This window comes from Pomacea canaliculata, linkage group LG9 (assembly GCF_003073045.1).
Source record: "Pomacea canaliculata isolate SZHN2017 linkage group LG9, ASM307304v1, whole genome shotgun sequence".
In the NCBI taxonomy this organism is placed as follows: Eukaryota; Metazoa; Mollusca; class Gastropoda; order Architaenioglossa; family Ampullariidae; genus Pomacea; species Pomacea canaliculata.
Genome location: NC_037598.1, coordinates 21,036,141 through 21,108,229, shown reverse-complemented (window position 1 = coordinate 21,108,229; position 72,089 = coordinate 21,036,141). Strand labels below are relative to the sequence as shown.

The window sequence follows — 72,089 nt, the reverse complement described above, 5'->3', positions numbered from 1 at the left end:
AGCAGGGAAGCGAGTGTACACTGGACCTGGAGACTAATGCGCCATCTGTGGTCAGTTTGTCTCGGTTGTACCTGCTCTTACAGTTCCTTTGCTACTCCCAAGAAATTTTATTTGAGCCTCAAGACATTGATACCCACGGACACCATACACTACAAAATTCACTGGCAGCTCAGATAACTCACACGTGCTGCAGAAATGCTTTGTTCGTGGACAAAGCAATGATAACATGTTTACTATCATCAAATTTCAATGTACACAGTCTGTTTTCCATTGTTAGTGCTGGAGCTGCTCCGAGAAATCATTAATGAACGATTAAGTCACGTGATGACCTCTGCAAACTTGCTGTCTCACGACCTCGTCCTTCCTTGCCCCTTGCGCACCTGCACACCAACAACTCTCCTTATAGTGTGTCCCCACCCCACATCCCACCCCGAACCTCTGCCATCAATGGCAAGAGCCGCTACCCCGCTTGTACAATGGAGAAGAAAAGCCGTTGGTACAAAAAGGTTGTAACAGCTAACTGAGTGTTTTTATTGTAGTTGCCAGATAGATGTCCGCCCGCCCACGGCACTGAGGACCTGTGGACAATGACATATCACTGCCCTTGACTTTCACTTCACATGCGGCTTTCTTCGTCAAGACGACTTGAAAATCAAAACAAGAGAGACGACAGTCTGGTCAGACAAGCTTGCCATGTTTCTGAAAATACTTGTCCTGTGTTGGTGGAACTTTGTTATTGTTATTATTTGTAAAGAGCCACGAATCTGCCCATTGACCTGCGATATTGTGCAAATGAACAGATGATGATGATGATGATGTCTATGACATATGTGCACTGGCATAGAATATTGAATTATGAATTCAGATATTGCAAAAAGATCATCTGCCGAAGGCGGAATGAGAAAACTTTTGAGTTGCTAAGATTATCCACACGATTGTTGTCGTTCGTCTCGCAGAGAGCCGACTCTCTGAACAGTAGTCAGTAAACAAGTTCAAGTGTTTGTTGGAACTGTAGACTTTTTCTTGTAGAGAAACAAAAACATTTCCTTTCAGATGTGAGTAAGCCTCTTTCTGGCAACAAAAGCATGGCGCCCGATTGCACTGATCCTGTTTTGTGACGCGCCGGGTGAGCGGGTGGCTCGCACCATCCGGGCAACAATCATGGTGCCAAAGGAGAAGGTTTTCTTTTTGTCGAGAAGACATTTTACAGAGATGTGGATTCTGCTGCTGCACAAAGTCATCTTTGTTAAAAAGTGCAAACAGAAAGTTGGTATGTTGTTACGACTGCGAGATGTTCGAGAAAAAAGTTGCAGAAATAAACCACAGCCGCGGCTCATTAGTAGCTCCGCCATCACTGCAGAGCGAATTCCGCCAACAGGTTGTGGTCCTCAAGAGATGGAGAGACTGTTGATGATCCTGCTGGAATCTTTATCGTCTTCATTTCCTCATTAACATTCACCACAAACCCACACCCCACCACCTAGCCCCCGCTCGTAACCGCCTGGCAACTCCTCTCTGTCTTGTCTGAGTGTATGTGCGCGTGCGCGTGCGCGTGGCGTGTGTGTAAGTGTTCTTGCGTGTGTATTGTTCTAGTGTATCTATGTGTGGTTTTTTGTTTTGTTTTTGGTTTTGTTTTGTTTTGTTTAGAGTAACTTCTATTTCCTTCACTTTCTTGAATGTTGATGCCTTATTCTCCTTTCTTATTACCTCCCCTGAGAAGCTTAGTTATTCTATTGTAAATACCTAAAGGGAGGTAAGGGACCCATCAGTCTTTCACTCGAGGTTTTGTATTTACTTCTCTGAAGGACATGCTGGTAATTAAACTATGCACATTTGTTTCACATTTCGTTCATCACCTACCTTCATGGGGACTATTATAAGAAAGACTGTCAGTACAGATGATAATTCGATATGCATGCGTGTGTGTTTGTGTGTTTGTGAGTGATGAAAACTGCAATATTCATTTCATTTAACCTGTTCAAACTGGTATAAAGAATTTACAAGAATGTAAATAATTTTAATAAATGTTGAATATGTTCATGAAAGAACAGAACAATAAATGTAAATAACGTTCAACGGGAAGTAGTTCCACAATATTGGATATACAATGTTTATGTTGTTGTTGACTGAAGTGAGTGGCAAAGCTGGCATAGTTGCGAGACAGAGAACTACTTTCAAACATGGAGTCGATGTTTGGGGGTTGAAGTAAGTAAACTTCAAGAAGGTCGTTTCACTTCGCTTTTTTAATTGCCTGCATTGGCGGGTGTCACTTGTCGGGTAATGGTCTCCGTATTTTTGTGTCCACAATCAGAGTCACGGGTGGGCGGCCACTGACACCAGTAGCCTCACTTTCAATGGCAATGTTTTCCACCCAGGTTCCTAGCCGGGTGTGTGACACTTGTGGTGGTAATCGGGAAGTGTGTGGCAATGATTTGCAGTGAAGTATTGCACAATACCCGTGATGAAAGTTCCGCTATTGAATGTGTGTTTCATCTTTGCTTGAATGCACTATTTTCGACAATGGTATTCCGTTATTTCGTTGTTGTTTGTGTTTTTTTGTTTGTTTGTTTGTTTTTTTTTGTTGTTTTTTGTTTGTTTGTTTGTTTGTTTTTTTGTTTGTTTTTTTGTTGTTGTTTTTTTGTTGGTTTTTTAAGGGGTGGGCTTTCCTTTTATTCCTCCTCCTGCTTTAATAATGCTCCAAAGATTGGGTTGTCCGACATTTCTACTTTCTTCGTCAAAAAAGAAGAGATTTCCACAGGCAGGTTGCAAAAGTGGGTAAATCGTTTGACGATTAACGACTATTTTTAACCGACATGTGAAAAGTTTAAAGAGTAAAACATTCAGAAAAATTTGTTGTTTTCACGCTAAAGTGCAAGCAGCCAGGAACAGGAAATGTCCATGAACCAGATGGTGCGGATGATCACCAACAACGACTCCACGTGTCGCCCACGAATGTTTATCCACTTTGACTCTTACTGGAGGTTTTGGTCTCTCTCTCTTGAAGGAAGTATGAGAAGACTTAACTCTTTGTTAGCTATTGGTATTATTCTTTCAATGATTCATTCACATCGACGCCGTCATCAAGGGTCACAACAAGGGCGATGAATGTCCGATGTCTTGCTGCTGGAGACAGTGCTCTGTGGACAAAAGAAAACAAAACAGGAAAAACAAATGAAAGCATTTTGTCACTACTGTCTGCCCACGTGCCAGAGAGAAGTGTGGTCAAGTTCGCCCTGTTCCCTAGAGCTGCTTACTTTACCTGTTTACTGTCGCGGCCTGCCAGCAGCCGCCGAGGGCTGGGAGCAAGATTCTGGACGGTCACTGGAGTGGAGGATGGACCGGGAGGTGGCTGAGGGGATGATGGGATGGAGGTGTGTATGTGTGTGTGGAGTAAGAATATTGGCAACTATGCTCTGTCATAGCAAAGCAGCAAGTCTTGTAAAGTGTTTCCACTAGCAGAGAAAGAAGAGCGTGCCAGAGACGAGATCCGAACACAGGACAGCCTCACTGTAGTGATGACAGACGCTAATCGTGGCGCCATCGACCCTGGAGGAGTCGGGGTCGGGTGAGGGGTCAGTGGCGCACTACGAACAAGTGGTCACACGGGACTACTGAACCAGACTGAACCAGAGAAGAAAGGATGACAGTTATAATATCATATCGTGCATAGTACCTTTGTTTTCTCCACTTTTTCGCAATTTCTTCCTTTTTGCTGTTTTTCTTCTCTTTATTTCTTTCTTTATGATTTATTTTTTTTAATTGTCTGTTTACTGAGTTCTTGATTTTTTCTTTCACTTTTTTTCTTTTTTTTCTCTCGGATGTTTCTGTCTTTTTTTTTTTTTTAATTCTTTTATCTTATCTTCCCTTGATTCACCCCTCCTTTTTTTCATGGTTATGATACCTACACATTATGAGCTTTGGGCCATAGCCGCTGCATTCCTTTGGTAAGCGGCGCGTGACCGGACGCGAGACAGACAGCTCTTAATGGCGTGCACAGTAAAACAAGGCTTTGATGTCTGCTTTCATTGCCGCACATCAGCCTTAACCTCAACCCCCCACGCCCCCTACCTCTGAGGTCACACCTCGCTGCCGCCATCTGCAACGCGCCTTTTGCTCAGAGATCCTACCCCCACCCTTTCCTCCTCCACCTCCACCTCCTCCTCCTCCTCCACCACCAACTCCATCCCCCCAACCTCCTTCCTGACATAATCGTCATCGTCGTCAGGGAAGAGCATTGCCCTCGAACCGTGCACACTGCGCTCCGACCTTGACGAGGGTGGTAAAGCAAGAAATGAGATTAAATTTTATTTCGGATCTCATCGCTTTTGTCGTGAAACTGGAACTGTTAACCGTTAAGTGCTTGCGGGCCTTTTACACCAGGGGGCGCTGTCGGTCCCGCCGTTACCAGCTATAAATAGAAGTCATAATTATAATAAGGGTCATGTGACTAAGGGGAGAGCATGTAAATTCCTTTTTTCCGTTAGCTTCCATCCATAAAGCGACGGATTATGCAGAAGAATGTTTCATATATTTTTCTTTGATTTATTTACTTTTTAGTGCTTTATTTATTCTGTCTCGCGTACATTTTTGCTTTCTATTGTGATGTTATTATTTTGTTTTTGGAGCTTTCCGCGTCTCTAACATTCATTTGTGAGTCATTCTTTTACAAGAGAGGTGGAATCTTCCTTCCTCATTCCGGTTTGTGATTTCGAATAACAGGTGTAAATAGGCACGTGAGCACGCACACACACACACACGCCCTCTTCACACACAACTACTACTTTTATTTAAAATTGAAGCGAAAATTTGTGTAACCTAACTACCATTCATATATTTAGTCACAGAGACAAGAAGTGAAGTTGATGAAGTATCTTGATATGACTGGCTCACCAAAAAATAATTAAAAAATAAAAATAATTAAAATTAACATAAATGAAACTATACCCATTGGGTAAAGCGGAATAACAGAGTGAGGGTCGAGTGACGTGTGTGTATATTTTAAAAAATTCCTTTATTTTAACCCCAGCAAGATTTTGTCAGTTGTAAGGACTACCCCGACCCACCAACACTTCAGTCGTAGGTCATGTGACACGGTTTTTGTAACACTCGTGATCAGATGGCAGACGCCATTGTGTGTTTGCACCGCTGAAGGCGCTTGCTCCGAAACCCTACCCGTTCAGCCACCCTTCCTCCCTCACCCCCGACCCCTACCACAAAATAAATTTTTTAAAAAAAAGCAAGGAAGAAAGTTGAGACACCTTATGTGTGTCGAAGCGATGTCACACTTGGCTTGCACCCGGTAGACGTCACACCCCGGGCGCATGTCAGCTGACCTTCCTGCTTGCCTGTCGCAGACCTGGTGGCTGCCAGAGGAGGAGGTCATGTTGTGAAACACAGAACTTCTGACCTTACCACAGCCTCACGGGGGCGCGCGCGTGCTGCTCACGCACCGAGGCCTGCTGTACTGGAACGTCACAAAGGAAAGCGTTACGTTACACTTGTATGGTCGGCCATATTGTCAAGGCCGAGAGTAGGACAGCGGAAAAATGTGAAGCACGTGGTCGACGAATGAAAGTAGAAGCTAAGCATACCAACAGTCAGGGTTTTCACGAACATGATTGTTTTAGAAGTCGTAACAGTCCTTGGGATCATAGCACTGAAAGGCCGTGGGTTCAAATCTTGTCACGGGAATCTTATCTTTCCTCTGAATACATTGGCAACAATGGCGGTCAGGAAAAGGTTTCACTTTGGTTCTTTCTCCATTTATCGCCCTATAGTTCGCTGTCGCCGCTAGATGGAACTACTGTCGTATTATAATAATAAACAATCGTGTGAGTTCTGTTAAACTTTTCCCCCTTTTGTTAATTCCTGATTTTCCAAAAGAAAGTCCTCTCTCTATATATGCGTGCGTGCGTTCATGCGTTGAAATATGTCATGGCCGTGACCTCCCCGACTGGTGTATTTTAATTTTTTTTTTTTCTAGCAGCAGCGATGTTATCATGTCATCGTAATCGTCAGGTCATCTCCAAGGGTATTTCTTTTTTCGCCAAGAGACGAAACACGCTTGTGCGTATTTACACATTCCACCAAATGTTCTCCGGAGAACCTTCCAGTCCTCGTGGTCTGGATGCTGATACACAAGCGGCTGGGTGGCAGATCCTGAAACAGGACAACAACCGCTGAAAGTGCCTTCTAGAACGGCGGCAATAGTGAAACATGATCCTTGATATTTAACCCTTGTGTTTGATATTTAACCCTTGGGTAGCTCATCACAGTTTCTGTGGCATGAGTGTGCGGGAACACTTGCAAGCAGAATAAAGGTCAAGAGGAAGACAGATAGACAGACAGAATGAAGTAAATAAGTGGCTTAAACTAAAATAAAGATTAAAATCAAAGGAGAGTGAAGGGGTAATATCTACAGAAGTAATAGTAATTCACTCATAATGTAGGTGGTCCTGAAGGGAGAAAACATATCAATGTGGTGTTTATGAGGCCTCAGCAAATGATAATAAGTTGTTGTGTAAATATTTTAGTAATTCTTGTCGTAAACAGTTTAGAGAGTTCATTAGGGGGGAGAAAGAGTGTGAAAGAAAGTTCTCAGATGTCTGATTGTCTTCTCCGCAGTCACACGGACTGTCACGTGGACAGGTGGTACACCTGTGAGGGTCGACAACTGTTGTACCTAATGTACTACCCAGCTTACTGTGTGACACGAGCTGCGGGTGACACCCATACCTGGGGTGGACAGGGGTGGGGACCCCAATGTTCTTGGAGGACAGAAGGTAAAAGGAGACACCTTCACAGAGTAAGAATGCTGCGAGGGTGAATGACAGGTGTACAGGTGTGAAAACGTGATGAGGGTACAGGTACTTTTAAGAAACTTAGGTTGATGGTGGTGGTGGTGGGTGGGAGGTTGCATGACAGAGATGCACGGGGAGGTTGCAAACTGAAGTGGAGAGCAATGACTCGACAAAAGACTATGTCCATGTTGGGAAGGGGGGAGGGTGTGGTTGTTTGGGTGTTGATGTGTCGACACTACATCTTGGCCTACTTTGGAAAAGAACTAACGGCTGCAGTCTGCACTGGTTCAGTACATGCACTCACTGGCGGGGTGTCGAAGGAGGACGATTGTCTCCCCTTCCCCATACCTCCCTCTTGTTCTCGTCCCGCGGTCAGCGTTTGCACTCTTCTCATTGCACCACACTCCGCCACCGCGGCCCTCGATCGCTGCACGCACTCCCATCAACGATGACCTCGTGACCTTCGCTCTTAAGTGTCGGGGGCACTGGCAGTGATGGGCCAGTCAATACAGAAAAACCGAAGGTTAATAATTTAATGCAAACGGGCATTAACCAGGTTCGTAAAGGCCTGAGTGTCTCTCGTGCTGCTCTTCCCCCTGACCTTTGCCCTGCGATCGAACACGTCACAGGCGGGACTCTGCGGCTACGGCTGAAGCTCGTCGTTTGGAGTCTTGCGCAGTCATCGCCGCAACTTCTCGGCGGGAGGCGGCGATAAAAGCCAAGCATCTCGTTTTACGATGTCGTTGTGACGAAGCTGACCTTTGCATCAATTGCCACATTCATCGCCATCGTCGTTAGTCGAGCAATCACGATACAGTCATTTACCTAACACCTGCGTGGTTGTTGTTGTTGATATTGCCTTGTCATTTCTGATCCAATGACTGAACATGCACACGCACGTGCATGTAACCCTTGCCTGTACAGGTAAAGGTGGGGGAGGAAGGAGGCTGATTATCAATCTCTGTGCATATCCAGTCTTGGCGTCTAGTTTTTCATCTTGTGTCTGCACGCATTCGACGCACATTAAGTGATTCATCAAAGTCACTCGTCACGCGACGAAATCAATCAGTTTATGCCTGGCTGTCAGTCTGTATGCATGTTTGTATACTGGAAAATTCTCTGCCCCTCCGCATTCACCCACCCTCGAACCAAGTCTGCTTCCAAAACTTTCCAGTCCGGGCCTCGAACCCTCACCTTTTAGAAAAAATATCTCACACAAGCGAACTCTTCCTCTCACTCCTCATTTCTTCATCTTTATCTTCATTTTGCACTTTAAGTTTGCCATCGTTTGATCCGTCTGCTGTCCTTTGTCTTTCTTGAATGGTTGACTCTCGGTTCGTTTGTAGTCCTTGGTACACGCACAGGGCAAAGGTCACAAAAGGAATACACTTGACCTAGAGGTGAAAAAGTAGGGAAGACTGTAACACTATAAAGATTTGTAATGCACAAAAGTAGTGCGGGTATATCCTGGAACAACAACCCAACCCAAGACATGATGATGCAATTTGAGATTTCATGTCACGTGCGTGAGTAATAACATCGTGAGATTCCATCACTGCCCTCGAGATGCTCGTGGCCAACAACGATATGCTCCTCGTGTTTTTATGTCTCTCTTTGATCTTGGAGGGTCTGGGTTGGGGTTGTTTTGTTTTTTTTTACATCTATGTATACTTTATTTTATACTTGTTTAATTTACTCCCATTGGGCCATTTCGTCTTAGCATTAATGTGATTTGTAAGGTTTCATATCTTTATTACAGCTTAAAAATGTAAACAAAAACCCAAGAACGGGAAATGACAAAGCAAAACAAAATAAACAGACCAACAAGAGCCAATTATTCTGGCTTTTGTGTGTGTAGATAACCTGAAAATACGGGGTTAGAATATAGATGCATTCCGACTTTATGGTTTGTTTGAATATTTGTCTGGTACTTGTGAGATGTGTGTTACATTTTTACACACTTCTCGCCCTCTGTCTATCTCTCTCTCTAGCTCGCTCGTAGGTTGCTCCGTGTAAAGAGATTAGTCAGTGATAACAAAGGGATGAACAGACGACATGTTTTGAAAAGGTATCGTGTTTAGTTTTCCTTCAGTGGCAAAGCTCAGTTTTAAGAACACCTGTGGTACTCTCAGGTGATGCAGAACGAACACAAACAGACAGGGATAGAAGGAAGGTTGAACATGACGAAGGGATCAAATAATAGTACTGGTGTACTGATAGACCTGCATTCAAGTGCTAATGTACTGAATAATTCAGAGAAAAATGATGAAACTGCTTGAAACAGACTTTTTATGATTTAATTTAGAACTGGTTTTAGTTACCAAGTCCTTCATATTTTAATATGGTCTGCGTACATGCATTTTTATAAAATGAAAAAAAAATTAACATTGTATATTGAGATTTAGTTGGAAGTAAAAATGCGGATGAAGGAGATATATTCCCAAAGCTCTTAGAAGATCAGTAACGGTTATGTTTAAAAACAAACAAAATTGTTTGCACCTGATTACCTCTCAAATCTCGAAGGGTAATGACAGCAGTCACATGACCTACGTGTTATCCTATTGTTATCAACTTTTTATCTCTGTTTATCTGACTCATAAGTAGCTATGCTACTTACTTTCTCCATCGGAACTAGGTAAAGTTTTAAAGAAGGAAGACATTGCTTTTTTGATTATTAAGTTAGCAGCTGACTAAAATTCTGCATTTCACCACTTGGTGAACTTTCTGTAGAACAATAAAAATAATTAGAGACTGAGTGTTGTCAGTCGTGCACTGGATGAACTCTGACGTGGCTCAAGATATTTCAATGTTTCATTTTCCTCAACATGGGGACAATGCTTCATCTGATTGTCAACGATCCACCCTTGTATGTCACACGTCCGGAAATATTCAACATTTTATTGGCAACAATTAATCTTCGGAGGTTGAAGTTGAGTGTTTGGTGTAAATGACACTTCCATCTTGTAAAGATACGGAGGCTGATACCATGTCACACAAGACAAGAGATTAGAAGGAAATAAAAAGGTGTTCAAAGTTCGTGCAATGATAAAAACATGGAGTTCAAATTCCCTTTCACGAGATCCCTGCAGCTGTATCAAGGATGTGAGTGGGGATGACACGTGGTGTTGCCCTTGTAAACATGGCCGACACAATTCCAAGAATGCAGAAAGGGATGCCTGACCGCTGACACGCATTTACTTTTGATATTCAGAGAATGTCGGGAGCACTGCAGTGACAGGTTGTTGTAGGTTGTTGTCGATGATGTAAAGGTAGCGGTGGCTGTGGGGGGGGGGGGAGTGGACGAGAAAGAAAGAAAGCAAGGGGGCGGAAGCGGGTGGTCGGTCAGTCTCCGCGGTAGTGAGTCACGTGCGAAGGTTTTGACTGATAGGAACGCCAGCCGAGGTCAAGGGTCACGAGCAACCTTTCGACATCTATTGCTGCTTTCATCAAATATGTCATCGCATGCCACCACGACCGCATTCCGTGTGGTCACAGCTGCGCTGTGTCAAGAGGGGATGGATGGAGAATAATACAAAAAGTCGTTAGGGGTAAGAGGGGTCAGAAGTTCGGAATGGACCAAAAAAAAAAAAAAAACGAACAAAACAATCTCGTCCTTCAGATGACAGGTACACCTACAGTTGGAGGTAGGCAATGTAAACAAACACTGGTCTCCTTCAGTCGTACCTACAAACCGGTGGTGCGAGGTTCGGTGCTCCAGCCCACCGACACCCCAAGATAGTCGGTGATTTCACTCATATCGCAGTTGCGGCCTCACATGACTTGTGACCCCTGACCTCCAGCCCCACACTCTCTCTCCCAGTGCGACATATGGTCAACCCCGTGATCCGTCCAACTTCAGTGAAAGAGGTCAAGTGGTCCTCACTTTTCCTGCGAGTTACTTTGTGATTATAGCCATCTGTATTCCTCCCCTTTATTACTTTATTCTTCCGTCTGTGTGTGTGTTTGTGTGTATGCGTGTGTAAAGACCGTTGTTTCGTTTTTGCTATAAACCATCGTTTTCATCCATTCAATCTTGAGGATATACCAAAGTAAAAAAAAAAAAAAAATAGCAGCATTACAAGACAGCCCCCTCCCCTCGCCACAGATGTGAAAACATTTCGTATCTCAAGTCCCTTGCTGTCAGATCCCATCACTCGATGATGATGTTTGTTTTGGACCGCACGTGGTGTGCGCCTGTAAACAACATGGAGAGAGGAGTGAAAGGTTGTGTAGTGACAGTCTCACAACATTGTCAGGGTCGCCTGACTTTCCCACGCGAGCACGCGCTCGACTGTTAACTTTCGGGGGGTTAGTGCAGAGTTCTTTTGTTTGTTTGTTGTTGGTTTTTTTTTTTTTTTGGGGGGGTGTTTCCGTTTGGTTGGTTTTCTTTTTTTTTTTTTTTTTTTTTTTTTTTGTTTGGTTGGTTTTTGTTTGTTGTTTTGTTTTTGTTTATTTTTTATTTTTATTTTTTTTAGGGGGGAAGTAATCCTCCAGGGTGGGACCATAGGGTTCCAGTAGGCTGATTAAAACTATTCCCCCCCCCCCAGTGCACTCGAGCATCTACCCGTGACCGCGTGATAGCTACCCTCCCGTGACCACCTTTCACGGTCTATCACGAGACAGCGGTGTACAAAGGTACCCGTGTAGGAGGCTGGGGTACGACAACTCAAGATATTAACAGCAATACAGAGAAAGCGGAAGTTGCTTGCGCACGGCTCATAACTCACAGTGGGTGAGAGCTCGGGTTGATTAGTATAACTAGTAATGCGATTGCTGTCAGATGCATGATGTATTATTAAATCTGGTATTATTAAGTCGGGTGGCTCTGTCTGGACAACTCGGGTTCAGTCACCTCCACTTCACCCAGATGTAGTTATATATTCATCATGCATGTGACAGCGCTCTCATGACTATTTATACTAGGGGGATGTCTGGGGAGTTAGTGTGCGCGCTTGGGGGGTGTGTGTGTGAAAATCAAGAGCCGGCCCAAATAAAATATTCAAGATGGCTCTGTAAAGGTAAAGGTCGTCTCCTAACCTTTTAAGGTCGTCAGGGTGTTCGAAATCTCACTTTTCTCTGGGCCAGATTTACATGAGGGCGGTGCGCTACTCGGGTATCGAACTTCGCGCCTCTGAGTTCTCACTCGGCTACCCACTTCCCACAAATAGCTGTGCTTTTTTGTTGTTGTTGTTGTTGTTGTTGTTGCTGTTGTTTTGTTGTTGTTTGTTTGTTTGTTTGTTTTTCTCATCTCTATTCTTGTTTCAGCAGTAGTTGCTTTGGTTGTCTTTCTCAAATTTTTGTCTTCTCTACTTTCCATCCATTTTAATCTCTCCGCCTCTCTCTCTCTCTGTGTGAAACACGCATACACTCGCACGCACGCACACACAAACACACGAGAGCACGAGACCATACAATGTTCGCCGACTTGTAGGCACTTGCCTATATAATTATTTCACTAACAGCAGGACACAAATTACCGGGTTCAATGTCTCGGGTTCGACTTACAGTAGCTTCTCTCACGTGTTCTTGCTCGTGTTCACATGACTCGCGCGGCCCCTGGCGGCGCCCCTGTGCATTATCCTCATGTAAGACTCATGACACCTGACCCGTGGTCACGAGCGAGTCCCAATCGCGCCATGATACCCGAGATCACACCTACCCCACGTTGTAATAGCTTTTCAGATCATTGCACTTGAAGTCAAGGGTGGAGAAGAATGAACTACAGTCACCGTCCTGGTGATATGAAATATTCTTTTGTCTCCTCTTCGGTATAAAACTGCCGAAATGAAACACAAGCAGCTGTTATTGTCTTGGGGTGCAATGGCCGTACACCCGAGACAAAAGATGAGTAACAAGATCAGTCATTGACATGGTGTTACACCCCGTGGACGATATCTGGGTCCAGGTGTAAACTTTAGTCGATGGCTGGATGAACCTTTGCCAAATTCCTTAGAAAGAACTATTTAACTATTGTCCTTATTTAACGACACCGTATGATGAACTCTCATGAACTCTATTCAGTAAGACTCCCCGGATGTTCAATATACAGTCATCAGTTTTGTCACAGACTAGGTTAGGAATTTCCTTTATTGTCAGGAATTCCAGAATTGTTAGAATCAATTCCCTTCTATTACCATGTAAGTCTTTCGAGAAGTTTTAGTTTGATTCAGCTGGCATTTAATTTATTATGAAATGAAGAGTGCAAACTAAATGAGAGAGAAGAGATAGGTATTTGTAACACAAAATGTTGTCACGTGTATGAATGGTGGAATGTAAGGTTCCTGAAACGTGTAACGAGTGTCCTGTCGTGCAAAGAAAAGAGTCCACCGCTGACTGATGCCACAGTCCTCACAGTCACGTGACAGCAAAACAAAACCTTCTTCTCTGTGTCATTATTATTATTATCATCATCATCATCATCATCATCATCATCATCCAACACGTGGTTTCTTGCTACCTTTATTATTTACCTTTTACTCTGACTTTCAATCACAAACATCCCTAAAAATAACCTGTGACTGTTCAAACTATTCCATTTCACGATTTTCATACTCTCATATCCATCTCTCTGCCTATCTAAGTAAATCAGACATAAGTACCCCGACATTGGTAGTGGCTGTCGCAGCTGTTGGCCGTCAGCCACGTGCATGTAGAGCGTGTCTGCTTCCACAAAACTATTTCCGATCCCACTTCACCCAGAACTTCATTTTCAAGTGGAGACCCAGAAGGAACATTTGACCTTTATTAAACGCAGAATGCACGGATGGAAAATCAGGAAAAAAAATAAGAATAACACGGGTACCAATAGCTAGGGTGCATTGTCTATCCCAAATGAGTAAAAATATATCGTCCTGGCAGTGACTGGCCTACATTATCAGAATCTGTAGTTCAAAAGACAAATGATTTACTGTTATTGTTCTCACTCGGCCGTGCCCGTGTCCTCTGGGCTATGACTGAATAGGCAATTATTTTTCCTGTATAATCTTGTCAGACTGCAAATACAGGTGGGTGTCCGCCCCCATTCACCCCAATGTACTAATACGCAGAAAGTGAAAATGTTTCAGTGTGAAAGGTGAGTGTAGCGGAGTGTATCCTACATCTGCAACAGATTTCAAACGCATGTCTCAAACCTCTCACGTGTGGACTTCTGGGAACGGAAATGGCTCCATTCAACGAACCACTCTCCGTTACCATGGCAGTGACAATCCAGTCGACTTTTATTTTATTATTTATAGTTTACACATTTTCAAAAAAACAAAACAAAAACAAGATCTTTTGCATCATGTAGAGAAAAGAAAGCAAAAGTGTTCTGTAATATCTCAAAATGAAACGCTGTTATCCTACAGAGCAGATAAAAAAAAGGTCTCCCATGGAACCCGAACCTGGTACGTTAGAAGTTGTGGATCAAAGTTGGAAATTTGAGAAGTGATTTATAGTCTTGTTGTGGTGTTTCCTCTCTACCAACTGCACTCTACCTGCAAGGTTGGACCCCAGTGGTAGTGGAAGGGCTTACCTCATCTCTACAGCTCTCGTTCATCCTCAGTTGCATGCAGGTAGCTTCGAGGGCGATGGTAGCAGCTAGTGTCCAGGTCCTGCTGGGACAGTTCTGACCACAGACTGAGGTGGAGCTAACGGTGATATTATGAGAAAACTAAGTAGCAGCTTCATACCACAAACTCGAGGTTAAGAGACTTCATTTCCGGCTGCGGCCATTCCCAGCGAGGCTAAATATCCCGAAATGTAAGAAATAATTCTCGCAGGAAACACGTGCACCTGCCAAAGGTCAAGATCACGTGCAGGTATAGCAAACAAACTTTTTAAAACTGTGAAACAAGATGGAGACAACAAACGCACTTTCAATGTCTAGAAATCACAAAAAAACCACAATCATTCATTGCTTTCCTACTTTTATTTTAAAATCGATTTTTAACAATTTATTTGTAGTCCATAGATTAGAAATCTGACCTGCGGGAAAGCACGTGGTCTGAAATCAGAAAAAAACTGAAAAGCTCGGAATTTGTGGGGAAGTGAAGATAATAAATCCTTGAAGGAGAAAAATCTTTCAAACGAGAGGATTAAACGAAGAAAAATCCACATTAGATCACATTTATGGATAATGGTGTTATTTAACCACCCACACGCCGTCAAGTGTAATAAACTTTAATCTGTAATAAGCTTGGAGCTGTGGTAAACAAAAACATGAGTAGATTGTTGACATCAGGCCGAGTACACACCATGTAAACAACGGACTGTTTTAAGAAGGGTAAGGCTGAATACGTCTCTTTCATTTATTTCCTTTTTATCTACTTTTTCTGATATCTTTCCTCTCTTTGTTCCTTCTCGTTTTCCTAGTTTCCTTTCTGCCATCTTTCCATCCATCGTTTCTCTCTTTTGTAAGAGGCATGAAAACGGTTGGAAACGCACGGAAATAAATCAAACGACCTCCATCCTTAGCGAGCTGGCATTATTTTAGTCAGTTTTGTCATACATGGCATGATATATTTACAATACTTAGGTGGCTGTACAGACCTCGTGATATTAATGGCGTGCAGAGATTGGCCACACTAACCCTCGGGGCACATCTCGTTTGTGTATCTCCATGTCCGTGTGTGTCCGTGCGTGTGTGTGTCAGTGTGAGTAAGTGTGTGTCAGTGTGCGTGTGTGTGTGTGTGTGTGTAAGTGTGTCCGTGTTTGTGTGTGAGTGTATGTGTGTGTGTGTGCTCAGGCTGGATCCTGTTCTCCACAGTCACTACTGGCTGTTCAGGCATGCTTATCTCCCCTTACAACGGATGCAGTTAACGAACTGCTAATAAAGGTCAAGCTGGGCAATAAATTAGTCAAAATTATAGAGGGCAAAATGCGGTGCGGTCATTTCTTTTGGGTCACGATGTGACCTAGTTATGATTAGTGTGTTCTTTTCTGCAGTCCTAGCAATTTTTTCCTCTTGCTCTCTCTCTTGTCTCCCTTATACTAGCGGATGCTAAAAAAATAAAATAAAAAAAAATACATTAACGGTTCAAATGAAAGAGCGAAAGGCATGTAATCCGACAGTAAATATCATGCAATTTTGCAATTAGGACCCATGAATCACTCCACATTTTACAAAAAGAAACACGAAGCCTTACTGGTGTCATATAGCAAGTAGCTGCATACAACAAATAAACCTTAGCAAAGGTTAGACTTTGGCGGCCCGTTCGGCTCTCTGTCTTTCAATGGCAGAAATGTTGGTCAGTGTGTCTGCTGTCATCACCTTCTGTACATCTCCATGGCTATGAGGAGTTTGTAATTGCTCAGCACCATCTTGAAGTTGAAGCCTACAATGTGCATTTGTGTTTAGAGATGTAGTGTAGCCTTCCTCAAACACAGGAATTTCAAGATGCTCAAAGGTCAAGACTAATTTTCTTGCAGGTGAGCAAATTTCATCATGTTTGTCCAATAAACGTGTGCTTCTGTTGCTGGCTTTTTTGTTATTTGTTTTTGTTTTTAGGAGACTGTTTATGAGTCTGATGCAGTATAACTTTCTTTAACCTTGGGTACAAAAATTGGGGGAGAGGGTGGGAAAATCTGAAAAAAATGTTTCACGCTTAGTCTACAACTAAGGCGATTGCATTGCAAGACATGTGTGACATGTTAAGAGGTGTTATATATGTAAAGATATATATATATGTGCCCACTGCGAGATCTGAACCCAGGACATTCAACCATCACTGTCTGTGAAATGCGCTGACTGTTGCCACCCCGTATTATCTCGAATTATGTCTTCACACTACAGTGTTAAGTTCTTGGAATCTTTCAATATGTATTGTACATCACAATGCCTCAGTTTTTTCTGGTTTTTATTTTTATTATATTTTGTAATCAGCTCTAACTTGAACTGTAACCCGTTTCTTCGACCTTAGACGGGGTGGACACAACAAACACTTTACGGTTTGGTGATTTTCACCGTTATACGTGATTGCTGTGAATGGCGTGAGCTGTAGTCAGCTCAGTTCGTCTCCACACCTGGCGTTCCTTCCATACACCAGTCAGAGAATGCTGATGGTGAACACACGTCAGCAGGTCCGGTCATCCACCCGACTGAGAAGGTCCCCAGACTGTCCACCCTTCACGTGCGAGCTGTGATCACCAGAGCATGAATACAGGGCTCGTGCTCAGACACTGCCATTATCATCTCATTATCAAGTTCTTGTTCTTCGGATGCTTCAACCTCACGATCGCTACGTCGATATGCACGTGAACTTTGACCTTTACACTTCCACAGAGCGCAACCGAGACTAAAAATCACAGTACATTTTTTTCCTCTTTTGTTTTGTTTTTTTCTTTCATTTATGTTTGTTGTCTGGGTTTGTTTGTTTTGTTTTTTGGTTTTTTTTTTTTGTTTTTTTTTGTTTTTTTTTTTTTTTGCTTTGTTTTGGGGTTTGTTTTTTTTTTGTCTGTTATGTAAGTTACTCGATCGATAGTCCATCCATTTATCTCCCTTAGTAATGGCCGTCACGCGACAGTAACCTGATGAGTAGAAAGGTAAATTACCTGCTCTCACTTTCCTCACTGGAATTCGACATGCACGTGACTAGTTCAGTGCACGAAGGTCCTGTGCTCGTCCCAGCAGCAACAGCAGCAGCAGCAATAATAATAATACATAATACAGTGAACATATTGCGCCATATCCCGGTCATGTGGGCAGGCTCATGCACTTGACAAAAAAAAGTATTAAAACTATTTTTAAAAGCTATTATTAAATTATTTTTTTAATAAAACTTTAATATTATTTTAACAATCTATGCAAATTTTTCGCGTATATTTTAAAATATACTATCGTTGTTTTAATTTTGTTGTAAAGTACGTTCGATGTGTGGTTTGAATGTAATAATCACACGTGCTGCACTTTGAATGACCAGGTCGTGTGTGTAGCCTTGATAGCCTATCTAGGAGCTTACAGTGATGAGTGACGTGTAGCAAACAGACCAATGGGCTACACAATGTAGTTCCGATAACTGACTGGGGTCATCACTGATAAGACATTTTGACAGAGGAGTCCCACAATGATGAGGATTGTGTTCCCTTCCTCGCGAAGATACTACACTGATAACTGGGCTTTCCTCGTAACAAGGCCGATAATTTGTTGCCTGCAATGTAACCTCTTGACCTCATATTTCACTCTTCGCCTGCCCGTCACCCGAAGCCCATTGACTTTCGACATCCAAGATTTCCCTCAGTATTTTTTTTTTCTAATATGTGTTGTAAGATCTCATGTGGAAAATCTCTCTCAAATCAATCTCATTTGACTTCTACAAAAAAAAAATCTACTGTCCTATAACATTTTTGTTTGTTTGTTTGCTTGTTTGTTTGTTTGTTTGTTTGTTTGTTTGTTTGTTTGTTTGGTTGGTTGGTTGGTTGGTTGTTGGTAGGTTAGTTGGTTGGTTGGTTTGCTTGTTGGTTGGTTGGTTGGTTGGTTGGTTGGTTCGTTCGTTCGTTCGTTCGTTCGTTTGTTTGTTTGCTTGCTTGTTTGTTTGTCACGACCTCCACACAACATGATTAATGATGTCACAAAAGACTTAGACGATGTATGCTTCGGACATGAGACTTCGACTCCATGTCTGAGCCTGTGTAATAAAAGAAGAGTGGTTGAGGTTTGAAGCTAGCCCCATGACCACCGCAAGTGGCGCTGTAAGTGATGGCAGTCTTTCCTGCAGACGCCCGTTTCAGAAAGAAGACACCCTAAATGGCCGGGCTGCCATGCGACCGGCCTCCTTCTGACGTCACGGAGCTGCCGGTCCAGTTCCCTCCCCCCGCCTTTGTCCAGCTCCACCGCCCAGCCTCCCGTCACTGGATCCTCCCTCCCCCTCCCCACAGCCTCTGCTGCATGCGTTTCCTACACGGCGACGCAAAGGCACATCCGGGTCCTTCAATCATGGACAGATGGAGTCAGCTGGCTCCAGGACTGCTGCTGCCAAGAGGGCAACGACCGCTCCCCGCGGCCTCAACCCCTCCCTCCCTCCCTACCCACACTGCCACCCCAGTGCCAGTAGCTGTCACGTTTTATCGCCTCCAGCCTTTGTCCTTCGTTCTTTCCCTCTTTCCATCCCACGTCGTCGCACCTGCATCAGATACGAGCTCTGCCTGCGCTGCTCATCTAATCTTTGTGATCAAAAGTACCTTCTTTGTCGCAAAAAGATCAAAGCGCTGTTTGAAATGCATACCGAAGTAGCAATTGTATCTTTGTTCTTCTTGTAGCTGTTATTCATTGAGCAGTGGAAACAACACCAAATATCAACGAAAACAAAACCACACAAATTTGTTCACCTGACTTAAACCTTTAGCCACCCATCATGTCTTACTGTCCCTTCCCGTCAGTCCAGGTGTGAGACGAGTTCTAATGTTTCCATTGCAAAGCTGGCACGGTCGGTTGCTTTCTTAGGACAAAGTCTTAGGTTCCTGTCAATGTTTGTCTTTGATGCTCTATACTGTTTCTACTACTTCTGATGCAGTGGTGTAACCAGCAACAGTAGGTGAGACTGCAGGGTTAATAAATTCAATAAGAACATCCCAACTAGTGAAGACAGTGGACACCGTTTATTTGTCGCCATTTTGTGTGAAAGGTGAGGGAGGGACTCTCTATCCTCCGAGGTTTTTTCTCTCTGAGTGTGCGCGCGCGCACGAGAGAGAGATCACCGAGAGAAAGAAAACAGAAAAGGAAGGAAAAACAGTGAATTATTCTCATAGTACTTAATTACTTCATTTACTTAGTTTATTCTTTAGCGAGGTGTAAATTAAAAAAAAAACATTGTCTTGCTTATTTTACCTCTCGTTAATAAAGAATTGTCATTGTGTCTTTGTCACACACACATAATTAACTAATTAACACATAATACACTGAATACATAAACACGTATGTACTTTTAACGAAAGTCTCCAGACAAAAATCCCTATACATCTTTAAAGTTCTTTTCACCTCACACACATAAAGATATAAATCGCTGCTAAGTGTAGCCACAAGGAAAAACAAATAAAAGCCATAAAAGGTAATAAAATCCTTAACAGCGAAAACGAACAATTTGCTGTTAATGTTCTGTTGGACCTTTATCTTTTATCTGTGAAGTCTCAAAATGTTTTGGATAAAATGAGCTAAAAAGGAACAGAGATTGCGAAACACAGAAGGAAAGACAGAGAAAGTGCATCAACATGGCGGCCCGGAAGTGACTAAACCTATTTATAGCGACTGTCCTGGCTGAAGTCAACGTCCTTGTCACAGGATGACAGACGGTCCATGGTGGGACGCTCCTTCTTCATCTGCAACCCCATCCCTGACAGCGCCCCTCAGGCTCTGCGCGTGCGCACGCACTCTCGCGAGATCTGCAACCAACCGTCATCCTCCCCTCCTTCTCCATCACCCTCACCCCCCAACCCTCCGTCTCTCAGCAGTGACTGTGTGTCGGGTTGCATGGCGAGGGTTGGTGTTTTTTTCCCCAGAAGATCACTAACGGAGATAGAAGGACTGGTGCAGAGATGGCGCTGCAATCGCCGGCTGTGACCTTACTGCACTCTATTTATAGAGGGGGGAAGTGGGGAGGGATGGAGCTTCATCAGCTAAAAGTATAGCTTGAGTCGATCCGTCTATGTCAGTCATGTGATGAAGACTTGGGGATTTTTAGTTGCATATTTGTACATCACACTCGGGTTTCTTTTTAAATCTTACCACCCCGTTAGGTTGCGAATTTTTAAAATAAGTTTACACATACATGTACGTAAGCGCATGCGCGTGCAGAAAGTGGAAGAAATGAGCCTAAAATTAGGATGCTCCTGTTTACTCCCAGCCTGTCTCAAATTTCCACCTCTTCACGGCCATTGATGGCTGACATGACATGACGGCGGAGTGAAGATAAATGGCGGAGTGATATTTTCTGATTCCGGTGAATAAAGGTGTGAACACGGCTCACGCTAACCACCTGTTGTCTGGCTGTATGCAAGCTGTTTCGTTTTGAGATCACATGACTGGTAATTAGAGTGTGTGTTACTGTCATCAGGTGAGTTACCTAATTGTGGCTGGAGGGGGGGGGGAACACGTGACAGGTGACAAGCGGAGGCTGACGTCATGAGGGCAGCAGCGGACAAACACAGCTTCGCGATCTTATTCTCCAGTCTCCTCGTCTCACCTCTGTGAGTAAGAGTGAGTGAGAGAAAGGTGGAGGACATAAAGTCAATTGAATGAGTGAAAGAGCACAAATTTATTGACTAGGCTTAGGTGATAAGCGAGCAACAACAACATCAATCATTGCCATCATCCTCATCATACAAACTAGAGTTGTCAGGAGATAGCAAAGGGTAAATGAAATTGCAATAATGAGGAAACAACAAGAACAACAGCAAACACAACGATGGCAAACGACCATCATAATCATCCATGAACACGTCAACACCAGGTGAGAACATTATACGTGTACTGACAGGTAGACTACAGGCCATCGGCCCGTTAAAAACACTTGATTTCATACACAGATAACTGAGAAATCACTTTATAAACGATGGCATGTTGTCTCTGCGTGTGTCCGTGAGTGAGTGAGTGTGAGATGGAGAGTGAGAGAGATGTTTGTAACAACACCTATATCTCATTTGCAGACTCACAAGTTTCATTGCTCACCTGTACATCTTGTCCAAGGCGTGACAGAGTTGCTGGCCCTAAAATACCCGTGTTCATCAGGCGTGACGAACGGGTTGTGTCCCCCTGCTTCTCCCTCCCCTCTTTACCCCCTCTTCCTCCTTCTTCTCATTCTCCTCCATCTAAATCGTTCTTCTCAGGTAAGCCCGGTGCCACAGCAATTATCGCTTTTCATCAATACAGTTCTGGTTCAGATCTCGTCTTGGCCATGTACAACTACATCGCCATGGCATCGATGCTGGCTCGGCAGAAAACGCCAAACCAAATCCTATTTCATTTCTTCCTTTTTTTCTCACTTTCATGTCTTCTTTCTGTTCGTTCCATCCTGCGACGCTTAGAAGTCGGAGGAGCTGCAGTTGATTCCTCGACCGTCCAAAGGGTACACAAAATTACATGTGCCTGTTTTTCTTGTTTTCCCAACATTAAACATGTTGTTATGTGATTATCTATGCGATTATAATAAATCTTCTAACAGGTGGCCCATGTAACTCGCTGTTTAGTGTGAAAACTGTTTGTGAAATCGACTGTGTCGGTGATTTGATCCCACAAACAATTTGCGCAAAGAGGAGGCTGGACATGATGACACTCAGCACTGCACCAAGATAACATCAAATGTCGAAAACATCTGCTGTTCCCCTTTCTTCTCTTTATTTATTATGTTTGTGTACGTAAATAAGTGGTTAAAAAAAAAAAAAGACCTGGACTGGATTGTCGCACATAAACCGTCTTTTAACCGGAGCAGGAAAATACTTTTATCAGTCTATCCTCTTGTCTACTTATCTCTCACTTTTTATAATTTATTTATTTGTTTATTTGTTTTTCGCTGGATAACAAAAGATCGATCAGATTTAGGTTTTGTTTGGGATTTTTTAGTTAAATTCGATTGTTGATTGTCTGCCTTGGAGATTTATATGGATGTCTTTGTATATGTGTATGAAAGAAACGAAGAAACAAAGAAAGAAAATAGTTGGTGAACGTATATCTTGTGATATATTTGATGTATTTTTAATCTATGTGTTTGTTCGCTAAATCTTTAATGAAATCCAGAGTGACACATCATGAACAGTTTTATTCTGTGGTCTCATATCAGGGAGCAGTCACAATCAAGTTTTTCTGTCCCATCAGCCTCGGACATCGAGCATCATCCGGTTGATCACGTGTTAACACTGTTCACGCATGCATTCCTGCCCTTCGTTAACACACCCCTTGTTAAATCAATCAATCAAGCAATCAAACAATCGTTAATAGGGATTAATCAAGGTGTTGGTGTATTAAAGATGAGAGAAATCTTGTTTTGTGAGCTAGACATCTGTCACCTCTCGAAGGGAGGCAGGACATTAATGGAGGAGATAGATTCAGTAACACGTGTCAACCACGAACTATCTGCACCAGATACATCTCAGTTCACAGATTATCATACTGCCATAAATACTGTCATACTTTCAGGACAAAGGCGAAGAATTTGTGATGTGAGACACATTTGGCCAGAACTAGAAAAACATTCTGTTTTCTTCTCACGAAAGTCACGACTTGTTCTTAAAATTCGATGGTTCGTCTCCAATCTGTTGCGCGCCATGGGTAGAACCCTCAAGCAGTCCCACCCCAGCTGCCAATAATTTCTGACATGTTTTTGTTTTTGAGCCTCTGCAGGCAGGCAGACAGACAGACAGACATTCACTAATGACCCGGGGTGGTTCACTGCCTTCGTCCTGTCAGGAAGGCACACGGCGGCAACAACCGGGTGGCATCGATTCTTGTCTGGCGATTTCATCGACTGCGACCCTATAACGGAACAGCACACCTTCCAGGACAGGTGCACGTAGCAGTCACGTAGTTCTGATACTCAGGGGGAGAGAATCCAGGAGGTTCTGTGCACGTGACAACATCTATGCATGTCGTATCATTGATATATTTGGGTGAAGGACATGCTGGGAGCTTTGTTTACGTGGCAGCCACGTAGTTCTGATAGGTGGAGAGAATCCAGGAGGTTGTGTGCACGTGACAACATCTATACATGTCGTACCATTGATATATTTGGGTGAAGGACATGCTGGGAGCTTTGTTTACGTGGCAGCCACGTAGTCCTGCTGATGAGAAGCCTGGATGTTTTGTTTGTGTGGCAGGTACTAATGCAGGTTAGAAACGATCCTACAGGCACAATTTTTATTTATTTATTTGGCCAAATGTTGGAAGACATATATTACAGCGGATGATTATTCGCTGGACCTTGCAATGCAAAGAAAAGACTAAAGGTTGCAAACATTCATAATATTCAACCTCTCTGTTTCTTTCTTCCACTCCCTCTTCACTATTTCTCTTTCTCTTATCGACACCAACCGTGTCTTTCGTCTTCGAATCTGGAAACGAGGTTTTCGTCGACCTTTCCTTCTAACAACTGGAGCCTACGCGTGTGTCTTGTATCGCCCACCTCTTGTCCATCCTTCACTCACTCCAAACTGCACTTGTACGACCTTTACAAACTGTCAGTAAGTGTGTAAATGAAACATAAACAGACGAGGAGGGGGAGGGCGGGAAACCCGGGGAACCCTTAGTCCCAAGTTTTTAAATGTAGTCTCGGTCCGGATTTCTAGATCACGTGATTTCTAGCCCTAATCGACCTTTGAAAATCTGAGCGACCAGAAGACGAAGTGCTGCACAACAGGAAATTTGCGTTTTCCACTTTTTTCCTCTGTTCTTTTTCAGAAACTAAGATAAGCGACGGCTTCCGGTTTCTAATCGATTCAATGATTTTCTCGGGATGAGGGAGGCTGAACTGAAGGGAGGGACAGGTAACTGTGCAGCTTGACTTGTTGTCGTAGCCAATCATATTACAAATCTAAGAATAAATATTTTATCATGGTCCTTCTTAACTAAAACAAATGTTGTCAAATGTTGTGACAGAGTACGAAACAAAACTTACATAACAGCTCTATAAAGAAAACTTTGCCAAACTTCGGTAAAAAAATGTGTTTTTTTTTCTGTCTACGTCCTTAGGAAGTCACCCAGAGTGTCCATGGTGGCGGATAATTTTCTTTCTTTATGCAAAAATTCTGTTTTCCTGTTTTCGCGTTCCGCTGTTCCGGTTGTTTGATGTTCCTCGTCTTTCACTTGATGGATTGAGGGTTGGGAAGGTCAGCAGTTGGGTGGGTCTGGATATTCTGTTGTGAAGAAAGAAAAAGGTCACTAGTTCCAGGCTTGTTCGGGTTTGTGGATAGAAAATTCCTCTCAACCCCCCCCCCCCCCATCCTCTCCATAATTTCTATCCAAGAGAAGAAATTACGGTTTATTAGGGGAGGTAGAAAGAGAAATTCGGGCTCCGTCTTCACGAGGTTATATTCCTCATTAACCCTGACCCTGATATGATGCTGACACTGGACAGAAAACAAGTTTGTACTATATTTGTTATTCACTAATCTTTTTACAAATTTTTATATCTTTTTAAAGTGTTTGGCTAATCCAAGGACCTCCTGTTGACAGACTTGACTCGATGTCCTCGAGAAACGTATATCTTTCCCTTCCTTGACATCTGACTGTCATTATAGCCACGAAATGTGACAATTACTACTTTATAATTTCTAATCTTCACTCCAAGCAGGCCGTTATCGTATTACATTATTGTTTAACAAAGAATTTTCTCTCCTTATGGTCAGGGCTACTTGTAAGAAGGCTTATTGTTTGCTGCTACTTAATAAAGATGTCTTTGTCATTGTCATCCTTTCCAAAAAATATTGTTGCTAGATTTCATGCACTCTGAGAATTTGAAATAATTAGCAGATTGTGTAATATAGCTTGATATATTCCTTTTCACTTTATTAACTTAATTGTGTTTTCTAATAATAATAATAAATAACAATAAATGCGATTTATCTAGCGCATGTTTCACTCGTGAGGAGCGTGCTCCTCTTGTGACAAGAACTTAGACAACACATGAAGTCCTGATGACTGATAAAGGATGACTAATAAAAGACAAATATAGAAAACGGAAGGAGGAATCGGGTAGCAAGAACTAAGGGTATCGTGATTCTGCTGAGGAAAGCTAGTAGGGAAGGAAGGTTGAAGATGATAGACTAGCATTGTGTGGACTGTTGTGAGCAGTGATGCTCAAGGAAGAACATGTCTTGAACCCACGATTAAAGAACTGAGGTTTGTCTAGGTGGGGAATATGGGAAGGGAGAGTGTTTTGCTGCACATTAACTATAAATCATGTGACCGTATGTTGGCCTGGTGACAGGATTCGTAAGGAAGCGAAGAAATCTGGCTGGGATGTAGGGAAAGATAAGTTTAGAGAAATAATCAAGGCAGAAGCACTTTTCTTGGAAGGTTGCTCACATCAGCTACTTCTGGTGGTGTAGACAAAGATCTTCGGAACTGTGGTCTAGAAGAGGATCAGTTATTTCACAAACCAATGTCAGACAACGGGTATTCATTCAAACCTAACGAACGATGATGGCGAACTACCATTGGCTGGACTTCTTGACGAGACTTTTTGAACTCCATCGTTTTTTCTGGAAACTCTGCTCCAGGAAAAAAGAAACGCTAGCACAACAAGAGACAGTAATTCTATCCCAGAAATTGATATACGTTGGTGCAAACCGATGCCAGATACGCCTGAGTCCAGGAAATACGATAATGCGTCCACCACGTGTCACACAGTCCACGAAACACGATACTGAGTCCAGCGTGTGTCACATCTGTTGACACTTTTTTTAAAATTGTTCTTGATATAACATGTCTCATTATGGTCTTTTGTGTGTGTGTGAGTGAGCAAGAGAGTGTGTGAAGAAAGAGATAAAGAAACATTTAGAGAGAGACCTTCGTGACTGTAGGTATGCCGGTCTTCATAAGTTTCTTTCAGCCGTTAAAGTATTTTCTGTGTATTTTAGGAAAATTCTCTGAACAAAGGGAAGCCCGTGCTCTTTGGAGGACAAGCCAGTGGCTGTCATCGACAACTGGCTTATGGAGGCGATGGAGGGGGGACAGCATCTGTCTCTCCTGCAGTCAGCACAATCCTCGGGGGGGCAGGTGGTGGGGTAGGGGGGGAAGTGGTCCTCCTGTTGGACAGCCATACACAGCCACTGCTGAGATTAGGTGTGTCCTGTCTACAGGACGACTGCGCAACTTTGCCAGAGGGAAGATCATGGGGCTTAAACAACCGGATAACGGGAGGGAGAGACAAGAGAGGAGGGGAGAAGGATTTAGAAAAAAAAAGCAACACGGGCAGAGGAAAGAGAGAGTTGGGGGGGGGGGCTTAGAGATGCAGAAATAGAGAGAAGGGGGAGATTGGGAGAGATGAAAGATGCGAGAATACAGAAGTGGAGCAAAAAGTCAGATGGAAAGGATGAATTGAAGCAAAACAGAGGATTAGAACAGAGAGCAAAGAGTGTGTGTGTGGTAAACAAATGGTTTATTTTAGGTGATTTTTAAAACTTTCTCACCTTTTGAAAGCACAAAGACACAAATAGCGATTAATGAGGAGGGACAAGACAGAGGTAAAATAGGTGGGGGGGGGGAGAAGTGGGGTAATGAGAGAGAGAGGACAAAAATTGGATTAACTGTGATTAAGAAGTATTTTGGGAAGCGGGAAAAAATGTCTAAATTGGTGTATACCCATATATAATAAAGTGCCGTCATCTTCTTCATGTACCCATTCTCCTTTTACTATTTTGCACAATCGAGTTAAAAACTCGGTGGAAGATCAAATTAACTGATAGAAAAAAATCCAACAACGCCTCAATTATAAACAAGAAGATAATCAACTAACACAGACCACGATCTTTGTCTCTTCAAAGTTTGATATATTATCAAACATGTTGCTATTGGCGATTCCGGGAACAGGTGCAGAGCATCTTAAACCATCTTGCGCGGAGCAATCTCATGCCATGTGAAAAAGAAACCAAGGATCTGAGAGAACAACAGGCGAGGAGGACACGTGTTGTCCCTGCGAGGGTTAGTTCAGGTTTCCGTCGCAACCTGTCGGGAAGATGACAGCTCCGCCACGCAGTCACGCGACCCTCCCATGCGTCACGTGCCTCATCAACGCCAGGGCGGCTAGCACAGGAAGTGGACCTGACAGGTTCCTCCATCAAAGGACATGCGCACTGAATGCATTCATATTCCTTCTCTGTTCCCACCCCTTGCACGCCAGGCCACCCGGATGCCACAAATTGATCGAATGCGAACAAAGCTGGAATCTTCGAGTCGAAAGTGGGGATGACATCCAATAAATAAACAGGACAACAAAACTAACCTTTGGGGCTTTGGGAGTGACGTCCCTTTATGTCCAATAGTGATTGCGCTTAAAGTACAGAGTCTGCATTGTTGTTCTTATACCGGGGTCATCCTCCAGATAATAAATTCGGTAATAATGCCGACCGTTTAAAGTTTTTTGTTTGTTTTCTTGTATTGTTGTTGTTTTTTTAGGCAATGGACAACTTTGACTCTTGCAACATTGAAGAAGACCACATGCAAGGAGAAGAGAACAAAAATTTGCCAGCACAACAAAGGCAGTAACTGTATTCCAGTAAGTGATATACGATGGTTCCAGACAATGCCAGACACGGCAGAGTCCACAAAATAAGATAATGAGTCCAGGGAATGTCTCACAGTCCACATCATACGATAACGAGTCCAGCACATGTTGAGTTCCGCGGAGGAGACACGAAGCGAAAGACGAGAAAGCTGATAAAGAAAGGGTCTTTGGGGTCAAAGGTCGAAGTGAGTTTGTCATGAAGAGGTTCTTAGTCTTGGAGGTAACAGGTGGAGACAGAAATAGAAGCTGTTGTAATCAGTCGTACCAAAAGTTGATTATGCTGAAATAAGTATTGATAGAGAGGTAATGGACGATCTTCCACATCATCATCATCGTCATCATCATCACTGATTCAGTCAAACTCCTGCAATTAACCTTTGAGTGGTGCTGACAGCAAACTCATGAAACCAATATAATTATCAGCACTGAGATTATATTAAGGCGACTGCATACATAATTAACTCACTAAGAATGAAGACTACAAAGAACAAAGGAGAAGAAAGAACGAACAAAGAGAAGACTAAAACAGAAGAGAAGATGGAAAAGAAGCAGACAGACACGCATGAGAGAATCCCCTGATGGCTAAGTATTAGCTCTAATTTCTCCCTTTCTCTGTCTTTCTCTGTGCTGCCATGCTCAATCTTCTTTCCGCTTCGCGCTGATGAGAGCTCGGGTGACCGGGTACATCATCGATCAAGAGATGAATAAGCAGGCGGGTAGAAGTCTGCCGATACGGGTGACTGAATCATTGGGGTTTTTCCGTTCTCATCAGCGAAAATAGGTGAGTTCGCCAGACCTTTTGTTGCAAGACTGCTCGAAACGAACCATGCCAACGGCGGGGTTTTCCCCCACCCCAGTCCATGGATGGTTGGGGGATGGATGGAGAGGCGGGGTAGAAGAACAGAAGAAAGCAAAGCACGACTTGACCAGATGATATAGCAGGCGACAGTTGTCCTTTCCACGTGAAGGTGTTTATTATCTGCTGTCATTGTTTGGAGTGGTTCCGTGCTGAGAGCTCGACCCGACATAGGTAAGGAATACACCAATTCTCCCAATTAACGGGCTCGCGTTTGTTTGCGCATGCGCTGGTGACAGACGACAGACGAACAGGCAGGACGAAAAAGATGAAAATAATAAAAATAAAATAATTAAAAAATCCAACAAAAGCACAAACAATGATGCGAGTGAGCGCACACACATGCACACACTCTTGCAAATAAAATATTCATCCTCACATCCGGGTAACCTGAAGGAAGGAGCGTGAAAGAGCAAAGAGGACGAATGAAAGGTTGGCATCAGAGAAAAGACCAGTCTGACTACTTCACGCGCCCTGGAAATACCTGGCTGCACACCTTCGCCTAATAAGATGCACACCGGGGGAGAGCGCACGCGCGAGCGGACCTCTAAGCGGCTTAACGCGATCAACATGGAGACGACGCGTGTCCTTACAGCAGCAGATGTCACGTGACATGATGGACATCGCTCCGTCGCCAACTTATCCGCTGAGCAAAATCACAGACCCTGTGTGTGTGCGCACGCGCATAGTTCTCATTCTCTTCCGGCAAAATGTTCAAGTGAATTTTTTTCTTTAATTCTTATTAATTAGAAATGATTGTATTCTGTGTGGGTGGGAGGAGGAGCTTGAATGAGACCGGCGTGGGTAAGTCACCGGGTGCGGAGGTAGAGCAGATTAGATGGCGGCCGCTGCGTCGTGGGCGAGGGTGTCACGTGGTCTCATCGACCGCCAACGACCTCGTGGACAAGCTGTTTCCCGCATGCGCAGAGGCCCACCGCCACCAGGTGAGCGACAGGAGGGGCAGGGAGGGTAAGATGAGAGAGAGATGGGGTGGGACAACAAACACGTGGGTCTCCATCCCGCTGCTGAAATAATGAAGTAGATAATAATCATCTGGTAAAATATGCAAGAACGGACTGCCGCTCATCTCTGGACTGTTTGCCGAGACCAACTCTCGCCAAGTTGAAGGCTGTCAGGTCTCGGTGAACCATGCAGCAGTTTAATATCCGGAGCCGCGATAAAAATTCTTAAAAGACAACAAAATCGCTGGAAATAGAGCATAAGGTATCACAAAACACATTCTGGTGGTATTGTATGACGAAGAGGCTCGAGAAATATTATATCAATCTTTCTCTCTTAATTACACATTTAGAAAACAGGAAGTGACGAAAAGGTAGTATTTCTAAAAATAGCGCCGTCTGCATGAGATGAATTCGGAGAGAAAAGATGCAATCCTCGGTAAAAGAAAACTGACCAGAACATAATGGAATGTAACTGAATGTTATCTTTGACAATTATATGGAGTTTGTATTTATTTAGGAAATCTTAAAGATAATGGCAACAAACGCAGGTGAAATAACTTTGTCCAGAGATCAGTAGACACAGGTAGGATCTCTGCTTTGTCCAAACTTAAGTACTCAAAAATAACTGACAATGCATTTTATTCTGTTTCCAACTGCTACAAAATATAATAATGAACATATGTAATCTCCACTCCACCCTGGCAAGCTCCAAACCCACTACACCTGCCAACATGTAAGACACTGTTCACAACAAATCATATGATTACATTACTCTTACTTTTACACATGTAAACAGTGTTGGAGCAACTTTAATATAAGACTTTCTGTTGTTGCTGGTGTTACAGGGAACACCTGACATATCTTCATCAAAGAAGCCGCCGGCATTGTAAAAACGACAATAGCACTTCAAAACATTATGTAGAGATTAATTTATCTGATGTGTTGAGCAATACAACTGTTACTACAATCATAGGAAATGCAGGCACAGGTGGTACAAATGTTTTACAATTCTAACAATTCTCTTGTTCATTAATTGAAGCTTACACCCACGCTGACAGGTAAACTAATCAGTCAGACAGATGGTATACAGCTTAAAATAATTGGTCCCAACGGATACTTCCAAACTATTGCTTTCAAACCTAAAACTTTTTCATAAATGAATGAAAATATGTCAATGAAGTTAATGAAAATTTACACAGCCACAGAGATGTTCAAAAAACGAGAGATATTTGTGTTGTAATATATCTCTACTTCATTCACACCTCTGGCACAATTGATTATACAGTGTGAATGGTTCATTCACAAAGAGGCTGTCTGCTAAAACTTAATTATTTACACCCTATTTCCCCAACAATGAACATCCCTGGTTGTTAAATAATACAGTCTTTGATTACTCAATTATTCAGGGATAATTCTTTTTAAAGCTCTTCACCACACAGCCCTAGATGATGGACCTGATGGCAACCTAAAAATGTCAGCACACTTCAATGTACTTTTTTGAAATTAATGTATCATTAATTTAGTTTACTTTAACTCATCAAGCTTCTTTTATGTAAATCCTTCAATGACTTCTAGGGTTGTAAATGTTATTGTTTACCTAAAAAGTTTGGGTATGTTTCTTTTTTTTTTTTTTGGTCAATAGATAAACCGGAAGTCGACTTGGGCTTTAGCCTCCTTCTAGTTTCGCTTCTAGTTTTGAAAATAATGGAAACATGTAACTGTCACATGATCAGCAACACAGGGTTAAAAAGACTAATTAAATTTTACAGTCCACACGAGGAAGGTAATAAACCATCTCAACCCCTTCTCCTCTGCCACCCTCAACCCCCAAAAAAAGAACAGAGAAGGCAGGTGAGAAGAACAAAACAAACAAACAAAAAAAAAAAACAGAAGAAAGAAATGAATCTTTCCAACAAAAAAAGAACTTAGTGACCCGGCCTCCTCCATCCTCTCCACCCACCTTGTCTGTAATAAACTCATCAAGGTGAGTTACCTCCCCGTGGGAGGAGGGTCAATAGCGCCACATTCAAGGGGACACAACCATCGATGTCCAGGGCGCACCCACGCAGCCTCCCATCACGTGACGAGGTCGTGCTCTCCATCAGCTCCCTGTTGCACACCAGACCGCGCTTCTGTCCGACAAGTACGACTACCCGAGGGTGCCATTAGCCTGGGTTTTCTCGCCGGACACAGGGATGACGACGGCGAGCATTTGACTGTTGATTGTTTTTGTTGTCTGTCTAAATAACGGACTTTTTGTTCGCTTTGTTGAGCACGTGACATGGTTTACAAATTAACCCTCTCTAGCTCGCTGTGTTAAAGTTCGTGTGGACCTCGGGCCTTCGGCGACATGTGGTTTCGATCGCATAGGGCAGAGTTATTGAACATGCGTCTAATGAATGAACGGCCGACTAGACAGGCCAGATGGCTGGCCAACCAGGCTCTCAGCCAGTTAGCCAGCCAGCCAGCCAGCCAGCCATTCATTCGCCACTCTCCCACTCAACCAGGTCTACGCTGAAACGAATGAGTAAACAAGCTAATCCAATAAAGGAAAAGGAAGAAAGATAAATTACAAAAATTAAGGAAAAAAGACAAGCAAGAAAGATAAAAATACAAGGAGGGGAAGAAGAGTAAAAAACAAAGTAAAAAAGATGAAATTAATGAGTGCAACGAAGAAAGAAGATACAAGCAAAAATGAACGAATGAAAATGAAGAAAAGAAAGACAAGCAACCAAAAGAAAAGTTACATAGTAGTTGTGATTCAGACATAATTACTCATATGCCAGGTCCATATTAAATCTGCTGTGTCCACAAAATGAACAGCTTCCACGAGTTTACCGAAGAGGTTGTTATTTATATTTTAGTTGCTGGTCAGTCGATGACTAGGAAGCAAGGTCGGTAGACTCTTGTTTTTATATATAAAAAGATTCTTCTTAATTTGCCTCTGCTTAATTTGCATGTTGTTTTTTTTTTTTTTTGGGGGGGGGGGTTCGTTTGTTTGTTTGTTTGTTTGTTTGTTTTTGTTGTCAGTTTCTGTTTTGGTTTGGTTGTTTGTCTGTAAAATAGTCAACATCCGCTATTTAAGTAGGACGATGACCGATCAAGGATTCGCTTTCGATTCTGATGTTTTATTGCTCCTGTACTTAAATTACTTTTAACCGGATGAACAAAAGCCTTTTCCTTTTTGCAGAGGTAACACCTTTCAGAAAGCGCGTGGGCGGGTGGCGGAAATCCCGCAAACAACAAACCACACAAGTGTTTACATTTGTATCCTGTTGACTCGGGACTCAGACAACGTATCAAGCTCACGACCAGGAAAATCGTGGCAAATACTTCATTTACTAAAAATAATCTCTCTTTAAAACTGTACACGTAGGCAGACATAATTTTCTGGCTTGCAAAATAATTAGAGACGCAGTTTAAGGCAAAACAAACCTCTAAACAACAAAGGGAGACCTCCGTTTTCTATCTACATTGTTTTCACCAAATGTTAATTAGAAACTTCATTAATTGCCGTTCGAGAAGTACAGAAAGTTCTGTCACGATTTTCAAATCATATCTGTCTAGTGTCTTCCCTATGCTGATATCATCACATCACATTTTTGTAGCATCCCAAACACAGTGTTGGCACTCATTCCTTCTCCAGCTCGCAACTCTCTCCTCCTGTTCCCCAGGTGAACCATTCCTGGCACCTCACTTACCTGCCCTAAACAATCCTTGGAGCCTGGATGTAAACTGTCATCATGTTTTGAGTCCTTGGCATCTAAACTGTCTTGTCACATACCTGGCTCATCTTCACACTTAAAGACCAGCCCGCGTTAGAAGCTGCCAGACGTACAATAGGTTTGCTCACAAAACTGTTAGGTACATAATCTTATTTATTATCTTATTTATATTTATGCTTGAAATGAGAAAGAAATGGGAAATACACACTGTGACTAGTTTACATTTTACTTTCTGATGTCACCGCAAGCATCATCCAAAATTTTGAGAATATGCTAATGGGGAGAGGTCGTGACATTTAACCTACTTTCGTGAAGTCGAGAGACATTAGGTCAAAGCCTCATCCTAATTCCAGGACACAGGTGAAAATGTCCCTGTTTAAAGTCACCTGCGTTTTCCATTGAACAGTTTTAGTCCCTGAGACATGGATAAATAGTCTCTCGTGATAGACTAAGCCCATCAGCTTCAACAGGAATTTGAACTCTTGTTTGCTTTGAAGAATCAAAACACCGACTTCCGTGAGGATCCTCCGTCTGCTCCAATCCCTGGAGTTTCACCAACCTTTCTGTTCGTTCACTGGGGTGTGACAAATACCAATAATAATAAAACAACTCGCAAGCTGATTGTTACATTTACGACTTCCCGGTGCAAAAACGAGGAGATCGGAGAAGTCTTTGTTCTCTGTCATGGATAGTTCCAAAACAAAGCTAATACTCAGAAAATGGCGATGTAACAGCTGCAAGGAAGCCGACAGTACTTGCAGACTGGATCCGTTCTCCACTAAATCAGGACAGTTATATTTTGTAAACAAACATTTGGTAACCAGATGTGCGGGGATTAGCAAAACAGATTTCTGATTCGCTAGTTCCTAGCTTCCTGGTTTAAGAAGGTTAATCCAAAGAAAAATAATTTGTCGTTCGTGAATCTCGCACAAAACAAAAAAGATGATGACATACAACTGGGTGAGTGGTGTTCATGATCTGGAAGACCGGAATGAAAGCAATTTTCTAGCAGCTTGTAAACCAGGGACAAAGGAACGAACAGTCAATCAGTGAATGCCTGTGAGTGATGAATATTCTAGAAAAGAAATACAATGTTTAGACCAGCATCAGCATTAAAATACACACAGCAGCAAAAAAAAAACAAACAAAAAAAAAACAAAAAACAAAAAAACAAAAAAAAACAACAACAACAAACAAACAAACAAAAAACCAAAAACAAAACACAAACAAACAAAACGATTTACAAGTTACTGGAATAATTCGAATTTTTTCACTATAAATACATTTACTTTAGCATTCAAAATGTTTAAAGCTTTTATTCAAATGTTTGATGACTATGTTTAACTGCTCCCACGTTTTGAAAAAAAAACAAGAGCAAAGAGATTTTTAAGTGCAAGCTCATATTGTCTCAACGAAGATTTACTTCCTCCTTCTATCTTCATTTTTCAGAAATCGTCATCTCCTCCTCCTCCACGAGACTGTTACCGCCCTTAATAACTTCCTTGGTCATATTTCTGGAAAATAGTCACAGTTCTCGCCCTTATCACGGACAAGTGACCTCCCTTGACTCTAAGGGACTTGATGTCCTCTCTCTTCACCTCAAGAAGCCGACTTCAAGGTGAATGGAGATAAACCACTACAACTGGTGTCTTCCACAGGACCACTTGCGATTTATTCAACCAACCGTTTTCCTCATTGTCTCACCGACGTATTGAGTGCAGAACTATTAAAAACCATAAGGAAACAATTAAATGTAATTTCTGTTGACATCAAGAACATACGATAAAATAAAATTGTATATAATAAAAACCGCTGTAAAAGGTTCCAAAACAGTTGTTTTTTTTAATATCTCATGTAAACCAGTGAATGCCGAGAACATTATTAAACAAGACAAGACACATCGCCATTATTTTGTTTATCATGTGTCGCATTTGATTACTTTTTGTTCTCGCATTATTTAATACCTCCTTACTTTGTCAGAAGGCAGAGGGTTGAAGATGTAACCGTCTAATTAAGGTTGGGCTAAGTAATAGTTTTCTGGATGAGCCGAAGAAGAATGAATTTGTGACCATTAAACTGAGACGGAAGAAAGTGTTCATTAAATTTCTCAATTACAAATAAAGATGCAAGTTAGACAATAATAAGAGGAGGGAGGCCAGGAAAAGTAACAACGGTTGACTAGAATTTAAGACGGTTGGTAAGTGCGAGTCAGTCAAATGGGTTTTGAAATCCTGAATCTGAAATTCCTGCGTGCGTATACTCAAAGTGTTCAGAGAAATATCATGTAATAAAAATCAAAACAAACGAAAAATGTGCAGACTATTAAATAGTTTTTGACAGCCCAATTCACTTAATATTTGGTTGCACCGTGTGAGGAACACTTAAACCATCGTGGGGTTCAATGACCGCAAAATAAAACAACCGCTCTCTCTCTCTCTCACACACACACACGCACGCACGCACGCACGCATGTCTGGCAATCTTTGTTCCGTTTGGTTCGTGACAATGATGATTAATTAATACCCCTTCGGTCATTTTTCCCCCGAGGGGTAACTTTATGGCTGCGCATGCGTCATGAACCCTGGCGTTCTCAGTAGGCCGAGCGCTGCCACTAATACGCACTCGGGGCCGCGTTACGTCACAGGCCAGGGGGCGCCACGACAGCTGGAGTCCGAGGACCAACTCATCTCACTAACGCGGGAATCTCGCCAGGAAGGGCATTTCAAGAATGCAGGACCTGCGTGCAGCGGGTAGGGGTGGGCGAGAGAGGCGGGGTGCATTGCCTCGCTCTGACATGCGCAGGACATGACCAAGAGGTAGGACATGCTCGGCTGCAGCTTCCTGGCATCGCAGCAGGCACGTGATTCTCGCGTAGGCTGCGTTGTCGGACGAGATTACCTTTTATGCCAGTTTTATGTTTTCATTCCCATGGTGCTTTGAGTCCAGTGAGGTCAGCGTGGTGGTCTCGGGGGAGGAGCCGTGCGAGTCCAAGACGATGAAGAGAAGGTAAAGATTCGATGATTCATCGATGATGCTTACAACGTGTTAAAATTCTATGCTTCCGTTTAAGATTATCGTTGGGCGGGGATGAGGAGGAGGGGGTTAGATTACCAAAAGAAATTGAGAATATTGTTAGGAAGGTTCGACTTTGAGGCAGGGAGAGAACTCGAAACAAGACAAAGGTCAAGGTAGAGCCTCTCGGAGGTGAACTTTTAGTGGTTCACCGTGTTTAGGGCAGGACATAAACACTGGTTTACTTCCATAGCTCGGGGTCTCCCTTTTTTCTGGATGTGTTCTTCATGGCTTTTGACCTGTAGCCAGAGGCCTGATCATCCTCCAACTACTGACTCAGTCTCTAAGGTACAAGAAAATGGTTCAAAGGGCAAACTTTGGTCTGATTTATTTACAAATTTATTTATTTTTTCAAACGTGTCCCTGCATACAGAGAAACCGCAGACACAAAGACTAACAAACACTCAAGCAGAAGTTATTGAGAAATCATTTGGCTGTTTAGTTGTTGTTGTTGTTTTATTTGTAAACAAGTGGTGGAAACAGCTGGCAAGTCACTTCCACAAATCATTTGAGCTCGACTTAAGTTCTGCATCTGATGGAGCTGATACAATAACTTCCATCGACACCGCCATTAATTCCCCATCCCATTGCAGCCCGCTGCACTCCTCCTTTGTGTGAGTGCGAGTAGGTGAAATACGTTATTCACGGTTCGCTGAACACGTTGTTCGCCAGATTAGCAACAATGATAGAGAGAGTGCAAAAATGTGAAAGGCAACTAAACCGAGCAGACACCCTGGCCCCCCTGTGTGCGCATGCGTGCGAAAGTGTATTTAATTCTCTCCACGTTTCACTTGGTACGTGCGCGCGTGTATGTGTGTATGCAAGAGAGAGAGTGTGTGTGTGAAAGATTGTGTTCGTTTGTGTGTTTGATTTTAATCTCTAATGAAGTAAACAATACACATATTTAGCTGCTGAAGAAAGAATATATTAAGAGTAAGTTTGAGCAGCTATTCAATGTTCACTTTTCTGAACCTTAATAGGGCGCTTCGAGTGACGTCATCAGTTTCTGTGGACTTCTACGGCGGCCATCTTGCTACAGCAGCGAAAGCGGCGGCTGCACAAGTTAGCTGGCTAAAGGTAGAAATTTATTGTAGGGTACTTTATCACAAATTAAAAAGTAACAACTTTTTTTCCTGGCCTACGATTCAATTTCTTGTGAAATAAATCTCTGTCCTGACTATCGATATCAGTCTGCGTGTTACCATGGAAACACTGGTTTGAAAAAACAAAGTTTATACAGATTTCTGCTTGTATCAAGCACTGAAGTATGTTACCCCTACCCATAATTCGTCTTTTTCTCTCTCTCTCTTTGCTTCCTCGGTGAATGAAGGTAACTGCATCGGTTACTCCAAGAACTAATTTCCCTCCAACCACCGGCACTGGTGATAGGTGCTCAGTAAACGTGTCCCAACCCACCAAACCGTCAGCTTCTGACGGTGGATGTCACAACCACCATCCACCCCTATCAAAACGCTCATCCACCCCTATCAAAACCCCATCCACCCCTTTCAAAACCACTGCCGGTCGAGCTGCACCCAGTCCCACAGACCAGACTGATCTTTTCATCCACACGCTCGAGCCCGCGCACTAATTACTTCTCGTCTGTTTGTGTTACCAAGAAATTAATTTCCCCCCAACCAGTCTTGGTGCAAACTTGTGAACATTGATAGATAATCCCAACTGACAATAAGCGACTTGTCACATCTAGTCATCAACTCGCAGACAAAATTTTAAACAAACCCGCACGGTAGATCACCGAGAGAGAGAGATGAAATGAATGAACAGCGAACTCTCCGGGTGGGATTTTGAGCTGTTTATTATATTTCTATGAGACTTCGTAGGACATGGATGTTGTGTTGTCTGGTCATGGAGTGCACGAGCAGGTTTCTTCTCGTACATCGTAATAACCGCGTTTATAAGAAGGGATTCAAAACCAATTACTTTTATTAACTTCTATTTCAAGTTCACATACCTTCCCCCGACCCACAAGGTCTTATCTTTGGGTCCGGTAAGGTAAGTCTCGATAAGTCTTAACATTAAAAAAAAACTCACTTAAAAGGGTTAAGTAAACTGGGTTGTGACCCAGGGGGCACTTAGTGAGCGCCACTCACGCCATAGAACTTTATCAATGTTTATTTTATCACCCAACCTTTTGGTCATTACTTTGCACGGCGGACGGTCCTGACCCAGTAACCCAGTCATCAAAGTAGTCTTGGTTACCTTGGTTACGCAGTCCGCCATCTTCCAAAATAAGTAACCATGTTCTGGTTAAACAAAGATCGTTTATTGCAGCTAATTATCGTATTGCTGTGAATGCAATTAGTTTTGTGATAGTCTTCTGGTTCATGATTACCCCTGGCGACACCAGCTCCTCTGGACCGAAGATTAATGAGTGCTGAGTGCAAAGGGTACATCTGCACACCCCCGCGATGGAGGTCTTCTAAAAATAAAAGCAACACGCTAAAAATCTTATCAGCAACCCTCACCTCATTTCTCCGTTGTCGAGTCTCTCTGTGGCCTTATATGTCTGAGAGTCAAACACAAAGTTTAAATCTCAGTCTCACAAGGCGAGACAACTAGGGAAGGGGTGCGAGGGGTAGGTTCGGGCGTTCTCGCGCTGCGTTGAGTGATGGCGTGTCTGGGATTGGGGGGCAGTGGGTCGCGGGTGTGATAAAGACGTTAAGTCGAGTCCTTTGATGTCAGCACTTGAATTTTCTTTCTTCTTTTTTTGTCGCCAGATGAATAAATTTTTGATGGAGTTAGAGCCCTTGACCCACTCTTGCAACCTTCTGAGATAAAGTCGGAGAAGGTAAGGTCACTTGTAGCATATATCTTTTATGTATTAATTTTTATTGTTGTTGTTGTTTGTTCCATCTTTGAAAGAAAACACAATGTTTGTTGTTAAACATTTTCCTATGTTCGTTCACTTGCCAGTAACTGGGTGACGTAACAAGCCTGAAATTACCCAACAATGCCCGACATAAAAATTGATTAAATTAAGCATCAATTCTGGAAACATCCTCGACAGAAACAAATTTTGTTCCTTGGTCCACATAAGCTTAAAGCCCAACTGACAGCATTTTTTAAATTATTGTGATGTCTTATTACAACAACTGAGTGAATAAGTCTGAATTTTTGTGACATTCCAATCATTTAACAACGAGATTCTTGCCCAGCCAACTGCAGACTGGCTTTTATGACTGCGTACTATTACCAGGTGTTAGAAGGTCTCCCATTGGCTGCAGTCTTCACTGACGTCAGAAGTTAGAATTTAGGCCAGTCTGAGTTGTTTCCCCAAACACACAAAATCATAATGTAGTCTTCAAACAAAGTAATGACAGGCCATGTTGTATTCACCTGTCACCAGCAATAAGTTTATTGTTTGTGTGTTGGGCCAAGGGTGGCCTTTAAACACCCGGTATCCTCTCTTGTTTTGATGTTGTGGCCACTGCGGGTAGCACGCCCTGCTGCCGATTACGCAAACAAACCGAGAAAACACCCTGGGTGGCCTGCGTATGGCGCCGAGGGAAAATGACCGTGACAGTGGTAATGTGGTGTCTGGCTTCACTCCTCCAATGAACACCACTCACTCGGGGAAGAGGTGGGAAGGGAGGTAAACGCTTGAGGGAGGCTCATCCGGAGGCAAGGCCAATAACTCGCAGACAGCCACATCAAACAAATCAGATCGAAGATTCTTTGAGCTACTGCTTGGACATAAAATCCTGGGTGTCGTGTAGGGGACATAACTTTCTTAGCAATTATCTACCCTTTATTCAAAATAAACACTTAAAATTGTTAAAATAAACAATAAACTCTTCAAAAAAAGATGGCTGATGGCGCTGCCATGGCGATGCATGACGTTGCTGGAATGCCAGCGACACTGGATATCGCGGTAATGGGTCGACAACTCGGGATCTGATATGTGGACAAGGGAACTAACTACGCATGCTGGATTCGCGAGTGAAGGTTGCGGCCTTCAAACAGCTGTGGATCCCACACGAGAAACGATCCTGAGATAAGACGAACGATCGAGAGAGAGAGTGCTCGTCGGCCTTGCTCACGTCTACAGATAACGTTGCTATGGTTTCAGTTGTTCTTGATGAAAGCAGCAGTTATGGCCAAGGTTAACGAGCATAAGAATCACGAAGAAGACTTGAATGAAAGGAAAGAAAGGAACTGCAGAACAAACCACAAAGACAAAAAGATCTTACTTTGTCTTGCATGAATGAAATATCGGGATGGCGGAATGAACATGAGGAATCGACAGATGAATTCTAGTCTTTGAAAACGATTTCGTTGTGTCTGGGTTTTTTTTTTTTTTAAGGATGATAATAAATATAACGATCATCATGATAAGATGCATGGGAACGACGAAGACGACGATAAACTGGAGAGAAAAATATATTTTTTTTACCTGACAAGACCTGTCTCTGGAGTTCTCCTGCATCCCTGACCTGTCCATGCAGCTTGTGTACCCTTCCTCACCCCCGTGACATGCGCAGTTGCGACCAGAGGGTAATGCTGTGGGGAGCCTGGGTATGGAGGGGGCGCTGTTTATGCTGGACCTTCATGCCATGCTATCACAGGAGTCCCTGAAGACAACAAATAAAACCATGGGTGTCCACTAGCGAAACCCCAGTTTTCAACAACATGTTGTCAGCTGTTGGTATCCGCAACATCCAAGTTTTGAATGACTATTTATTTGTGCTTGATCGGAGAAGTGGGCGTGTTTGTCATTCATCTGCCTTGCGGCTGTTGTTCTGAAGGTGTCTGGATGTTTCTGGATGTTTCTGGAATTTCGTGGTCGTTAAGCACTTGAACTGTCACACAATCACGGGATCATTATTTCAGTTTATTTTATTTTTTGCTACTCCTCGAGGAGTACAGAGTCGCAATAGTCATCATTTAAAGGACATTATAAAGATTCCAAAGCTTCAGATGATGATGATGATGATGATGATGATGATGATGATGATGATGATTTAGGTCCCTGGCTGTTTCGTGGCAGCGCAGCCAGTCCTGTAAACAGATACAAACATCGCGAGAGAGAGAGAAAAAAAAACAGTGTGCGCGAGGCAAGATCTGAACCCATGACATCCCACTGTACTGACGGATTTAAAATCAACAATTGGAAGAAGTTCATTTGATTATATCTAGTAACCTTTAATATAGGATTCCACAACATAGACATGTGGCGAAGTTATTTCTAATGTAAGTATTATGTGCGAAACCACTTACCGTTCACCGCCGCTACGAAATCATTGAAACTTCCATCTTTAGCTTTCCTTACAATAAAAGAGAAATATATTTCTACCTACACAGAATTCCTCCACTGGCTTAAGGATAAAAATCATTTTCATTGCTTTACTATAAAGTTGAAATTCTGTGTTGGGAAAGAATAGGCTCCGAAATGCACTCAGCACCAATAACGAATAAAGGACAAGAAGGTGATGCAGTGACTAGTTGTGATACCGACCACCCGGTATTACACCTGTCGGGTAATACAATTACCTAACGTTTACCTACAGGTTGTGGAATTGTTCGCTGCATGCACATTGATTTCCATGCAAGTTGCACGGGAACAACTGTGTGGAGGGTCACCTCCCGGGAGGGTGACTGGTTGGCTTGATGAATGACGGTTCAACGACCCCAAGAGCACCACTTGCCAAGTGAGCCATCTGTTCAGGGAGTGAACTCTTCCCTACCCCGTCCCCCCTTATTCCCCCACACAAAAAAAAAGCACAGCATCATCACTGGGGTTAGAGGCTTAGAGTGGCGGGGGGACACATCAATGAACTCTACCAAAAGTCGTTTTTAACAGGGACACCGTTCAGTTCTCATCACGTGGGTGTTCAATCCTCTTTCCTGTCACGCTATTTTTAGCTGTTTGGTGTCACAACAAAAGACTTACGATATTGATGACCGGAGAAAAGCAGGCTGTCGGGCTGCTAACGACACCCTCGGGATGTTTGGGGCTGGGGATGGAAGAGGAAGAGGACGGGTTTGGGGATATTGGGGTGGGTGGGCGATGAGCTGGGGGTGTAAATGTAGGGATGTAGGTCGACGGAAGAAGTTAAAAACCAAGTATAATTCTTATTAACTCAAGAACAATAAACCCCAACACACATGCACTGTTCAGTTATTCACTTTGGTTTCAGAGTCAATGATTCTTGTGCCCACTTGTATTCTTGAGAGATGCGAGCGCTCATGCAAGACAGTCCGATAGTTAACCTGTCGTCATGCAATGCGACCCCATGGTTACATGTGTGTAAGAGTTTGATGGGCTGGTTACACATGGCTAAACCGTTAGCTGCATACATGACTGGCTCCTCAACCGAACATTTATTGCTGACACTAACAATGGCAAACATAACATATCAATATTAATTAACTCATTTACACTTGCCGCGCTGGTGAGCACACTGTGTCCATGTACTCTTGTGCTCAGACTCCTGGCATCTGGGTCACATACATCACGTGACAGTGAAACCTTTAGACTGCATTTTGTTTTCATAATTGCTAGTCACTCTTCATGATTAACCTTTGCTAGAAGTTTTCTCATTTATTTCTTGGTGCCAGATGTATAAACAAATGTTTAACTTCTAATTAGGTTTTTGTGCCTGTGGTTAAATGTTTAGTGGAGAGTAATTTTTCTCTGATGACTGCATCAAGCTCGGTAAAGATATCTGTTTCCAAATTTAAATTTCTAAAGTGCGAAACAAAAGCAAGTAAACAAGAAACCACATTTCCAATGAACTGTCGTCTGTCCTCGTTACCTGTACACAGACTGACCTTTAGTGAACCTCAATAAAGCTTTCGATGTAACAGGAGAAGACCACAAGACGAAATAGTAGACACTTGTGTAATCCGCGAAATGAAAACATTTTTATTTTTTCTTACAGTACAGCATCAACGACACTTAGTTGACAAATGATACCGAAAGCAAAAGTGACTGAAAATAGGCAAAAGATGTATTCTGCTTACACATATAACCCTATTATTATTATCATCATCATCATCATCATCATCACTACAATATCAACTGGAAGTATGTAGCGCCAAGTTCCCAGAAATATTTTGCAGCCTGTCGACATTCATCTTGCTCAGATGTGGATGAAATATAATATTGAGCAAGAGAAATGTAAATTTAAATGAAAATCAAAACACAGCTCGGGCGACAGAAATACTTTTGTCCTGTGATGTCTTCTGTAAGACATTCTGTCTAACAATGATAATACCAGTCCTTGTTATGGTTGATATCATTATTTTTGTCTTCAATCTCGTATTTCCACTGAGTTCTGAATTCTGAATATCAGATAATCCCAGACATAAAATGGAAATAATTCAGCTCAGAGGAATGGATCAGTGTTCAGTCACATCATGATAAAGTTTTTTCACACACTTCGTTCAAATGAAATAGTAACCTCGGTTGTTAGCTCTTCATCGTGTCTTTACAATTTCTGGGAAGGAAGCAATGAAGGGAGAGGAAGAGGAAGAATGAGTGGAAGAACGAGGGAATGAAACAACATTTCTGTGAAAGGTAGTCAACGTGGAGTTTCAATGTCAAATGTCATCTTCATTGAGTGTGTGCGTGTATGCGCGTGTGTGTGTGTGTGTGTTTCTGTGTGTTTGTGTTTGTGTGTGTGAGTGTGTGTGTGTGTGTCCGTGTGCGTGTGTGTGTGTGTGTGAGAGAGAGAGAGAGATCCTGTTACAGTTTAGGGACGAATCACAGGGAAGTTACCTGAGTAGCTTCACGTTCCTCGTACAAACCCAGCACCAGGCAAAATTTCACTGAAAACAACTCCCACCCCGCTTGTACTTCATGACAGGCCCACAGGTAAACACCACACAGGTATTTTTAAACCAGATTTTTCACAAAACTTTGCTGGGGTGGGATAATCCGGTTCTCAATCAATCGTACCCGATTGTCTGCCATATTTACACCTGAGAACAGTCGTCTGCTTCCTTTCTCTGAAAAAAGACAATGAGAGGGTGCTAAACTTGGGAGGGGGGACCTCATCGAGGCAGGTTCATCTGTCCTCATCAACCGACTCCGGAAGTCAGACAGTTTCAGTAGTTCCTGGGTCAAGGACGATGACAGGGTGACTGATTTTTCGCTTCGATACCACGTGATGGGAGTTCTGAGGAAAAGGTCCATCTTCCGTAATCCAACCTACAACAACTGTTGTTTGTATTTTGCAGTCGGGGATGAGGACGGAAGGGAGAGGGTTAAACAAGTTAACCTACTGTGTGTTGTGTAGTACGAGCTGCACAATGTAGAAGACTGGGTTGCGAGCATCCATGCACGTGCTGCACTGTGTATCCTGGAAGCGGAAGGATGCTTTTTTTTTTTTTTAGGGCAAAGGTCAGTGGCAAGTAGTAGGTCGATTCATAGTCTGTTTGGCAAGAAATACCCCAACAAAGAGACTTGCTGGTCAGAGATACGGCGATTAAGAAAACCAGATCAGCTGAGAAAAAAGAACGAAAAGAAAACACGATAGCAAACAAAGGAGAGAAAGCTATCCATCAACTCGTTCCTTTATTAACATTTCTCACTCCCTCGTGCCGCTGTCCCCACTGAAACGAGCGGTTATCCGCGTCTCGTCTCCTTCCGTGTCGGTGTCGGCAGCCCGGAAGTTGGAAAGTGGAGCGACTTCATCCGGGGCAAAGGTCAGGGCTCTCAACTTTCCCCGCCGTGGAACTTCCTCTCCTCCCGTCCAACCACGTTGAATAAACGTCCTCCACACGTCTACGTCGCTTATTGTAGTGGCTGGTGACATGGTCGTGAGTGTGAGACCCGCAGGTGTTTGTATACATCACGGGCTGGCCATGTTCATAGAGAAGTTCACAGACTGGGGAACATTTCTGTAGAGGAATCCCCAGACAGACCGAGGACAGTTTCGTTGTTGTTTTCTGCGAAGGTGAAAACGAGACTGAGGAATCCCATGTAGTAAACAACAGACGTAGTTGTAAACAAAGCAGTCAGTTGGTCAGAGCTGTGTTGTCCTCATTTCAAATTTTTATCTTGGGAAAAGTTAGTTTCTCAGAATAGACACCACACCAGGAACTCCGAGCCTCTCGAGAACACGCGGAAGAGTGGGGGGGAGTTTGGGTAGGGGGGTTAGAGGGGAAAAGGCAAATCTATTAGCGTCCTTGTTCTGGTTTCGACTTCCTTTTTTTAACGTGTGTGTGTTGTTTATTTTCTTTCCGTATTTGTGTTTATATGCGTTCGCGAGCGTGCGTTCTCTCGAAAAAAATAATTGCGCATACAGAAGGATGAGTGGGCGTGCGTTGTTGTAGTGGCACGTGCCCCGGACTTTGTACATCTGAATCTGAATGTGTATTCACACATCCGCTGGAAAGGTCAGGTTCAAAGTTGAAATCCAATAGGTGAGCTGGTCGGGGAGGGGGGGGGGGAGAGAAGGTGTGAAAGTCGCTGGCACGTGCATCAACATGCCAGTCAGATGACAGACGACAGATTGGGGAGGAAGGTTGGGTTCGGGTGAGGAGGACAATGAACTGCATTTGAAAGTTTAGTTTGATTTGATGATGAGTCATGTCAGCAGGTGTGCACAGGGACATGACAGATTGACATAGAATAACTGCTCTACTTGGCAGGAATAAATAAAATAAAGTGACCTAGATACCTAGCTATGAAACTCTTACACCAGCAATGTCCCAGCAACCAATGTGTCCATCTGTCGCAATTTTCATCATCATTTAAAAAAAAAAAGAATATTTAACTATGGTTGTTGTCGGGGAGCGAGTTTAATGCACTTTACAAAACATAACACACAAAGATTGTCTGATGGATACAAAATGACAATGGATGCTCACTGTTGTTCACTTCAGCCTTGTCTTGCTCTCTCACAGTCCACCAGGACTTTCAGGGGTCACTTGCTCAGCACTTTTTAATTTTAAACACTTTTAGGCTTTACATCTGTTTAAATGATAAATCTTGCAGGAACTGTGGATGTTCAGTGTTGTCCACGGCCTTGTCCTGCTTCTTCACGGTCCACCATGTCAATCCTATGGTTCAGGTCTGAAGACCATGGAAGCAATGGCGGCTTCAGGTAACGACTGATCCACACACTCAAAGAACTTTATTGCAGACAGAAAGAAGAAGAGCTTCACACATTAATTACCTTTTATAGTCCACACTGCTTGTCAAAACCAGAAAAGCAACACAGTCCTCAAGCAGTACATCCTACTGATTGGATAGAATTTACATAGAAGGGTCAAATACTTACTCTAACTCACACACACACAAAATAATCCACAGGTCGTCAAAGGTCACAAGTAATGGAAGCCTGATAAACAGGGGGGAAGGTCAGAAGAAACTGAATAAGTCGCCGAGGTGTAAGATATCATCACACCCAAACATCCTTTTAAATGGATGAACAAACGAATGTGTTATTTATTTAGGTCGTAAGGATCGCATCACATGGGCTGAGTGCATACAATACTGTTTATACAAGTACACCATCAGGCAGTCTTAGAAATTATTTACACAGATATGTGATGCAGCTTGGAAGCCATGGAAATAAATATCAGTGTTAAATATATTGTCATTATGTGCGCTGGTAAATGATATTTTCTACGAACGGATGAAGGGTATTCGTCCACATTTGGGGAAATAGCATCTTGCAATAAATTTTAATTTAACTAACACATTTTTAATTTTAGCTTTTTTTACACAATATTGACGAGAGCTTAGTGTAAAAAAGAATGTGGAGGAAAGGATGAGTGTTGTTGGAGGGTACGATTGACTATTAAATGTCTGGTGGGTCAGTGTGTACAGTTTGTTGCAAGATGCTGTTTCCCCAAGTCTGGGTGAATACCCTGCATCCGTTCATAAAAGCATGCGTACAAGTCAATGAACTTCATTTGAAAGTCCAGTTTGTACTAGTGATGAGTCATGTCACCAGGTGGCGCAGCGACATGACAGACTAACCCACAATGACTGCTCTACTTGGCATAAATAAATAAAGTTGACCCAGCTTGGACCAAGATAATGCATTCAGCTGTTGTCCATCTGTCGCAATGTTTATTTTTTGTCATCGTCATTCAAAAAAAATTATATTTGATTGTTCTCGTTGGGTAGCGTGTTAATGCACTTTACAAAACACAAAATATCAAAACATAAAAAAAATATCCAATGGAAGAATAAGGATGTGATTGTCTGATGGAGAGAAAAGGTCAGTTGTTGTCCACTCAGGCTTGTCCTGCTTTTTCACAGTCCACAGTCTCATGGTTCATATCCACAGGCCATGAAAGCGATGACGGCTTCAGGTAACGACATTATTGACGAAAGCAGGAGGAGGGCTTTAAGTTGGCCTTCAAAAGTAAGTGTTTCCATGCACAACCCTGACGTCAGTGTGTTGTCCTCTCTCTGTCTATATGACAATATTTGTAGGCGTGTGTGTCGAGAAAAAAAAAAGTGGAAAAAAGGTGATATCTCAACCCGGATTTAAAGTTTTTTTGCACAGAGGTTTATACAACCACCAGAAATAAATTTCGCTCCCCAGTGGTCCTTTAACACGGCGTAGCGAAGTCTTGTAAAACTGTGTTAGGGGCAAAAGGGGACGAGTGTGTGGGCGCTGATTATTTTTAGCATTTGCTTGGGCGCTGATTCAGTGCAAGGGCAGAGCCCCTAATCTTTTCATTTCCTGCATAGGACATAACGAGAGAGAACGTGCAGTGATAAATCTAGCCACCTCCAAACACCTTTTCCTTTGCAAAACTGTCCATACCTCCTCTTTATTCTCTTGCGCTCCTTCCTTCAGTTCCCAGCATCGATCTCATGCTAAGACGAATCATGTGTGTGTGAGAGGAGGGTGCATTAGCTACTTCCGGAATATCGTCACCCGTCCGAAGCGCTACCTGATGCTTTGCTGCACAGCACTAGGTGCACCAGGTCCTCGCCATGAACTCTGCGATGCTGCATTCTCGCCCCCGTCGTTGCAAAAATCAGCTTGTCCCTGAAAAAAAAAGTTCGTGAAAGATTTGATGACTTTTATTAAATAGCTTGTGTTATATCTGCCAGCGAATACCCATTGCAAGACCCCAATGAATAGGACCGCGACTGGCAGACACCTGATTGTGACTGTGAACGGGGTGGGTTAGGGGTGGGCATGCATACCTGTTAGTCTCCGTGTGTATGTGCGTATGTGTGTGAGATAGAGAGACAGTATCTGTGAGTGAGACAGACTGTGTGTGTGTGTGAATGTGAGAGAGAAAGAGAGACTCTGTGTGTGTGTGTGTTGTAAACAAAGACAAGGATTGTTGGAAAAAGAGAAGGTGGGTGGGTAGGTGTCGTAGATTTCGAGTAATGAAAATAAATCCACACAAGTTATGGTCGCACCTGCCCATTATGTATTAGGTTTTTTTTTTTCTCGCACTCTCTGCTACTTTTCTATTTCGCAGTTTCAATGAACCGAGAAAAAAACATATTTCACATGAAATGAATCCCTTTTCTCAGCTGTCACGGATTCAGGATAATGAAAACCAAACAGATTTCTTTTTATCTGGATACCATGATCATAATGTTCTTGTTTGTCGGGGTAGCTGCAGTGTGTATATATATAATATGTAGGTGCTCGCGCACGCGCGTGAATGAATACCGAAATGAGTAAGACTGTGAACACGGGAGACCAGGTAATATCTAGGACGGGGAGCAGGTTTGTCGAGCGCACCCTTAATAAACAAGACATTTAGGAGTAAGTGGTGTTCAGACAGACATAGTAAACAGGGCAAGCAAATGGTAGTCTCTCACTGAAATAACTCTCACATGCACCCGACTCACACCGCCACCCACGACGACACCCTGAGCTCCCGTCAACACAAATTTTCGTGCGCTTGAGGAACACTACATGGCATAGGTGCGGGTTGTTTTGAAAATATGTTTCAAAATCTGCCTTGTAGAACAGTTTTAAGTTTTAGAAACATTTAGAAAGCATGGTGAAGACCTGGTGCACCTAGTGCTGCGCAGCAAAGCATCGAGCACTTCACACTTAGACTGACAGGTCTACTGGCTGCACCCGTACTTTGCCCACCCCAGGGCAACAGGAAACCCGAACCGACGCCTCTTGAGACAACTCCTCCTACCCGTATTTAGAGGGGTAGATCTTGAAGTACCTGTTAGAACATTGAATCCTCCCACGCACTTCAAATATTTGAAAAAAAAAAAACTGGCTGACCCAGTAATGGTTTTGGCGCGCTCCGGAAATGAAAGCGTCCTGACGGTGGGTAGCCATCACAAAGGTTGATGGGGCGACAGGAAATGCATGTCAGCCTTTGTCCTCGCCCCTCCACCCTTCACCCTCCACCCTGGTTAGAGACACACAGCTGTTCTCACCGTCGCACGGAGGGTCCGGGGCGCCGCGTGTTGCTTTATCAACCTCTGTGCACCGCCGACTGCTTTGTTTTCACGAGTTTCTCAGGTCCTCCATGTCGACAGTCGAGATGTCGCAATCTTGCAAGAAGTCGAACAAGTCCTCTCTACTTGGGTTTTTCCCCACTTTGACTTCCAGTCCATCCCTTCCAACCCTTTCATCTTTGTTTTTCTTGCAAGTTCACGCACGCCATGCACACACAGACGTGTCATTATCTATTCAATGTTTGTGCACGCGTTTGTATATGTGTAATAATATGCATATGACATTCCTAATGAGACATCTAATGAAGATTATTGTTACACTACAATTTGTCCCCTAACCAAACGTTCCAGTATCTTTGATGTTTTGTTTCTGTTTTAGAAGATTATAGTCGTGGTTTGTTTTGGTTTTGTTTTGTTTTCAATTTGTTTACGTTTTAGCATTTGAGTATTTTCCCCGATGCAGGACAGCAGACACGCGAACTTGTTTTCTGTTTCCTTTTTTCTCTTAAAAATAAATCTCGTACTGGTCTAAATTGAAATAGCCGTCTCGACCTCTAACCTCGCAACCTTCTTGCGCTTTTCCACCCCGCCAAGCTCGCACTTGTGTGACACTGCGCGCGAAAACGAGGCTGATTCGTAAGCATGTAAACACGCCCACGTCGTGCATCCCAAATCGTTCACCCCCCATCCTGTCTCGCACTCTCACCCATCTACCTCCCACACCCCTAGTCGTCCATGTGTGTCGCAACCTCCTCGTCCCTCTTGTCGCCGCACCCTCCCGCCTACGATCCCCATCCCACCCACCCTCAAGTATTATCTTCACGGTTACCTCCCTCCTCTCCCACCCACCGTTCGCACAAAGCATGGGTGCAGAGAGGCTGTTTTGTTTTTGTTTGTTTGGGGGGTTTTCTGTTTCTGTTTAGGGGTCACCTGGCTGCACCCGTTTTACCAGTCGAGCGAGAGGGAGGGAGCTGTGACTGCTGGCTGGCGTGGGAATACTAACTGGACCCGTTGCCAGCATTGCTGGGATTCCTCCCTCGGTTAGCTCACCAACGCGACCTGAAAACTACTGAGAGGGAGGTCAAAGGTTTGTTTACACGGATTGTTCACACTGTGGACATCAGTGTTCACGCAGTGCACGTTAGTGTTCACACCGAGGCTCAGTCAGAGGTTCACACTTCAGACCACGGGGGTTCATTCCAGTGGATCCAAGGTTTACAAACAAACAAACGCGCACACAAATCGAAATGTTTTCACTCGGGGTATTGTCTCTCCAGTAACAACACCCACACACAGTCCCACACGTACTCGCTATCTCACATAAAATCGCACATAAATACTTGTGACAACATCTACCTGTCAAATCTGTGAAACTCGCCTACCTGTGACAACAGAAAATTCCTTTGCGTCGCATTTCACGAGTTTGAAAAATGGAGCGACAACATGTCCACTCCTCATTGATGTCGTACTACAGACGGGGGTGGGGCGGTTGCTGGTGTTGTCTACTGCATAAATAGACAGGTTTTTTGTTTTTTTTTCAAATCTTGGAGCAGTGATGGAAAATGTCTTTTCAGAAACACGTGCAGCACTCGGCGTTGTCGTGCATCTCACCTGCAGCACGTCCAGTCCTGCACAGCGCTGCACCGCGTGCCGCCTAAACACGCCTCGGCTTGTTGTTGGGAGGAAGACTGACAGCCACGGGGAGGAAAACGCATGGGGCATCCCTCCTCCCACTACTTGCAGTTGGTGCGGAAAGTTCTTAGTGTGCAGCACAAGTTATTCTCACCCTTTCTTTCACTCATTTCATTATTTCTTTCTTTCTTTAATCTTTCTCATTTTTGTTGTTGTTGTTTTGTTTTGTTTTTTTTTTTTGTGTATTTTTCATCTTATCGTGATTTGAAGTGTTCGTCATATCTGCACATGGAACAACATTTGCATATAAAAAAATTTACTGTTATGCTGTGCACAGACTCTTCATTGTTTCACTACTGAGTTGTAATCACACCTCGCTCTTGGAAACTGTTTCTACCTGTCTCTACCTGTAACAATTGGAAATGTGGGATTTTCACAATTTTTATTACACCGCCTAGACACAAATTTCAAAGCGTTCCAGTTCTGAAAAAACTGCTTAGAAAAATGCGTTCTTTATTCTGTTGTCTGGCTCGTATTTTTTCAAAAAAATTTTGGGGGCGTTGGCGTTGGCGTGTCTTTGTGTGGTGCCTCAGCCTCAACCCCTCCACACAAAGCGCGTGCTCCGTCATACCACGTGACACTCCAGTTTTGACCTCATTGCACTTTTTGAAAATACCCGAAGCGCATCGACATGCAGGTTGTAGTACTCGCCGCCCCGTCAGTCGTCTACCTGATCTCACGCGCATTGCAGGCTGGGAACCTCCCACCTCCGGCCCTCTCCTTACCTGGGATTAGACTTGTGGGTGTTGTTCGCACTTTGTCGCCACCTCCGTCGTCTGCTTGCAGATGACACCACCACCACCACCACCACCACTAACACCACCACCACCACTGCAAACACCAGCTTGCTACTTACGTCATCGTTTGTTCTTCGTTCTTTTTTAATTTATTTATTTCGTTTATGGCTCTTCCCTATCCCCTTCCATCCCACTAACCCTCATAACGAGGTCGTTGCGCACCTGCACACCTTTGACAAGAAAATGCATGGAGGTTGAGGTAAACTAACCGTGAAGGGGAGCGTGACGACTTTGCTTGTGACTGCTCTCAATTAAAACGAGTTATGCATGAAGTTCGTCTACATTGAAACGGTCGATGAATAAAATTAATTCATTTTTTTTTTTTTGATAAAGGTGTTGGGATGACCTCAAAGTTCATACAAAATGGTGAACATCAATTATGAAATATATAATCACGCACACACACAGATATACATGCATGCTCATACATTCTCTCTCGCACACGCACTCTAAGTCTCTCACACACATAGACACATATACACACACTCTCTCCACACTTACACACACCTACACACACGCACGCACATACAGACACACACGCGCACTTACACACTCTCTCTCTCTCCCACTCTCACAAACACACACACAGAGCGACAAGGAAACCAAAAGAGTTGTTTGAAAATTATTCCGCCTTCATCATCAAGGAAGATGAGAGGAAACAGATGATAGAGGATGTGTATTTAGCAGCCATTTGTTATTTAACAGTTGATGACCAGTTATCCGAGTACCTGCCACACACACTAAGATGTTGCGACATTACAATGCAGGCGCTGAGTACCCGTATGTTCACACCCGTATGATTTCATTATCTCACAGCATCACACCCACAGTAGCTTGGCCCACGACAGGGAAACCTTTCTCCTAACGGGTCTCACCGTGTCGCACCTACCGACCCCCGTTAAACTTTCGACGATTACCTGCCGACGATAGCGATAACATTCCTAACGGTATCGGTCGGAGCAAGTCCCAGCTCGCCGCTGCATGTATACGGGTACGAAAGTAGTGCGGGTACGCGATGGGACACCCTGTTTCTGAAAAAATCCCTCGCATACCAGGGTTGAGTACCCGTACGCCGCGGAGTCGCCAAGTTCCGCCTTGCCGTTGGTCGCGACTTGAACGAGAGACGATCGACCAATCAGATCGCGCCGTCAGGCTACTGCGCGTCACGATGGTGCAAAGGTCGAGAAGGGTTTCTTTATGAAAGAGGGCACGACCCCTAACGGAAAGGTCCAACTGCGCGTGTTGGTGTTTAGTATCCGTGTGGGAACAGCAGTAGTAGGTCCTAGTATGTTTTCGAGAAACGGTGAATGAAGGCGATGCACGCACAATGGTGGCCGACCTTTGCGAGAGGTCACCTTTCCGGGACGCGATGCGTGGAGGTCAAAAGGTTGTGGATAACGGTGTTTCGAGGCGTGATCGGACATGATGGCAGGGCTGAACCTTTGTGATGAAGCCAACCAGTAGTTAGCTGAGGCCACCACCCACCACACCCACAGTGATGGCGAGCGTGTTTACGCTCGTCTTAATTAAAACCTGATGAACGTCCACCAACGGACGTGACTGATTTTAAACCCTCATTACAGATTTAAAGTTATGGCTCGGTCGTTTTGACATACTCATCTATATTGCGGCCACAAGCCGGAAAAAGGAAATCCTTGATCGCGAGCGAGCAAGCGAGAGAGAGAGAGCGCGGGAAAAGAAAGAGCGAGTGAAAGAATCCCGTGAGAGAAGAAGATTCTGGGAAATGAGCATCAATTTGTTTTTCAGTTTCATAGTTATTTATTAATTACTGCTTTAAAAGTATAACGGGACGGTATCCCGGGAAAAGGAATTCGAACCCACGATATCCACTTCTCAGAATATCTGGGCACTGCTGTCATACTAGTCTAGACCCGCCTCCGTCACAGAATAGAACGAAGGAAAGAAGGAAGATAAAAGAGAGAAAGAAATGGGTGTCGCTGGGCGACTAGCTACCCGGCTATAACATCCCCCACCTTACCCCGATATACTGGAAGTCACGTGCTTTCGTTACATACAAAGGAATTAATAGACCAGAGTAAGAGTCACATGAATACGAATGTAAAGCGCGGGGTCATGTGGTCACCCGGGTATGGCTCTACCCACCCCGTGATAAAAGTTCGAACTGTAATCTGCAAACATAAAAGTCTACTTATAGATCTTGGGTAGCTTTCTCTGGGTACTCCTGTTTTCTCCAACCAGTGTGTGTGTGTGTAGAGAGAGAGAGAGAAAAAAAAGCAGAGCTATTTTTAGAATGGAATGATCTGTCCTGTGGTTGTATTCAAGTCACTTTATGTATGTCAAACTTTATGTATGTAAATAGCCTTCAGACCTCTTTCGATGTCAACAAGGCGCTCAATAAATAAACATTATTATTTTTATTATTGTTTCTGTTATTTCAAGGTGCTACTCACGAGAGTGTGATGAGAATGACGACGACGACGACGACGACGATGATGATGATGATGATGATGATGATGATGATGAATCTTTCCCACGCTTGCTAGCATGGATGTAAGCGTTCAGGAATGCACTCCGAGGTGCGTGGCTAGATACACCCTAAATTACAAACATCCGTCAACAGTTGTCGACCTGTCCTACCTTCCGTGACAGAGCGGGTGCGTACCCGAGTACTAGCGCACGGAGAGACCCCCTATCTCCACCCCCCGGTCTTGTGTTTTCACGCAAAGATGTCCCACAGTAACCGCCACCCGGGGCTCAGTGCGATGTCGCAGGCAGTCCCCGTGACCTACCCGGCTGTCAGTGACAGGATGCGTGATCGCGGGATGAATGACGCCCGGCGCGACCTTGCCTCGTTCCCACCACCGCGGGAGTCTAACGTGTGGCGGAGGCCGGGTGTCAGAGAGTCGTGGTTCGAGACCCGGTTGGGGTCTGTAGCTGGACAACTCTCAACCTACCTAGCTTCTGATCTGATTTATCAGGGGTTGGGGTTAAAAACGGGGTCAGTAGAGAAGAGTTGGCTTCCCGCTTTCCACTTGAGGTGTTCACAGTGAACTACGCTCACTAACCCTACTACCTCTAGGATGCAGCACCATAAATTCTCTACCTTACTGGCGTGGTGGATTGTGCTCACACCAAGGACTGGAGTAAAGCTGCGCCATGTTTCCGGGTGGAACGAGATCTCGTGGATGTGCGTGAATGCTCGCGAAGGTCGCAATCAAGGCTGAACAAGCTCGACTGCGACTGTTGCATCCGCCTTTTGTTGCTGTTTACATTTCATTAAATCAGGCAACAATGACTGTCCATGGGAGTGGATACGCGATCTGTTCCGCCTCCTGCAGGAACCAAAACGAACTTCCGGGATGAGAAACAAGATGAAGATGGATTGAAGGAGGGCAGTAGAGAAACACAAAGAACAAATAAAATAAGATGTAGACTACGTTGACGCTGGTAGAGTAGAGAGACATGGCCGCCGAGAGCCCCTCGATGCGAAATCATCACGAGGTGGATGCACTTTCTCGCTAAAACAAGCAAGCATCCCAAGGCGGATGTTGCTGTTGCTAGTAGTCAGAGGTAAAATATTCCGCGGAGTAAAGTTATCCGTGGGGTCTGGTCGTAACTGCGACAAGCAGTTTGTCCATGGTAACCCTTACTCAGCCCTATCTCAGCTATCCAGCCCCTGGATTACTATCTCCAAGGTATTTGCGAGTGCCTTCAAGGGCGCGAGGAGTGAACCCTGTGGCGCGTGCAGCTGAGTCACGAAAGGGTTAATATTTACAAGCACCGCGTTAATTGATGCACGCCGCCTGCCCTGGGATTAGCAAACACAGCCACCTACGTCACATCCTGACGTCACAGGCAGCGCCACCTTGTAACGGTCTCCACCCTGCTTTTGACTGAACCTCGCTTTCCTCACGAACAAGGCCAAGAAGACGAGCAAACATAAACAACATCGCAACAACAACAATGTTTTGGTATGTGAAGAGCATAACAAACAATGATAATTAATCAGAATGTAAGTAGGAACAAAAACTGGAGGAAGAATAATATTTTTTTTTAAATGGAGACTTGTGGGAAATCGTTATCTGCTCAAGAAACTGTGCTTATCTACCATTACCTCGACTGAATAAATAACAAACAAATGAAATGAGATCGTGAGGAACTGAAGCTACTACACAACGCAGACGATCAACTAGAGGTCAGAGTTCGACAGAAAACTGTGGTTTATGTGGCGGAGATGCTTGGATTCGATCTCAGGCAAAACAATTCTGATTCTCCGCAATTCGTTCTCTTCTTTATTTTCTTCTTCTTGTCTTTCATCTTGTCCTTCAACTCTCCTCTTTTCTCTTTCTTCTTTCTTTCCCCTTTCTTTAGTTCTTCCTCCCATTGTTGTTTCATTATTTCCTTAATTTTTGTCCAGACAGGAGTCAAAATTCGATAACTAAAACATTTATGCTATTAATAACTTAAATCATTATAAATGTGTCATACAAAAGTTTAGTCCACACGTACAGAAGACAATCTTGGAGTGAATGAGGGTTGAAGATATACAGATTGCGCAGAAGCATCATGTGATTTCTTCTTTAAAAAAATATCCAAATATCTGCTTTGTGTCCTCAATATCGTCTTCGGTTTCTTCCATCGACAGATCACAAGGAGCTGCTTGGAGGGTCTTGTTTATCTCCACGTGCTGTCTCAGTTGACCCTCGCCCCTCCCTCCAAACTCTCGTGGACACAGAGCCCTCCATGGTCTATTTTCAGCAGGAAGTGGGAAATTACCTCCCTTGTGGTCCTCTGACATCTGAGAGTTTTGTGTCCATCTCTCTTTTCCTTCACTTCTTCGTCACGTGACAGACTTCGTCGACAACAGCTTGAGATCAACACTGTATCGAATCAAAACATTCATGTTTACTGCTTAAAATTTGTCGCACGTGGAAGTTCCCAGAGAGGAGTTCTTGCCCATCCACAAAATCCTCATAAGTATACTTCACCTTCTTTATTGATGTCCAACAGACGAACTGTAAACCAACAGTTTCTCTCCCCTGAACAAGAGGATGGGGGAAAAAAATTAAGACTAACCAGCAATTAAGTTTATATCAAGCCGACCAACGGTGTAAACAAGCAGAGAAACAGAGAAAGACCGGCGTCGCCCAGACGAGAAGTGAACCATCAACAGTCAATTTTAACTGCGCTAAACCGTGCCTTACCGGACCAAACTCCCGGAACAGACTTACACACATACGTAAATCAAGGATTCGACTAGCAGCTTGGAAATCAGTAAACATCCTAAATGACTAAATGTTTACCTCGTAATGGGTCTTGGAATAAACAAACGCAAATCCCTTTTTTATGTGGTTTGGTCATGTGACTGATGTGTCATCAGGACGGATATATGTATGTGTGATCTTTTGTGAATGGTCGATAGGTGTTTGGTGATATTTCATAATATCAATCAGCTATATTAATTAGTTTAGTGAATTAAAAATGAAGAAAAAAGATTTCTAAAGTACTTTTGCAGCACTCTCTTCTTTTTTCTTTTTTTTTTTTTTTCTTTGTAAAGTTGGAGAAAGAGCGTGACCCGGGGTTACATAACTCTGGTTGACAAGAAGCACAGAAAAAGAGAAATGGAGGTCGTGCTAGGAGGTGTCGGTGCGTGGTGGTTGCAGTAGAGAGCACACAGCTCTCACAAGTCTCGAGTTCTTTGCACGCTCCACGCCTCACGCGCCCGTGACGTCAGTGGTCACATGTGGGGTCAAGGGTGACAAGTGGCTGGCTAAGTGCCTGGCGTTATCAGAGCTTCGCCGAACCTTTCGCAAGATGTCATCAACGAAGGAGGGGAACAAAGTGTCGACTGAACGTACGTCTGTACTCACAGGTCCATCAAGAGTGCGCTGTTGGGACAGAGCGAAAAAAAATAAATAAAAAAAAATAAAAAAAAAAATAAAGAAGCATCTTTTAGAATATTTGTTGTGTCCACATTGGTCAACGGAGCGAAAGCACAACACCTGAAGTTAACGGTCAACGGACCCCAGGTGTTTAGCTGTATTCAACACAGCATCCCGCTCCATCTTCTGTTCATATGAAGGTGGTTTGTCGTCTGCACTTCGTCGGGTGTTTGTCCATCTCTCTATAAGATGGATTGATGGAATGCATTTGTGGAAATCCTCTCCTATCCCGCATGGATAGACAGAAGGGATAGGACTGGCTACAACAAGAAGTAGCCAGCTCTGTAAACAAATTCCAAACTCAGAAACGGTGTGCCCCAGACAAGATCTGAATCCAGGACAACCAACCCTCAACGTACTGAGAGAGAGAGAAAGTGAAAGAGATCAAGGGACTGTGAGGCAGTCAAGCAATAAGAGATAAACACACCTGTTTCTTTGTTACGGCTGAGTGATTATAAACGTGCATTACACTTGCTGAGGTGTCTGACCTGTGGGTGGGGTTTCTTTTTATACAGAAATGTCTGTTGGGTGTGTGTCAGCCGCCTAATATGTTTTTCTTTCATTTTAATATATTTTGTAGATTTTTATAAAGAATTCTAAGTTTGTTATGTAAATATTTCTTTTTTATCGCATCCTTTGTTCCATTTGAAGATCGATCCTTCATGGCCAGACAAGGAGATAGAAGGACAAAAATTAATATTCATACCTCGCCCTGCACTCTCTGTCTTCACAGACCATGGGTTCAAGACACAGCGCAGTTAGATAACTCCAAGGACAAATGAGTAAATATGTTTACACACCCGTGTCACCCACCGGCCCTCGTCAGCATCCTTCCACCTTCAGCACTCGTTCCCGTCAAAGACGTCTCGTCTCGCAAGGATTTCACCAGGATTCACCGAGTCGACATTTGACACAGGACTTTGACTCCTAGCCACGATGTTTGTTTTTGTTTACAGCCACTCTGCTGCTCACAGCGCTGTCCTCATTGGTTCGCGAGCACCTAACGGCGGGCTGACCTTCTTACGTAAATCGTGACGTCACGGGGTCAAAGACTCTTCGCGTCTCTGCAACGCAGAAAGCCCGAGAGGGGCGGAGAAGGGGCTCGCTTGTTCTCGAGTGGCATACCTTCGTGCCTTGATTTTAATTCCACGTCTACGTCTACGCCACGTAGTCAGCAAACACAGCTGTGAAAGTGAAATAGGGGGCGAGGGTAGGGCGGGTGGAGATGGTCGTAGGGGGGTGGGGATGGTCGTAGGGGGTGGAGATGACTGTAGGTAGGTAGAGGCTGTTGCTGTACATCCCCATTGGAGCGCAAGGTGTGCAAAGAAAGGTAACGAGACAGTTTTCGTTGAGGTTCAAAAAATCTGTTACATTCGTAAGTGCAAGAACAATAACGCTTATCAGTCACGTGTGAGATGGCGATAATACAGCAGAGACTACATATTGTACAAGTTCATGCAAACCTCTCTCTCTTACACACACACACACGACAGACGGACGGACAGACAGACAGACAGACAGACAGACAGACATGACGCATTGTTTACTGTTCAGTAAACTGTCGTTCGTGTCAAAACGAAGGACAGAACAAACAAAATGATTTAAAGAGACACCACCACACTGCGAGGACATTCAACTTTCTTTGACGCAAATCCCAACACTTGCATCCTTCATCTGCAGCTGTTGATGTTGTTGTTGTCGTGGTTGCCGTCAGTCGCGTTGTGTTCTACACCGCTGCTGACTAAGACAACTACTTTCTTCGTCCTGTTGACGTAAGGACAACACCTTCATCGCCGAGGACGTGACAAGAAAGATAATTCACGGACAGAAGAATAATATTCATCAACAAAAACACTAAAATCTAAGAGTGAACCACTACGACCTCCACGGCTTGTTACGTCACGAGTGACCTTTAGTGACGAGAGGAGAGTGACCTCTTGCGCTCGGTGCTCTGGCGCGTGACCTGACGCTGCACGCTTTTTTCCTAAAATTTATGAATTTGTGTGAAATTTGAGATAGTCCATGTTGTCAGACTGCGATGCCTCTCTATCAATGTTTTGTTTACATGTCAAGCAATACCAAGTCCCATTCATCTCCCTTGTAACATCACAACAATTGACACTGTCAAGCATCGGAAACGTGAAGAAGCTCAGTTCCGGAAAGCTCGATATGAATTATACAATATATATATATGTCAGTTGTACACTCTAACAATAACAACAACAAAGAAAGGGAGAGAGTATTACTGTTTACCTACAATTATTATAGTTCTTCTTCAGGTATTGCTGTGTCTGTTTTAATCTTTTTATTTGCGTGTTCTTTCTTTGTTTGCTTGTTTGTGTTTGTTTGTTTGTTTGTTTGTTTGTTTGTTTGGTTGGTTGGTTGGTTCGTTGGTTCGTTGGTTCGTTGGTTGGTTCGTTGGTTCGTTGGTTGGTTGGCTGGTTGTTAGTTGGTTGGCTGGTTGGAATCCTAACCCTAACCCATGGTTGGTTAGTTGGTTGGTTGGGTGGTTGGTTGTTAGTGTTGGTCGGTTGGCTGGTTGGTTAGTTAGGATGGGTTGATTGGTTGGTGGGTTGGTTGGTTGGCTGGTTGGCTGCCTGGTTGGTTGGTAGGTTGGTGGGTTGGTGGGTTGTACTGCTCTCATGAACTGTACAAAGTTGAGTGGCCAAAGGTTGATCGGAGCATCAGGGTGTTGTGTACACTCAACACTCGACTGACTCTCACAACAGTAACAGGACATCAACTAAAGCGACTGCGCCATGACTGTGCCACATCTGTACCGGACTTCCGCCAAACTGCAACGTGTTGCCTATCGTCTCCACATCGCAAGGATATCATCCAGCGAGTCGCAGGGTCGTTGCTCGTCGGCGGTCAACGAACGGCACCACCCTGTGCCAGTCTTCACCGGAAGCGGCTTCACGACAGCTGCCTTCCGCGCATGCGTCGGGACGTCTTTTATCAGGTCACAACAGGAAGCGTGCGAGGAGCTCGTCGCTTGGTGTCGCTCTGCTCCGGCTTGTCGCGTTCCTGGCGCTAATGACGTCATCACGAGCTCCATGTCACCGTGTCCATTGTACGGATCTCTTCTGTCTTCCGTCCGGGGCTGGCTGAAAGAAAGACTGTGTTGGTTCCGCGGTCTGTATTCAGTGTGTGTGTGGGCGTGTAGGCGCGGGTGTCGGTATTTCTCTTCATTTTATTTGATCTTGTCTTGAAATTTCTGTCAGAAATCACTTAAACAGAAAATCCCTTTCTGAGCTACGAACCGTGCAACCTTCTTCTTCTGTAATATCTGGACCGTGTGCTTACATCCCATATTTTCCGTTAATTTTATTTATTTTATGAACTGATAATGATGTGCTTGTGGTCTCAACTGAGTTGTCTTTACAAGTTCATTCAAAACTCATCTTCAAGCCAAGTGTTCACACTAACTTGACTGAGATATCTTGCTTTGTTCATGTGTTCATGTATATTTTTGTTTGTTGATATGCTTGGTCTATGTACTTTATGTTCATTTAAGGTTTCTATTTATATTTGTGTATTCTGCTTTGTTTTGTGTTTGTAAAGCGCATAAATAATAAAATACTAATAATAATAAGTGTGATTTATACAGCTCATATAACCGCCCTCCCGAAGGAGCATGCTCTCGGTGGTTAAGACAAGTAGGAGACATGGAAAGAATATGAAGGACAGAAGGAGAAACAACCATGTAGACAAATAATAAAAGACAAACATAGAAGTCTCAAAGAGGAACCGACAGTAAGGATGGAGAGTGTCATGAATGAGTTGTTTACAAATGTAGTCACATCTAAACATACTTATTTTTAAACTAACGATATTTGGCTAATCAGTTCGTCTGCTCCACAAGAAATCTGTCATAAACTTGTTAGTCTGCAAAAAACTATAGCAAAATGTTTGGAGGAGATAAACACTGACAGAAACTGGAGGGTGATATCGTTCAAGGTTTTTGCTCTTGTTTACATAATTGTAAGAGGGCTTCAGTGCACGAGCTACGGATAACAGCTACGGAAGAGACAGTTAAGATCGGAGGTCAAGGGCAATCAACTACTCAGAAACAATCTTGTTTTTGTTTCTCGTTGGCATTCCACCCTGACCCCTTCCACAGAAACGGGTAGTCCCACAAGGGATCGTACCTTTGGACCGGAGGTGTCTTGCTGCCCCGTGGGTTACTTTATCACTAAAGCATAACTGTAGCCCCAGGCAGCGGAAGTCCAAACATTAGTTTCGAACCTCCACCTTATCAACTGAACTTCGTGGGACACGACTGTCAACAATTAGAGATTCGCCATGAATCCCCTCTCATTCCTTGCGGTGCATTGATGCCCCCCTGAAACTCCCCAAGGTCCCTCTTGGGTTTTACTTCTTAATCCGAAACTGTCATCTCCTGTACCATGTATGTCTGTCTCAATAGCTTGTCGTATGTTCGATACCTCGACACACCAGTCAATCGGGTATCGACTGTCAATCAACCGTCGAAAATAACAAATTTAGACCCGGGTACTTCGCAGACCAGTTTCACCCGTCTGTTTAACCCCAGTGTCAGCAGCATGCTGACTGACTTTCAGAAGACCTGCATCGTGTACTACAAAAAAATTTTGAAAATCTTGGGCAAATATTATAGTGATGGACGGACATACCTCGGTCATATTAACGGCGGGACTTTCAAGGGAAATGAGAAGGTACGACTATTGCTCTTCCTGCCGGTGTAGATGATGCTGGGTACCTTTGCCCTCTGCGAGATGGTGTGTGTATATATAAGTGTATCTCAACAATGTAAACTTTTATAACAATCTAACCTGTTGTATAATATATATATTAAATGTATATGTACTCTTTAAAGCGCGTTGAACTTTCTCCAATGAGAGGATCTGTTTGAAATGCTTTATACAAGCGACATCCATCATCATCATGACATATCATCATCGTCATCATCATCATCTGCCACTCACCATACACAGACTGTCCCCTCTTCCTCTCATCATCCCATCGACATGTAAACACTGAGGTTCGCAAGGTTGAACCAGATCGTAAGACACGATCGAAACAGCGCTGCCTCTACTAGGTTCGAATCCTGACATTTCTCAAGGAACTCCCTGACTAATCAGCCAGTAATGCTCAGGGAACTGTTAGATGAGATGCTGCACGTATAGTGCTTATTCCCAATGTATATATATATCAACATTCACATTAACCCGCATTCACAGAGCACGATTAATTGGAAAGTTTTCTGTCAAAAGTCTGACCCACCGAAACTGCAATTAGTGGTCAAAAAAAATTTCAAAGGCTTTTCCTTTTTTTTAAAAAAAAATCCTCTGTTTACCGACACCTAGGCTTTTCGATGGAAGTGACCATCAATTCATGGAACAATCCTCGACAATCAGATCCTCTGACGACTCGCATTTCAACGGGAACCTGAGATAACGGCCGGCAGACGTCGTGGGGAACTTGTCGTTGTGCAACCCCACACGAGGGGAGTGTCAACAGACAACACAACAGACGCGGTGGGCGGATGAGTGGGTGCAGGGTGGGGTGGGAGGCGATGTTTACGTAGTTCACAGGTCAAGGATTACAAGAAGGACATTGCGCGCGCAAGATCCTGGCGTCTGATTGGTCCGTCGCCCCCTGGCGTTCTCAGAACCTGCCGGGCAGTCACGGAAGTAACGAGTAACGCTGCACTCGGTGTTGTCACTTGATACTTAGTGATACAAGTGACAGCCAGAGGTGTGTGTGTGTGATAAGAGGGAAGGTAAGGCAAATTAATTTGTTCCCCTTGCACGTGACCCCCACCCCACTACTTACACACCTACCCCTTACACTCACACGTACACTCTCACGAACGCACATGTAAACACGGATATACACGCATGCACATATATTCACACATACATACACGCATGAACACACAAAGAGCAGTTCCAACGGATTTTGTTGGAGTACGTTAAGCGTTGCTATGGAGACCGGACCCGCCGTTTGGAGAGCACTTTCAATAAACAAGTCACCTTGAAAGAGCGTTGTACCCGTTACAGACAGGCCTCTCCATTCAGGGTGCGACCCCACCCGACTATCGCTGGGTCAGGAATGCTGGCGACGTGCAACGTGGATGAGCAGCAAGCGAAAACTACGACACACATGATAACAAGAAGCTACCCGTATCGTACCCGCATGACCTAGCGGGCCTCTTCACGGTGTCTGCTTGTTTGTAACTTGCCTTTGCCTTCTTTCTCTCTTTTTTTGACTCGGTTTATCTGCCCCTAATTGTACGTCCACTCAGCTATCCACCTTTCCATTCAGCTGTGAATTAATTGCAATCATCGACCCATCTGTCTACTCAACCATCCTTCTGTCTATTCATCCACACACACATATTCAACCATCCATCTGTCCACTCAGCCATTCACATCCATCTGTTCACTCGACAATCAGCATACCTATTCAACCATCCATCTGTCCGTTCAGCCATCCACATACTCCGTCAACTATGCATCTCTTAACTACCCGCCTTCCTTCTCAGTCTTCCTTTTGTCCGTCTATCCGAATCTGTGGGTATATCCACCCCACTTTCCATGTCTCAGCTATTCATCTTTCCATTCATCTATCCATCTGTCCACTCAACCATCAACATACTCGCTCAACTTTTCAACATATCTACAAACCTTTCCATTCAACCCTCCACCCGAACTTATCCATCTTAAGCATTTTTCGCTGGCTAGCCAGGTAAACATACCCGTTTACACACAGTCTGCGTCCTGTTCACCTTTTCACTTAGTGGGCTCGTATACTTTGTAATGAATATTTTCTTCTGTCTGCACTCCACCCACACCCCAGCGACCATTGTCCCCCATTTAGCACAGAGCTTTTGCTTTCGGCGGGTGGCCACCCCATTTCTCTCCTCTAAACGACGCAGATGAAAATATGATCCGTTAAGGACGATTAAATTCATGTCCCATTCTTGAATCGCTTGGGCGTCGCAAATATCTCTTAACTGTCCTCGAGATGGTAAACAGCTTTTGTTGCCATTGTGCGCAGGTCTTCACCCTTTCTGTCTGTATATGCAAAGGTCCTTAGAAAATTGGGATTTCTCTTTTCTTGGACTTGTGAGCTCCTGTCTGTACACGTCAGCTTAGCGCCAGGTGAGAATGGTCAAATGTTTGAGACCAAGTGTGAATGAGCAAATGTTGATTGCCACTAATGATGGTCGCTGTTTAGACAGCACCCGTTAGGGTGTACCCTACACTACACGGAGAAAGTCTGTCTCGAGGAGGTTCTGGAAAACTTTTCCCACCCCACCACTCCTCATCCGGAATACATCTTCACCGTTCAACAAAGAAAATAAAATGACGGCGGAAAGAGAAAATCCACATGTCCTTCTTAACCGCACACACATCGCCGAATATGTGGGTGTGTTTGGTAAAGTGTTTACCTTTCGGGTGCATAGCCACATGTTCGGCGAATTGTTCGGTTAGGACAAGCTTTTACTGTCGTTTGTGATTGTTTGAGTCTTTTTTCCTTGGTCTCGCATTTCTGTAAACAGCTTAAATTATACCCGCCCACCCGGGATGCGATCACAGAGCGCGAGATTATCGGCCCTGGGATAGTGGTCACTCATGTATCATGTGTACTGTGCTGGAAAAAAACATACGAAAATTGTCGATGATGATGATGATGATGATGAGGAGGAGGAGGAGGAGGAGGAAGATGGTGAGGATGATGAAGAGCTGTATTGTGATACAGATTCCTAGAAAAAGCTAAGCAGGAAAAGGTTAATGAACGAGAGAGGGAGGAGGCCTGTGACAGGAGGAGGCCGAGGAAGTAAAATTTAAATTAAATTCCTAGAAGCTGGATTTGAAGCTCAATTCAAGTGCAAGGTCACGTGATGTGGGTCAGGCTCCGGCGCGGCTGCGACTGATGTGGGCGCTGCACGCATGATGATGAGTCAATCAAAAGGCGAAACCAGACTTCACTTCCGGAAAGGGGCGTAATCATAGACACAAATCTTCTTCCTGTATCTTTTCAAGGAAATTCTTGCGCTGTGCAGCTGCACTGACGGATGTTTCGAGATAATCTTGACATAATCACGGTCGAATGGATGTGCTAGGGCTTACTCTCCACCCTGTCCCGGACAAATATCGTTGCTAACTACAAGACGCCAAGCACTGACGATTCTTGCAGTCTATCTAAGAACTCACGAATTGTCGACGGATCGAATAATTTATTTATTTTTTTATTTTTTATTTTATTTTTTTTTTTTATTTATTTATTTATTTATTTTTTTTTTTTTTTTGCCAGGGCTGCTGGCCTGGCTTTGAACCTCGGCCATGTCGAGAAATGGGAGGGCTCCGACTTCCAGAGAGAAGAGAATTCCTAGGAATATTTAGCCAACCTACAGTTTGGCACTGATTTTGAAACTCAATCTCTCTTTGGGCGGTTTGAATAAGGTACCCAACTTCTGGGCCACAAACTTCTAGAATGGAGTACCCCTGTATTGAGACTCTTTTACGCCGAGGTTTTTGACTGTGTCGCTGATATTTTTGACGACAGAGAAAAAACAGTGAGATCGAGGCGGCGCAGGAACATTGTGGATTGTTTACAAAATATTGCCGAGCGCTTCTGAGGTACTGAACCTTACCGAACATTCTGGAGAGTTCAACTAAAAGAACTACAGAAAAACAAGCAGAAGCTAGGGGTGCGGCTTAGTAGGTAGTTAAGACTCAAGAAACTGAGAAGATTTATTTGGCAGGAGATGGTGGGGACTGTCCGCTTAACCGACATCTGCGGGATGTACACGATGATGCGAAGGATGGACCACACAGCCAGCGATCACCGGCAGACAACTAACTACCCGGGAGACAAGAACGAGAAGCGGTCCTGTGACGTCACAGGGTACCCGAGTAGATGGATAAAAAAAACCTGCGCGGTATTCATTGAGAAAGAATGCGTATTTATGCGACATCACCGCCTATTTACTCTCTTGAACCCTTACTGTCTTTCACCCACGACATACCCAAGGACAAATGCGGGTACCCGTATTCTCTCTCTCTCTCGCAGTGGGGTAGGATGATGCTTGGGTAGGATGTTTGTGGGTTGGAGAAGTGATAAACACCATGCTGACATTGAAAGATGTTCAAATTCCTGCCGTCTCATTGTCTTCTCTGTGGGGTGCCGTCCACCCCTTGTTTCTCCACATCGATAGAAAGAATTAGAGGTGATGGGTTGATGGGTTGAGAACTACAGCAACAGCTTGTTTACACTCTACCCAAAGACAGCCAGAGAATGAATGACACGGCCATGATCTTCAAGCAGAGATTACAGGCTTTAATTTGCTCTTCCTTCTGATCCCTTCATTAGCGAACTACGCACGAGGCAGGCAGGACCCTGCAGTCACGTGGACAGGGATCAGGCACGATGCCGACACCACAGTAAGCAAGGATGTCAGTCATCATAGAGCATTCTTTATGTTGGCAAAATCTGTTTGTGTCAGGAAGACAAAGGAAAAGATCGGATTAAACTCTTACAGCAGCTTTACAACAAACATCCATCTTCTTACGTCAGGCAGACAGGAAGGCCGACAGACTGAACAAAATAAAATGAACGAATAAAAAACAGAGTTTGTTATTCCCAAAACTGCAGGTTTCAAGTTTTAAAAAAAATTAAAAGACAGCCAAGACCAGCGCACAGCAAATGACTGTTAAACGACACCGCCTCTCAAAGCTGGCTGCCATCTTGGCCCTCGAAACATCTGACGTTTTACACCAAACCATTGACGTCATCGCTATTGTCATATCTCGTTTCAAGATGTCGTTTCCACTTGATCCGAACACGAACTGTCAACAGAAAAAACAAAGAAGGGAAGAAACAAATAAATAAAATGTGCTATTATGTCCTCGAAGTTACTGGCTCGGTAAAAATCAAAAACAGAATTCGCACGTTAGAGGAATCAAAGGAAACAGGAGATGATGGTGAAGTGATGGACAGAAGCAGGGGAGTGGGAGGTAGAGAGGGGAGGGGAAGAGTTCTCCTTGGTTTATTTTTAAGTGCTGCCACCTAGGACGGTTATTTAGCTTTCATCTTGACAGCACGACTTGTGTGGAGAGCTGGGTGGTTCACAAACTGTCTCGGGTGTGTGGGTGATTGAACTCCGGCTAGAGTTCAACTACAAGAGCTCGAGATTTGACGATCACACAGACACACACAGACACAGACACACACACACAAACACACACAAACACACAAACCTACACACAAACAAACACACACAAACAAACACGCGCGCGCGACTCACATGTACTTTTACAGCCCCTTCCATTTTTAATTATTATTTTTCTAACTCCTTGTAAGCTACCCGATAATTTATTGCTCTACCCTCAACTTGAACCTACTCCAAGACACTAGAACCTTGCTCCTTATTATACCCTCCCAACTTTTTTTGGTTGTAAAGTATACGTGAATAGCTGCAATCATCCAACAGGGGCGGACACCATAGATAAGGATTGTCACGACTTTTTTCCGTCGAACTAATTCTGTCCCTTTTTGCTCGACTTCTGTGCGTAGAGGTCGTGGCTGTCGTTGACCTAAGACGCCCTTTTAACTGCCGATGGGCGATTGTGGTGTGGTGTGTCTGTCGGGAGCATGGGGAGGACGATGAATGTCCACAAACTCGGCGAGTCTTCAATGTCGAGGGAGGGGTCAAAGTAGTCTATTGACCGTAAGGTCGTAGACAAGGGAGGTGCTGGATCTTTGGGCCTGTTGCTGCCTTATCTTACCCTTCCATCTACGAAGTCGGGTACCCCACTCGACAGCTGGGTCAACTGTGTACAGTACACTTCGTCACAGGAGGGCCGAACCGGGTACAATGCCTTCGAGGGTCGCAGCTCTAACATGAAGTTTTTTTCTTATTTAATTTAAGCTTTGCTTTTGTTTCCTTCGAGACTGCAAATGTTGTCCAGTTAAATTTCAAGAACTCAGCAGGTGAATGCTAGCATGAAGACCAAAATGTCAGCAGACATAAGTTCCAAGTCAGAGGGACAAAGTTGAAGAAGTCAGACGCAGACTTCCTGGTGTGCAGGGGTTACAACGGGGTCACCTGAACTCTACCTAATCGAATCTCAATCATTAATTTTTTCTGGCACCCGGCAATCACATTGCACTGCACTCGCCAAACCCAGTGACTGTCATTGGGGACCAGAGTGAAGTGTCAGTCACTAAGCAGCCAAGTGTCTCAGCAAGTTAACAGCGCACCTAACGAACCCGGTAGCCAAGCAACCAATCGTAGAATGTACACTGACTTAAAATAGCATCTTGCTCACCTTGTACCTTATTCTCCTACCTTAAAAATTTGCCAACTTCAAAGAGTTGAGAAGTGTGGGCAGTGGGCTGCGAAGCGGGTTTTGACCTGGTCACTTCTAATGTTTTCACTGTGAAAGAAGGTATCGAGACTGCAAGAATCCCGGGTGGGCTGGATTGGTACCACCCTGCTAAAGCCGACAGTTTAACGAAACAAACTCTAGACTGGAAGTTTTGGAAGCCACAGAGGAAACGCAGGACATAGACATGGGGGAGATCGGTCCCCGGCGAGGCGGAGGCAGTGGCGATGACATGGGTCATCTGAAGAAGGACGTCCAGATCCTTTGGCTCAGTGCTCCACAGAGAGGTGTGGGACCAGGATCAACAAGAAGTGTAACTGATTTGTGGCTGTCACCTATTGTTCTCAGCAGGTGAAAAAAAAAAGTCATGTCCTGTTACCTGTCAGCTCTACTACCTCGTTACCCAGAGGAACGATCTCTGCTATTTCGCGGAGAGCAGTCACAACAAACTCCAAGCAAGTACCCTTGACTCGTTCCACGCGCTGAGCTTTCAATGAGACTGTCAACACGGCAACCACCCGTTAGTCAAAGGAAGTTCAATGAAGGCCTGAGAGCTTGAGCTCCACTCACAGTAATCCAGGGTTGTACCCTACTCATACATCACCCACAGATTAAAGCAAACAAAATCTTCATGATACATTGTCGTTACCTTTTCTCACCCTGGTAATTAAAAATAAAAAACAAGCGAGTTAAAAAGTAGATTTACATGATTTAGAGATGTTTGTGTTTATGTTTGTTTAGTATGCTTTATTTTAGTATGCTTTATTTTATGTTTGTATAGTGTTACTTTATATTTAGTCATTTTTATTCTCCCCTTCACATTCTTTCACTCCGTGTTGGTTTTTGTTTTTTTGTTTTGTTTTTTGTGTTTTGTTTTTGTTTGTTTGTTTGGTTTTTATGCTCCTTCTCTCATGGTCTTGTTCATTTCTTGTTGTTACTATTATTGTTGTTATATTCACTGCGTAGTTAACTTTCTCTCTTTCTCACACACACACACACACGCTCACTCAAAAACACACACACACACACACACAGACGCACAGCTCGAAGGTTTGAAGTCTATGTTTAGACTAGACCCTCGGCACTGCCAGGTGAGGTGGGAGGGTGTGTCGGGGGGCTCAATCTTTGTCAAGATCGAAGCATGGAACGTCAGCCCGATCCTCCCGTGAAGTGATCGCGATGTTGTCTGCGTCACGACGAAGACGTCGGTTGAACGGGTTTGTTTACAGACGCACAGCAGGCCGGTCTGTCGCAAGTCCACATGCTACCTGGACTGACGTCACTTACCAACAAAAGTCAACACACCTGCGCTGTCAAGAGAGAGAGAGGGAAGCCTAGGGACATAGGTGTGAAAAGTGGGAGACACACACACACAAGCACACTTACTCGCTCACCTTTCAGAAGCCCCAGACTTCGTGACACATAAATAACAACTGGACGCCGTGTTTTGGTCGAAATATTTTGCTGGCGTGCATGTTTATGAGCTTGACAAGATCAGGGTGTGAAGTGTACAGGGACAGAATTCAATTGAATCCCTTCATTGAATAGGCCACTGGCCCGTTTGAAGGGGAGCATACAATACCAAGGTAAATACACATGAACTGTATAGTATGCAACAAATTATCAACACAAAGGTATTTACGTGTTAATAAAAGTCACAACTTTTTTTTTTAACAGTTGCAGAAGGTCTGTGAGTGCAGGCAATGCAGCCCTTGACAATACTGAAAAAGCATTGGACACTGAATGCTTCTCATATTTTATTGCTGAAAATGAATGCAATGTTTACCTAGCATTTCTTGTTTGTGTGTTTTATTGTATTTATTTTGCTACACGTTGTTTATATTGTGTACACGTGGTGTTTATACGTGTAATCTTTGCACACACCAAACTTAGTCATTTGTCTGGTGCCGACACCTACTTTACGGTTTACCTTGTGTACACCTGGTGTTTATCCTGTGTACACCTGTTGTGTATCTTGTGTACACCTGGTGTTTATCTTGTGTACCTCCCGAATTTTAGTCGTTTACTGATGACAAACGCGTGTTTTTCTGCCCTCTGTCTATCAGCACAATGACTGGTCTGCTCATGACGTCCTCGCACTGTTATAGTTTATGCACTTCACACACGGAGACAGAGCCGGGGGTAGGGGAGAGAAAGAAAGAAAGAACTGGGGGTTGAATAAACCGTTTGATGGCTTGAGTAGGTAGCGAAGGGGAGGTTTCTGATGCTGGTAACCACAAGTCTGGGAACGATGATGTGTTGGAGAAGTCTGGGAACGATGATGTGTTGAGGGAGCCGCAGGCTGTGACCTGTGAGCACT

At 43.7% G+C, this 72,089-nt stretch overlaps 1 long non-coding RNA gene across 1 annotated transcript; it reads right to left on the bottom strand.

Moving 5' to 3' along the window:
* Positions 1–46,349: 46,349 nt before the first annotated feature.
* On the bottom strand, positions 46,350–48,576 carry LOC112572532. The gene is made up of 2 exons (XR_003101023.1): positions 48,354–48,576; positions 46,350–46,701 (listed from the first exon to the last, which is right to left on the bottom strand). It is a non-coding gene; the product is annotated as an uncharacterized LOC112572532 (long non-coding RNA).
* Positions 48,577–72,089: the final 23,513 nt, after the last annotated feature.